Genomic DNA, 72,089 nt, shown 5'->3' with positions numbered 1-72,089 from the left:
AATTGGTAAATGCACTTGAGGTACGCCTCTGTGCGGTCGCCCCTCTCACAAGTGAGGGGGGTATTTCTGGTTTAGGGATCTGACACCGGTTACGACCTTGCCGTTGGCCCTTAACGTTAAGATGTACAATTTCAAGGCAAATGTTTTGTAGGATGTTAGTTCGGCTAGGAGAACCTTTGTATTAGAGATCTGTTAAGGTTAGCCAACATCGTAATGTGGAAATGAAATTGTACATTATATGAAACTGTTATTTTAATGTTTTCTTTTGTTTCATATTTTAATAAATACGGCCGGGAAGGGTGACTCCCTTCCCGCTTTCCAAAAGCTCAAGAACTGTTTCCGGTTTCCCAATTCTTGGGGATTGTGTTGAGAGGGGGTGGCGGGTATCTCGGCCATATAGCTTCAACTAATGAAATATACCTAGAAGACAGTCACAAAATCATGTTAAAATCCAAATCAAGTGATAAAAACTGCTGAAGACAGAGCTATGGGCCTCAACAGAGAAGATTTACTTATACCTAAAATTCCCAATCCTGAAGATGACAATCGTTCCGTCTGTATCTAAATTTTCTCTACAATCCAAGAAAATCAAAGAGGTGATTTGAAAACACTGGCCAATGCTAAATCTGGAAAAAGATTTCAATAACATTTTTGAGAAACCGCCCATTTTTGCATACCAACGCTCCAGAAATATACAATCTTTGGTAAAACAACCTACCTTGAGAACTATGACCATCTACAAGGGGACCCTCCCCTGTCACAACTGTGGACATTGTAACAACATTATACCTGGTAATACATTAAGTCACCCCACAAAAGGCACACCTATTCAATTACAAGTGAATGCCACCTGTGACTCCACTAATGTTGTATATATGCTTAAATGCCAGTGTGGCCTCCCATATGTGGGAAAAACAGGACCAAGAATATGAAGTCATGCCTTGCTGCTCACTTTGTTTCTCAATCTCACAACCCCAGTCAAAATTGATATTTAATCTTGGAGATGGTCACCAAAGTTCCCTACAGAGACAACAATAAACATTTGTTACAACGGGAACTACATTGGATTTACTACTTACAAGCCCGCCAACCCAAGGGGCTGAACGACAGAATAGAACTGAGCTGTCATCTTTGATTACTATATATTGTTGTCATTTGATATATGATCTATCTCATAGCTGTGTATATGATAGAATTTTGATGCACTTTTTGTGTTGACCACTGTTTTTTCATATATATTTGCCAGTTTCTTATACTCTCGTTGTCCCTTATTCCATCTAATTGCCTACTAATTTCCTCTTCTCTTTATTTTTTCATACACTGATTTTGCCTTGACCTAAGACTGTGTTTACATTCTCGTTAATATTGACACATTTTTCAGTTTGTTCACTTTATTTCACTTTTCATTCACGTATCTCAGAGTATGTTTTGCTTGGTCCTTCAGTCTTTTGTATATCTGTCCGTCTCGTTTCTGTATTATACTTTCCACCATCCACAGTCCTACTTCGCACTTCACGATTCTCTTCTACTCTCCGTAACTGAAAGTCCTACTTTTATTTCTGCTGTCTTCATCTATGGCAGCTGGTGCGCATACTCGGCGTCTTCCGGGTTCTGACTCGGATCCACCTTTGCTGTACATGCCCGTTCTTGGTGACGTGTAAGTTTTCTTTCACTCCAGTTTTCTCGTGATTTAGTTGGCGGTTCTTCCGTCTTTCTTATGAGACGGTCACACTTCGTGTGTATGTATAGATACGTTCAACTTTTCCAGACACTCTTTTTACCGTGGTGACTACTACTTGGGTTTGCTTTTTTCTTCGGCACTGTTACTTTTCCGTGTTCTACATCGGATTTCACTGGCTGCGACACACATTCTTGCCTTGGTTTCTTTCTAGCATCCACCGCACAGTTCTTTCCACTTTTTCTGATTCCTTCATGGTTCCCTTGGTTTATTTCAATTTTCCCTGATGCACGATCGAATGTATTTCCCAATGCACTATTTTTTCAAACTTTGTTTGAACAGTTTCCCTTTAACATTGTTAATTTGATTCTGGGGCATCATTTTGTTGCTTTTCCGCTTCCATCCTTGCTTATATTTGCCTAGATAAATTTTGAGTGTTTATAGAAGTTCCTGTTCAGCAAACACCTACAATATGGTTCATTTTTTCTTTTCAGAAATATATCCCCCTGAAGAAGTGCTATCCTAGCACGAAATGCATTGGGGTTTTCATGTCATCCTAAATTGAGCATTTGTTATGAATCATTAAGGATTTTTGACCAAAAGTATAATCACATGAAGAAATATGTACTTATGAACACTGTCTTTTGGACCTTTTCAAAAACACTTGGATGAATAAACATTCTTGAAATTCTAATTATCAAGTGATTTACTTCAAGTTAATCCACAGCTACGCACTTGTTGTGCATTAAGAGTGCTCAGGGCAGTTCTTACCTGACGTAAGACTTCCCATTTTAGAATTAATTAAATACCACTTGAAATAGAAATTAGTTTCACAACATGCTGGCGAGAATATGCTTGGGACAATTTGAGTAAGAAGTTTACTTTTTCCATATATATTTAATGAATGTTTTTTTAGCTTACACATATTGATTCACTTACATCGAGCCATATAAACCAACTTTGGATCGGCTATGAGAACCAAGACTATACCTCTCGTCCATCAGGGTTTATCTAGTTTAATAAACCCTGTTTAAGATGATGAGAACTAAGATCAACATTTTTCGTTTGGATACTTTGCTTAATTCTGTATTCAATGAGAGTAAATCTTACACTAACTTCATTTAGTCATTCTTCCAGTAGAAACTCTACAAGGATTCGATTGCCAAGTATCAGGTTGGCAATCTTGATATTTCAATAAATCTCCAGTGTCCTTCAAACTTTGTTTTTTAACCATAAGTACTGATTTTTTGACCTTCAAATTATAGTAGTAATAAACCAGAATTTTTCTAGACTACAATCTAAACACACATTTTGGATCATTATAGGTTGTATTGATTCAGCTACCAATAATAATGCTAGTGATGGAAATATTACCAGTAATATTTCACTATTAAACCAACTAACAGAAAGGTGAAGGAAGGACCTATCCCATGAAAGTTGGTGATGTATATCGCCTTCTTTCCAATTCTGGGCCACTCTGTGGCACAAATGGTCTTTATTTTCTTTTCACAAACATTATTAAATGTAATTTCACTTTTTCACAAATATTTGGGTATATTTTCTATTTTTTGACAAGGTCCATCTAATAATAGGTAGCATTTGTAAATATTTCTTTCGCTGAAGGGTCAGCATTCTTCATAGGAATTGCAATGTCCTGAAGATGGTCTTATAGATCATTTATGCAATAGGCTGAAACGTTGACACGTGAACTCATTTTGTCTGTTCTACCAATTAACCTATATGATTCTTAAAGGAGTGTTAAGCATTTTGTTTTTCCAGTTTAATCAGTCAGTCAGTCAGGATATCTTTATTCGACTTATTACAAGTCATACAAAGAAACATAAACGATAAAACATAACATGGGATACATATGTCCATACATACATAGCCCAGCATTTCCATAAGAACATTAAAACTACAAATACATGTTAAATACTATACAATGTTAAAACTATACAAATTCATTCATAGGAAGCAAGAATAATAATGATAACCCTTAAAAATTAGCTAAGGCGAGTTTTGACCAGCAGCTTTCACCCTAGCTGCGGCTACTAAGAAATTCGCAATGCAAAAGGTAGTGCGGGGATTTGACAAAAGCTGTAAATAAAGCAAAGCTGGGCGAACCTGAGTGAAACCCGCTTCTTTCAGGACAGGGAGCAGATATTTTTTCCTCTGCTCATGAAAGAAGCTGCAAAACATAACAAAGTGCATTGTGTCCTGCACCGAGAAGTCGTCACATCTACAAGGTGGGGCTTCATCTGGCTTCTGCCAGCCCTTAAATGAACCAAGGTGGTAGTGTATCAGGTTGAACCTGAACTTGGTTAACAGGAACCTATGGTAGGGAAAGGTTACAAAAATAAGATAAGGTGCAATGGAAGGGGCACTGACCAAAAGGTTATGAGACCTAACTGATGGCTTCAATAATTCGGCATCCTCGCGATGCGCTTCCTTACTATCCATGAATGCCTTTTTTATGTGACCTATATCTTGGGCCCTGATTTTGTCTGGGCATAGAAAGAGCTCAGGGCGGCCCAGGTCAGTAAAAGATTTAATTAGATAGGCCATCCATGGGATACTACTGTGTTTATCTAAAGATAAAACATCCTTCAAAATTTTATGGTTTAGTGGGAGGTCTTCGTTTAACCACAATTTCAGCCATAGGATCAGGGGTGCTAAGCTCAGTAGATCTGACAGATACGGTAAGCCCACCTCTCGATGGATTGAGTAGGTTGGGGTAGACTGAGGTACGGATAGAAGGGATCTAATAAATCTGTTTTCCGCTCTCTGGATAGGGTCAAGATTAACGTAGCCCCACAAAGGTGAACCGTAAAGTGCAATAGCCACTGGCTTGCTCTTATAGATCTTTACAAGGGCTTCCATGGGCCGAGCTCCCAGCTTGCCTGCGAAACCCAGGATCGCTGAGGAGGATCTAATTACCGCCAACTTTTTAGCTCTTATCTGTGGCCCCCATGTTCCCTTTTGGTCAAATAATACACCCAGGTAGGGGAATGTTGTTACCATTGAAACGGGGACCCCTCTTCAAAAAAATGATTTATGCCTTTTTTTGGTGCACTCGCGCCCCATTACCATTGTGTGTGATTTTGATACATTCACCTTCAAATCCAAATTATTCATAAAAGTGCCAAATGCGTCCAAAAGAGTCTGAAGGCCAACACCAGTTCGAGCAATCAACACGGCGTCGTCAGCGTACAGGAGTGCCGGGATTTGTACGTCCCCTGCACGTGAGACGTCCGCATTCTGGCCGCGCAGATGTGCCCCCAAGCCGTTGATATAGATGGTGAAAAGCGTGGGGGCTAAAATGCAGCCTTGCCGTACCCCCTTTAAGGATTTAAACAGTGGGGTACATCTACCATTGTTTGACACTCGAACAGCTGCGAAGAGCTCCTGATGCATAGTGGCCATGAACGAGACCAAGGCTTCTTCGATGCCCAACTCCAACAGGATCGCCCACAATTTTGATCTATTAACAAGATCAAACGCAGATGAAAGGTCCATAAAAGCAAGAAACACAGACCCCTCCTTGGCTACAGTATACTTGGAAATGAGTAGATGCAAGTTAGTACATTGTTCAATGGTACCCTTTCTCTCTCTAAAACCGTATTGCAAGTCAGATAGGCCTCCACGATCCTCGATGTTCTCCCTCAATCTGGCTAACAGGACTCTGCCCAATATTTTTATGGTCGAGTCCAAAAGGGATATGGGCCTGTAGAATGCGGGGTCGTCCCTGCGCCCTTTGTTTTTGAAAATGGGGACGATCGTTGATATGGCCCATGAGGCAGGCGCTGGGTTGCCGTTCACTGCATTAAACAGATTTGCCATTACCTCGGCCCATAGTTTAGGAGAGAACATGAAGAAGTCAGCCGGGACTCCATCCGGACCAGGTGCCTTGTGTTTGGTGGTTGCCAGGAGTGCTTTTTCCACTTCTTGCGAGTTGAAGATAATGGGGTGTATGTGTTTGCTGGGCAGCTGACCCCTGTTTCTGCCTTCGTCAGTTTAATCAGATAGTATAGATTGGAAATAGAGTGGAATGGAAAGGATTTGAGTAGCATGGAGTGGGGTAGACTGGGGTAGCGTGGGGCGGGATAGGTTGGTTTCAGAGTAGCATTGGTAGATTGATGTAGCATTGTAGCATGGAGTGGGGTAGACTGGTTTATAGTAAAGTGGGGTAGATTAGGATAGTGTGGAGTGGAGTAGATTGTAGTGGGTACATTGGGGTACCGTGAGGTTGAATGACGCGGGGTTGATTAGGGTAGAATGTAGTGGTGAAGAGTGGGGTAGATTGGATGGAGAAGTAAGAGGTAGATTGTAGTGGAGTGGGGTAGATTGGTGTGTGGTTAGATAGATTGTAATGGAGTGAGGTAGATTGTAGTAGAGTGGGGTAGTTTGGAGTGGAATGGGGTGGGTAGATTGGAGTGGAGTGGGGAAAATGTGGGTGGATTGGGTTAGATAAGAGTAGTTTGGTTGGAATGGGTTAGATAGGAGTTTGGTAGATTGGGGTAGAGTGGATCAAGGTATGTTGGGATACATTGTAATGTAGTAGATTGGAAAGAGTAGAGTCAGGTGGATTGGGTTTGTTAGGAGTGTAGTGGAGTGTAGTGGAGTGGGGCGGGGTGGAATGCGGCAGAGTAGAGTGGAATGGGGTATTTGGAGTGGGGTAGATTGGGTGGATTAAAGTTGGGTAGATTGGAATGGAGTGGGGTAGGTCGGAGTGGGGTAGATTGAAGTGGAGCCACGTACTTGGAGTGGGGTAGATTGTGTGTATTAGTAGGGTAGAATGGAGTGGAGTGGGGTAGACTGGGGTAGATTGGAATACGGAGTTTAAGTGGAGAGGAGAAGGGTAGGTTCGAGTGGAGTGGATTGGTGTAGAGGGGTGTTAAGTGCAGTAGATTGAAGTGAAGTATATTGTAGTGGAGTAGATTGGGCTAGATTGGAGTGTAGAAATAGGGGAGGAGTGGGTTAGATTGGAGTGGAATGTGGTAGATTGAAGTGGTATAAGCTGAAGTGGATTGGGGCAGACTGGAGTAGAATGGATCATGGTATATTGGGAGAGTGGAATAGTGTGGCATGAGCTAGATTAGAGTGCAGTACAGTTGGGTAGATTGGGTGGAGTGGAGTAGGGTAGAGTGGAGTGAAATGGAAGAGATTGGGGGTAGAGTGGAATAGGGTAGATTGGAGTGGAGTGGAGTAGAATAGGGTAGATTGGAGTAGCACAGAGTTGGGTAGATTGGAATAGAGTGGAGTGGGGTAGATTGGATTGGAGAAGAGTGGGGTAGATTGCAGTGGAGAAGAGTTGGGTAGCCTGAAGTGGAAAAGAGTGGGGTGGGGTCGATAAGGGTGAAGTGTGGTACAGTGGAGTGGAGTAGATTGGATGGATAGTGAAGTAGTGTGGCTCACTGGTTAGAGGCGGCAGACCCGAGAGCAGAGGACGGCCCGGGACCAGGGTTCGATTCCCGGCACGGCAGGTTTCTGGACCAGGGTCAGCGGACTCGATAATTCTCTCGCCTCGGTGCCCACTCTGATCAGCGATCACACTCGGCAACTCTGGGCACTAGCTTGCCTCATCTTCACTAACGGCCCCACCAGACCGCCGGGGATGCCTGGTCTCACCCTGGAGATACCCATTAAGGGACCATCTCTCAGGGAAGCCAGGAAGGGTTTCGCAGAGGTCGAAGCGCCTTGGGACCCTACGGGTAAGTAGTGCGCTATATAAATGCCAATACATTTACATTTACATTTACATTTACATGGATTGTAGTAGATGGGGGGTGAGAGTATGGTAGATTCCAATGGTAGATTGCAGTGGAGTGGGGTAGACTGTAGTGAAGTGGAGTGGGATAGATTGGGTTGGGGTACATTGTAGTAGAGTGGGATAGAATGGAGTGGAGGGGTGTAGAGAGGAGGGGCGTAGAAAGGAGGGGTGTAGAGTGAAGTAACAAGCCATGTCGTAGAGTGTCTTACAGTGAAGTGTCGTGGACTGGAGTGGAGTGGCATGGCATGGCATAGAGTGGAAGGGCATAGAGTGGAGCAGAGTGTTGTAGAGTGAAGAAGTGTAGATTTTGGTAGAGAGTAGTGTAAAGTAGAGTTACATAGCTTGAAAGATGCATGGTGTGGTAGTGCACTTCCATTACAGACAACACATTTCCAAATGAAAATCGAAAACAGGCATTACATTTGCATAGACATTTGGTTTTGATGCACACAAATGATAATGTATTAAAACATTTATTTCCACCACTCTGCAGAATTACAAAAAAGTACTTAATTTCTACTGTTCTCATTCTGATGTATTCCGAAATATCAGACAGTTCATGTTTATTGTGTGCCTAAAAAATATACCATTATACAGCCTATCCTCTTGCATAGGAACTCAATAGGAAGATTGTTGCATACATTCTTTTGCTTTGAAGTCAGCAAACGAAAAGTAAACACAAAGTTTCCTCAGAATACCAAGCCTGACATTTGACCTCTGTCTGTATTTGACCTCTGTCTTTGAATGTACAGCAAATGAGACAAGATAAGAATGAGATTTAAAAGCCTGTTTACAGATAGCGAGTACTTACGGGAGAGACACATTCAAGCTGGAAAGCCTAAAACAAGAAGTAAATGGAAAAGTCAGCTAAGAAAGATACACTCTGTAGAGTGGCTCAACAAAAAGAAAAAATGAGTCCCAAAAGTGTGAGCAGTGCAAGGACACAAGTGCTTGGGCCATGCTCTAGGGGATGGTCACATCGCAAGAAGGGGGAAGTGCGGACCACAGAAGTGTCCTGCAGAAAGCAAGCAATTGAGAGTGGCTTTGAAGCCCACCAATGGTAAGTAAAGGGAAGGCTCCAAGCCTACTAACAGTAAACAAATTATCTTGAAGAGACCTAAAATGTATAGCCCAAATACTGGCACTCTCAGAACCTCACACTGCATTTATCCTCAACTCTCAGTCGTGCTGTCGTGGACACCCATCCACTTCTGAAATCACCGACTCCCAGAGGCAACTCAGTTTGCAGAATGGGCTTCTAACATAATTCATGAAGAGCAAAAATGTTGAAATACAGCACTTGGATAAAGAAAACACTCTTAGAAATAGGGACCTGTGCACAGTTTAACGTGAAGTAAAATGTGTGAAATTAACAGTGAATGCATCATTGACTTGGACTGCCTGAAGGATTGATGCACCCATTGTTGAGAAATAAATCAATGTGTTTGCTTGTAAAGTTGAGGATAAGAAAGATAGGTCCTATCTGGGGCCCATTTTCAAGTTGGTTTTGCTGAGCACCCTCCCCACATAGAGCCCTTACTCACCACATTCACAGTCACATAATCTCAATATTCTTTCTCACTCTCTCTCTAGCAGAAAAGCCAGACAGCCAATTAGTGTTGTTAAAGGAGGGCTGCAACTGTCTTGCACAGTTTACACAGCATAAATAACCTGCCAAAATGAGTGCCGATGGGGTCCATTGGCAACCATCGTCCTGTTTGGCAATGTACCATACAACAGCTGACTAGTTTTACTGCCATAGTGTGTGGCTTACGTGACAGAGAATACACTTATGCAAAAATATCAAACCATTAAACAAACAGATTTGAGGATATAAAAGTTGCATTAAAGTCTTGAAGAGCAATCCACATCCAGAATCTGCCAAACAGACTGATCCTCAATGTGTAGATCAGCCAACACTGAAAATAAGGTTCATCAGAGCAAATCTGTAGGCTGACCCATTATTACTGGGGAGAAAAGTGAACATAATGGTGATTAGGGAGTAACACAGAATAGTATTTTGGTTTAATTTTCACATAATGTATTCGTTCATTTTGTCATCATGGCTCATGGTTCCATTCTTGTTAGCTAAGAGTCGAAAGGTGTTTATTCTAGGGTAGGTCACATCTGGTGGGTCTGTGATTTAATATGTCTTTGAAAGAGTCTGCAAAATAAAACTAAGTTCAGGGGATGTTCTTGGAAATACAAAAACATTTGAACACTCTAATAAAAGATTTACGCTAATAGGTCTGTCATGTTCCAAAAATGAAATCTATATCATGACTTTATTGTAACATTGACTGTATGACCTTTTAGAAGAACTCTCAGGGCCATATTATCAAGAAAGGGCGATACATTATTGCCGCTTTTATCGGCAGAAAACTGCCACTAAAGCAGCGATAATGGGCTTGATAATATGTCTTTGTGAATTCTAATGGAAGCCCATGTTAACACCAGAACCTGGGCTTCTATGGGAATTCACAAAGGCGTATTATCAAGCCATTATCGCCGCTTTAGTGGCAGTTTCCTTCTGATAAAAGCGGCGATAATGTTTCGCCATTTCTTGATAATATGGCCCCTAGTTCTTTATTCTTAAAAGTAGTTTAAATTGTGCAATTATTGATGGCAATTAGAGTTGTGAAACTTTGGGTTAAAATATTAAATTGTGAAATTCGAAAAAGGCAGTTGTAGGTGCACAGCAGATGCATGCCCTCAAGTGTTGTGAAATTCAACACACTGCACTGGGGTTTGAATGGGGATGTGAATAGCAGGAGTAGAGGTAATGAGGCAACACAAACTATACGGTTCACTCTCTCAAACTTTATGAAATGATCAGTCATGATCAATGTATGTGTCTATGGTACTTGTAGAGCAGGAACCTTGTCAAAAAGCAGCAAAGTGCTCTTCTCGTTCAAAGGTAAAGATCAGGGCCCGATTCACAGAATGAACTTGAGACTCAATCCTAAACTTACTACTATTTTGGTATTCACAGAATGCACTTACTACTTTTGGCATTCACAGAATGAATTTAGGATTTTGTCTTAAGTTTGTTTTAAGACAAACTTAAGACAGACTTAAGACAAAATCCTAACTTAAGTCTGTCTTAAGTTTGTCTTAAGACAAACTTAAGACAAAATCCTAACTTCTGTGAATACCAAAAGTAGTAAGTTCATTCTGTGAATGCCAAAAGTAGTAAGTGCATTCTGTGAATACCAAAATAGTGGTAAGTTTAGGATTGAGTCTTAAGTTCATTCTGTGAATCTGGCCCATAATGACCAAGTGATTGGAGAGGAGCTGGTGTGGAACCTAAGTAAGTTAACGGCCTCCGAAAATAGGTTCCCACGAAATCTTATTATGCTCCCACACAGCACCCCCATGGGCCCGGTTTTACAGGACCTAGGCATAAATTCAATTGAGATGATTGCAAATCTCCGTCCTGTATTGTACTGGCGACTAATATGGGTAACGCCGGAGCTGAAAATATTTGCCATGGGACTCCTGGACATTATTAAAAGTGATGTCTTTCACCAGATAAAATGGCTCTCTGGAATTAGAGCGGTTCTCAGAGAGCTGGGTCTGGCGGAGACATGGGAAGATCCAACCAATGCTGTATTTCCATCAAAAAAGGTAATCAAGGGCTTGTACTGGAAGATGATATCTTTGAAGCTTTTTAAGACCGTTCCCCCACTTTCACTAACAGGGGTGTTTATGGAGTTCAAGGATGAAACTCGCTTCGAGACATTCTGGGACGACATAACGAAGCCACTGGACAGAAAACTTTACTTTCAAATGAGAATTGGTAGTATACCTATCAGATCTTTCACATCCAGATGGTCAAACAGTGGAAGTAGCTCTTGTCCATTTTGCCCAGATCTTAAAGAAACAGTTAGCCACTTACTCATTGTGTGCCCGGCCTACTCTGCCCTGCGCAGAGTCTGGCTGAGACCCATGACTAAACTATTAGGCACTCAGAGTGGAATTGTGGCTACTAGAATTATCTGTACAAACCCAAGCCCTGTAATATATATAGCTGTGGCCAAATATTTAGGATGGGCCTGGATTATTAGAAGCAAAAAATGTAAAGGGGTTGGTCTTTAAAAATGCACTTTATACATGAATACTTGATGTATCTTAAACTGGTCATTTTTACTATAATGAATTACTTGTTTTAAACCTTGTATACATTTTAATTCCATTTTTATATAAATTTATATATGTAATGCTTTTATGACTATGTTGAATAAAGCTTGTTTGACTGACTGACTGACATAGGTGTCTTTCATACCAATTTTTCCATGTATATATTTTCCAAAATTAATTGCTATGTACCCGCTACATAATAAAAAAACCATTGCAAGAAGCTGCTAAGTTATTGGCTCTGGGTTCATCGGATTCTTGTGAACCTACAAGTCCTATATATCCCCACAAATAAAAAAGGTCCACTGGATGTAACAGTACATTGCTTTCAAACAACTGTGTTAATTAGGTGAAAACGTTGACACAAATGGCTGTTTTTTCAACTAATTTTCAATTTTTCCTATATTCAACGGTTAGTTTCTATAAAGAAACCTTGAAGGATCTACAAAAATGACCCCTTGCTGAATTCAGAATATTGTCTACTTTTCTAAAGTGTATAGCTTTCAAGGATCCATTTTTGCTTTTATACCCATTTATACCATTAACTGGAAAGAGATTGAAAGCACAAAAAATAGCAAAAATAGGCTATGTCCCAGAAAAATGCCAGAACTGTGTAAAAAATGTTGGTTTTCTGACAAAAGTCTGCATGTCCCCAAAAGATGGGAAGAATGTGATTTCAGCACCATACTCCCTTTTTTAATACCATTTACAGGAAAAGAACCAGCCGCTTTCATCTGTAGCCCTTTTTTCCAATTTCTCAAACAAAAAAGAATTTACCTGAATTTTGGCTAATTTGTGAGTCCACTCCACAAGGAATCCACAACCCTGGGTACCTTTAGAATCTCCATGATGTTGGTAAAAAAGGACGCAAATTTGGCGTGGATACCATATGTGGTCAAAAAGTTACAGGGGCCCAAGCGTGTACTACCCCAAATAGCCAACAAAAGGCTTAGCACTGGAGGTGGGGGGGGGAGAGGGAGGCCTAGCAGCGAAGGTGTTAAACTACGTGTTCCATAATGCACCAGGGCATAGAATGAACAGAGAATCCTTCTTGGACTTATGAAGCAGTTGAAAACTCTGCCTCCTTGCTGCTGGTCGCTCACGTCTCTCCGTGGCACTTTGAACTATGGGCCTCATCTTTCATGGAAACGTAATCGCACTGAAGAATTTTAACTGTTACCTTCGCAGTTTTGGAAGTGGCACATTGTAAGAAGGGAAGTGCAGCTTTGTATTACTTTGCGTTTTAACCGTGGGGGTAACTGCCTCTCCCTGCTGGTTTTGGCACTTGGAGCAGCTACGCAGTCAGGGTTGTGACAGGGAGAGGGCTAAATTAGAAGACTCTGGGTTTTTTGCAGATTGCACAAGTACATCGCATCGTTCTTCAAACTAGACGCAATGTCCCCTGATGTTTTCTATGGGAGTGCAGATTGGGGCCTTCAAGGTATGATTTATTACTTATTTCCTGCAATAAAGCAGGCAGCTTTCTGCCAGACAAAAACCTCATGGGAGTTAATTCTTTCTTTCTCTAATGTTGCAGCTTCACCAACACATTAGTAAGAACCCCATCACAGCTATATTCAACCTTTGACCAATCCAACGGCTACAATCAGGTACACACTTTATCTGATGCCTAAAACTTGTCTAGGGTAGCCTGACAACAGGGTAGCTCAGCTTTATTTACATCACATTCTTATAATTTTTTTGTGTTTTTAGTTTTCATGATCCAATCCCAGTCCTGAGGAGAACACCCTAGCCACTTGGGGTTCGAAACGTGTTGGCTTTAGAGAAAGGGTGAGCCAACACAGGGCGTGTCTCGAGGGAATTGGTTTGAATTGACTGGTCATTTATGTTGTTTGGAACAGTTTTTTGGGTTATATTTTGAATTTGTGATTTGTTTAAATGGTGTCTAATCACAAGTGTGGTTTTTCAAAGTAATCATGTGTATTTTGTATGTAAATCTTATTTAATTTGTATCCAAATGATTTGTTGCCCATCTCATCACATGAAATGACTTGGCCAATTTTGGTCAAAAATTCTTAAGCTAAAGTGGAATAAAGCATGTAGACTTTAGAAATGATTGTCTAAGGTTCTATCCAATTTAATTGCAACAGCCTACCTTGTCACTGTGCTTGCTTGATGATATTGTAGTGGTCCAGGCCAGGTAGTGACAGGACCCGAGCCTTGCTTGTTTATACCGACAATACCACCTCAGCATTCAAAGTTCAGAATTATTTTGATGTTATCCCTCAACCACCCTCTCCTATAGATCATTTGCTAGGCTAGGAGTTAATATTATGCTCCAGGAGGTTTCAGATGCAATTAAGTCTTTGAAGAGGGCAAAAGCACCTGCTCCGGATGGTTTCTCTATTCAAATCTTCTCATTCATGTATCCTTTTCGTGCTTCCAAATTATCAGAACTTTTTAACTTTTTATTTCTGATTCAAAGCTAGTGCCTCTTTTATGGAAGCCTATGTAACCTTAATCTCTAAGCCAGATAAAGAAACTTGATTGTATATGCATTATAGGCCTATATCAATTTTCAATTAAGATTGCAGGATCTTTGCCAAAATCGTATCTTTATGTTTAGAGTCTGTTATTCCTCTTCCAGTAAAATCTGGTATTATTAAGGCCCAGACTTGCTGCTGACAATGTTAGAATGTTCTCTAGTATTGTCAGCTTAGCTTGACAAGTTAACTCCCCCTTGGCAGCCCTCTCACTATATGTACACAAAGGTTTTAAATGTATTAATTAGCAATTTATGTTTACCATCGTTCATTGGTTTGACTTTGGCCTTAAATTCATTTCTTTCATTAAATTGCTATATTCTAACCTCTGAGCTAGTATTTTCCAGAATGGTCGCTTTACTTCTTACATTTACTTACATATAGGCACAATGGAAGGATTCCCCTCTCTTCTTTGTTATTTGTTCCATGCTTGGAGCCTTTACTGCAGTGAATTCATTGTAAGACAAACATATCAAGTTTTAAACACGGTGCTCTAGTAGTTCAATTATCTGCATATTTGATGATACCCTAATATATGTCCAATCTGCTTATCTCTCTGGATCAATTTTAATAAGAGGTTTCCCTATATTCCAGTATCACAAGGTTATACATTTTATTTTGATAAAACATAGATTTTAACTCTTAATTTTTGGAAAGCTTTAGAAAGGCCGTGCCGTGGGCCAGACACAATGCGTTCCGGTATGTCATAGACTGTAAAGTCCATGCTGTCCTGGAACTGGGGGTGCATACAGACAGGGGGGCACACACCATGCCCCCCACATACACCCTAATGCACAGGGGCAAGAGGGGGCTCCATAGGGCCCCCTTTCTTTCCTGACTGCCAGCAGTAACATGGAGGATATCTTTGGAACACTACTGGCAATGAGGAAAGTCATAATATGATTGGCAGTACCTCAGGGCACCACCAAGCATATTGTGACCCTCAGACAGATGTGGGACCGTAGTTCCCCGGCAGTTGCAGCGATGCAATGGCTGTCAGACTGCTGAAGTCATAATTGGGAGACGGACAGGCGGTGTGGCAGTGGCTGGACCGCTACCACCATGCCTTCACAATTCTGGAGGCCCTGCTCCGAGTACCAGACAAGTGATAAGCCCCTAAGTAAAAATGTTACTATGTTAAAATACAAAATACACACCTTACTCTCAGTTTGATCTCTATTGTTTATATCAATGGTGGGGAAGGTTCGATACTGTTAAAACGATGATTGTTCCACACATCCTCTACACTATTTCAATGCTAACTTCTAAAATCCCTAAATACTATTTTAAACAACTTGATTCTTTTTGGACTGCATTTTTACTGAATAATAAAAAAAACACGTATCTATACAACCAAAACTTGAAGGTGGTATTTGATTTCAATATTGTAAACGGTATCATTCCTCTCTTTTAATTTGACAGTGTTGTGCTCTGGCTTATGGCTTCACCAATTTGGATTACTTTTGAAGATTCTCTATTTAATTGCTTTGCTTTTAACAACACTGTTCATATGTCAAATTGTACTTTTGCACAATTTTTATTAAATAGAATACTTTTTGATAAATGTACATTCCAGCAGTGTTTCTTGTGTTCCTCGGTTTGGGATAATAAATATCTAACTATGTGCAAAGATGATTTTATTTTGAACATTGGAAACATTTTAACATTGGAATGACAAAGTTATTTTCTGTACCACATGACTCCTGGCCATTACCACCTCTACTGAATGCATCGCTAGAAAAACTTTTACATGGCTCTATTCCCAAGGCTGCTCTCATTTATAAACTTTAATATATCCAAATTGCACTAGATCTAAAAGTACTTTGTAACTGTTATGGAAAGACAAATTAGCTATATCGTTCACTCTATTATTTTGGGGTAAAATTTGGATTAAACCATTCAAAACCTCTAGTGCTGCTAACATTATGTGGTTAGTCTTTTATATATACATATAAACACTGCTATTACCCCAGAACATATTGCAAAGGTTGACACATTCTCTTCTATGCTGGCCTCCTTCAAAATCATAATGTCTCTTTTTTTCATTTGTTATGTAATTGTTGCCATGGTAAAGCTTTCTGCATATTAATTTGGTCTAAATGCTTAAATACTTTTCAATGTACAGTTCGGCTTGCATTGCAGAATGTTTTCTTAGATTCTCTTTAACCTCATATTGATAATTTACCTAACATATCTCTATTGTTAGATCTTTTTATTGCACTTACTTTTAAAGTAATACTCTCTTATTGGAAAGATTTCTCTAAATTATCTGTATTTACTTGGTGGAATGTTATATTTGGTGAACATATAATACATATTGTATCATACTCCAAATATTTACAACTGTTCTATGCTAGTTACCTTTAACTCATTTCATCTCTTTGCACTCACCACAATCTTAATTTTTCTTCCTCCTGCTTTCTCCATCTCTCCCTCATCTTCCTTCTTCTCTCTACTATTTTTCATATTCTCTTCCTCATCCTCTCCTTTGTTCTTCTTTTTATACATAAACAAATCTTTTTCTTTACTACCAAAATGGTTGCTCAAGGAACTTGCAACAAAAATCACTACAAAATAGATATACACCAGAAATAGTGTTACATAAGTTAAGTAATGTGTTCTTTATTTTTGGACATTAGTGGTTTTCTGTGCTCTGTATAATAGTGAGCAATGTGTGTCTTTCTTTACAGAGTGTTACATATGATGAGGGAGGGTATAAAGGGGGATTAAAATGTCAAATTGGATATGGTAACCTATATAAAATAAATTTTGTTCAGTCAGCTGTCATGAACTGGCTTATTTTCCATTGTTATATGATTTTACATTTTTGTGAGTTACTGTAATACTGAATAATGTAATATTGGATGATAAGAGGATGGCATAGTGATTTAAAATATAGAGTTGAATCTTTCAAGAAATATTGGTATCGCTGTCATTGGACATTATGAAACTGACCCACTACACACTGTGGCTTTTCTGGTATCCAAATGTCATTTTTTTGATCACCAAAAATAAATATGAGTTAATGGTTTTGCAAGCATGGGGTCTACATGACATTGACATTTGTCTGCTTTTGTCAGTGCTTTGGCTATTACACACAAGCTTTTGTGAAAACGAGCCATACACATGTACACTATCTTTTACTACTAGACATTGGAATTTTTTTCTCACTAGATTCTTCATTGGGCACACCTTTAGTTAGTTCTGAACCCTTTCCTTGTATATTTGATCTCGGGTTAATGTGGTGCTTTGCATAGCGTACAAAATACACTGCATATTGGTTGCATTCTGATGCATGCATGATGGCACCAACCTAAAAGAAAAGAATGTGAATGAAACACAAAAGCATCAAAGATGATTAAATAATTAGATACATGGTAATAAACAAGGTGTAGTTTGACGCATCTTCTGAAACTCTGAAGTGATATCATGGATTGATCTTTTGATTCCCACTGTCTGACACAAAAGAACACAAAAACACATTCAGGATAGATCTCAATATGATTTATTATTTATTTCGCCAGCCAATGAATTTAATAAAAGCTGGTAGAGAGGGACAGCCTCATTGAGTTTACATTTCACGTCATGGAAATCTGTGGATAAAAAAAATATTAATAGTAATTAGCTTGTAATAACAGGCCATCATGTTCCTGAAAACAAAACATATTACAGGTAGCAGCAAAAGGTGTTTTGGTCTTTGCAAATCTTGTGGTGGGTACTATTTGCGGTGAGGGTACAGTTTAACTGTTGTATTATGTAATTGTGGGTCAAAATCTTTTAATTTAATTTACGAAAATGCAAACAGCCGGCACTGACCATCAGGAGCCAAAAAATGTCCAGTATATTGTTTCAGTACTTAGGGGTTGATGGAACTCGTGGATCTTCACTTAGTGTAATTCCAAAGAGTCACACAACAACTTTGCAAGTTTCTGCGGAATTCTGCCAACGTGTGGAAATAATGCATTTTACGCTGTTGCAATGCGATTTAACGCCGGTAGCTCATTCAACGCTGATATATCTGTGACAATGCCAAAGCATGGTGCGCAAGAGCATGTGGAGTTGATTTTCCTGCCTCTTGATGTGCAAATCTACCTGAGAAGCAGCACTCTAACCCTCGCTACTCCCATGACCACTCGTGATAGAAAATCACACTGGAAGGCTTGCTAGTGACCAAAAATCATGCTTGGGAATGCCAAATGATGTTAATGCTTGCCAGCTCGCTTGCTCGAGCTTTCACTTTCTTCTTGTTGTAATCACATTGCTTGAACTGGGAAAAAGTATGCAAAGTGGCGATTCACAGAATTTGTCCGGAACTCTATGGAGATTGCAAATTGCTCCAAATCTATAAGTGTAAATTCAAATTCTGCCCTGGTCTAGTATGTATCTGGTTAACATCAACATATTCCATATGACAATAATATCCACCCTTAATTCGTCACCAAAGATGTCTCCATTCCATCGCCATCCCTTTAAATGTCCGTGACTGCACATATCCCATCTAGATCATAACTTGTCCACCCACTCTTCTTTAATGCATTTCTAATAACTTCCCAAATTTGGGCTTCACTTACCAATTCCATTGTTCTGATCCAGTGATTCTAATTACCCTCAAGTAACTTGGACAAGTGATCTCCCTCAGTTTGGATGGCAAAATACTCAGACATGTTCATCTCATTTTTGCCTAGAATGGCTTGTGTGGCAGGTAACAGTCATTTTCAATGTATATTGAATTAATAACTAACTGTTGTTACTGTCATCTCTAAATTAGCCTTTCAGTTCCTCCATTTAGCAGATTGTCACAAGGGCCAGATTTGACAATTAAGTGCTGGTTCCGAGCAGCGGAAACCAAAGGCTCAAATTAAGCACTATATATATTCGGGCTGGAATGTAGTTCCAATTTACTGCTATCTTTAAAAGAGTTTCCTTCATTGCTTCTCTAGGTGCACTAGCTGCTGACCTGCTGGACACGTCATTCCATTATCTGCCAGTCAGTTATTGCCCCAATTCCTGTTCTCAGCACTTCTATCCTGCATTTCATGAATTGACTGCATCATATTTATAAATCTTGCACAAACCTCATTTTGCATCATCCTTCGCAAGTATCCATCTCTCAAACTGAGTCAACCACTGTATTATAAATGTAGTTGCAAATTGCACTTGTAGGTAGAGTGACTGATGCCTGCATTTATGGATGTACATTACTTAAACAGTGAATTGCAGAGTTGATGGTCTGTTGGGTGTCTTGACCAAATGTGTGATACCAGGTAGATTTAAGGCCAGTTACAAGTCAGAGATCTGCAGCTTTTGGATTCTGTTCATGAACAGTCTTGGTGGAGCATTTGTGGAATGAATAGGGCTCAATCTCTCTGGTAAGTCTGGTGATGTCTGAAAAAACGTCAAAGGCTTCCTTGCAAAGGGCAATTTTCAAGGGATTCTTGAATGTATGTATGTGAATTTACATAACACAAAACTAGCACCATACCAATAAAGAGAATGATGAACAACGGGGAGCAGTAGATCAATTAGAGGGCTGGGTTGATTGGATAGAGGCAGGCTAACTGGTGAACTCTGCAGATAGATGTCTAAGTGTTGGTGATAGGAGAAATAGAGAACGTGGCAGGAGGAGCTACTTCTGCCAGGGTTTAAAGAAGCAGAATTGTCAACAATATGGTAGGCTGTGTAGTAGATTCAGCTGTGTGCACTTTGTAATTGAGGATAGTAAGTCCCTTAACATTATGGTTTTCCTCCATATTTTTTGTTCTTGAATCTCAAATGAATGATTAATTTAGAATTCCCAAACCATGGTTGTGGCTGCAAATGTAATGGTTAACAGGTTTGTCTGGCTAGGAGCACTAAACAGCCTGTCATCCTTTACTAGAGTCATAACATTTAATATGGATCTGGCCATTTAGAATTTAGTGGATAGGGTACCCTGCCATAACGGTGGTGGTGTACCCTGTTCATCAAACTGATTGCCAGTCCTCTCTATTTAGAGTTGGATGAGCAGCCAGAATAAGGCTAATGAAGGCCTCCCTGGTGAAAACATTAGACCAATAATCCAAAAGATATCCAGCCATTGTTCTAAATATCTCAGACCTTTCGTGCTATTGAGAGCAAGCAATCTTGCACATACATTTCCGTGTTTGGGACCGCCAGGAATTGCCTGGTTGCCCAACAGATTTTTTTTTAAATTGACCCCATACCCTGGGAGCAAATTCGCAAAGTGTTTGGGCTATTAGTCTTCTCTTTTTCAAATACAAAACCCCACTTTGGGAGTTAGTTTTTAAAAAAGGGTAGCTAAGAGGCCAGCTGAAACATGGCGGCTGCTCAGCAGATTTACATTGTCTTCAAAGTAGCCATCAAAGTGGTGGTGGCACCTCTCAATGCACTGAGGTCTGCACCAGGCAAGGAGGGATTTCTATATATGGCTGACGGTATTCTGCCAAGTTGGCTCAATGTATGACCTCCACCCTGCTGGTAGATGGCAGACCACCCACCATGACTCTTAATACCCCCGAAGAGAGGGCCACTTAAAAAAAAAATACGAACCTCTAGAGGTTTCTGAACCGAGTAGCCAGACTCTGCTTCAACTAGAAGTTAGATAATAACACTCTGCTTTAAATGCTCCCCAAATTTGCTGATATTTATTTCACTTTTTCATTTCCCCCTAAAACACTATGTTTTATCTTTTCCATCAAGGCAATATCAGAGACTTAATCAATTTAAAGTTGTTGTTTATTTTGTATGCTAAGGAGCACCATTCTTGAAACATGATTTGAAAGTTGGAACTAATCAATGCAACTACAATTTGTTTTTGAAAAGCAAAGGTGCAGATCATGCTAGCCACTAATTTTTCCTTGTTTTTGTGTGTGGCAGTGTATCTTCCAGCTCTCGTGATCCTGGGAAACAGCAAATGTTGCCAATTTAACAATTTGAACCTCAGAGAGCATATTTGATCAGTGAGGTGGCTATGGTTCTGGTCTTCATGGTGGTGGCAGCTCTCTCCCTAACAATTTAAAGTGTAGTTTTGGAAAAAAGCTTAATGTAGTTTTGTGGGTTTTTACTGCTCAATTATAATGTTCAATAATGGATAATATATTGCTGTAATTCAATCAACTACACCATCTAAAACTATGTCCTGTTTCCAACAGCAGTAGCCATATGTGAATGAAACATTTGGCCCTTCACAGGATGGTCCCCATATTCACCCCAGGTAGTGACCCGTTAAAGTTAGTGAGATCAAAGTAACCCTGCAGCTCCAACCACAAAATGAGGGGATCCCTTTGCTCTTACCACAAAATGGGTTCATTTAGAAGGGAAAGTGGTATCATGAAGCATATATGATATGATTACATTTACCTACTTCTGGTTCTATCGTGCGACCCCTTGCTTACCATGCTGGAATGAGTGGTCCAATAATCGTCCCTGTTATAATTGCAGAGAACGAAGGAGTCCAAGCTCTTCTGTCTCTTGCTGTACACAGAAATAAGGGATTTTAATATGTTAGCTCATGTTTTGTAGCAGTTTTGCAAAGCTTAAAAAGTGCAACTAAGTCATACAATTATCAGGTATAGCTACCTACAAAGGCTAACTCTCTAAAGACAGCACCTGGCAATGTACTGTAATCAAAAAAGGCACAAATATACAGTAATAGAAATGTGTTTACATTTTCCATGAAATTACAAAATTAAAATTCAACAAACTAAAATCATTGTAAATTATATTGAATACATGCTCCAAGTGTACCTCATGCAAGAGGAAACAACTCATTGTGAAGCATCTAAACAAACACAATAGTTCAGAGCAAGATACACACAAATGTAAATAAAAAAAACAGGTGCAAATAATGTTTGACTCTGAGTACATAACAGCACCTTTGAGATGAGTACAAATTGCACTCACCCCTGTATTTGAGCACACTATTACTATCAGTTCTTACCCAGGCCCTCATTATGAGTGGTCAATTAATGCTCCCTTCTTAGGATTTGGATGAGTGTGTGCTCCTCAAGGGATGGAGGCCCCATGAGACCAAGACAATTGTATGCCAATACTAAAAATGAATTTTAAAGGTCAGTTTACGTTATTTAGCCACTCTTTGAGAATATGGCAGAGTGTGCGAAAACTATATTTGATTTATGCTCATTTTCATTTCCACCCCTCCAAACTCGCAGTTAGGCAACCTTATTTAGAGGTGGGGGATAGTTTCTACTAGTAGAGCCTTGGGGCACATTTATTAAAGAATTGCTCACCCTTCCGCCACGCTATGGGTCGCAAGAGCTACACAACTCCTACGTTCAATTTATCAATATGTGTAAGGCCATCTTGAATGGCACTGCATGGCATGATAAATCCAGAGTCGCACAACACATTGCTGCGCTACCCTGCCTCAGGGTGGCAATCCATAGGTGGAGTGTGGATGTCCCATTCATCCACCCATAGATTTTGAGGCATTTTCACATTTACGTTACTGGTAAACCTGGGAAGGTGTTGAAATGCTACACATCCCCATTTGAAGTGTTATGATGAGAAATATCTTAACTTGTTCTTGTTTATTCCCCTTTCTATGTGTGCTGCTTTCTGCAGCACACACAAAAACAGGGAAATGCCTCAGGGGACATCATGAATAGAACTACTCACGCCCCCTCTTATTACCATGGAAACACACACACAACCACATACCCATTCACAGACTCAGATGAGTTTTCATATACCCACTCACTCCTCCATAGAGGTTCTCACACCCACGCGTAGTACAGCCATTCACACAACCATTCACTCAGCCATACATCCACACATACAAGTCACTCAGACGAACAGTCACTCACATAGCCACACACTCACACATACAACTACTCACACACCCACTTATATACTACACCGTCACTCCACATACCCTCGCTCATCCATATAGCCACTGACTAACTCTTACAAGCACTCACACACCCAGATAATCACTTCATACCCATTCACACATACATACAAGCACTCATGCATACGCTCAGTCACCCATACAGCAATTCACACAGACACTCACTCTCTGATACAGCTGCTCACACACCAACTCACTTAACCAAACACTCACTCACTCATTCATACAGCCACTTACACACCCAGTCACTCACTCATATAGCCATTCAGATATCCACTCACTCACCCATACAGTCACTACACACCCAGATACCCTCCCAGAGAGCCACTGACACCACCACTCACTCACCCATAGAGCCACTGACACGCCCTCTCATTCACCAATATAGCTACTCACATTGCATCTCCCTCACACACACAGATACTCACACACCCATATACTCAAGGATATATATATATAAACCAAGGTATCTGATTGTTAATTCGAAGGGTCTCACGACAGAACTATGAAGCTAGAAGCTGATCTGGTTTGCAGCATCAACTATCCTCAGTCTGAGCTGTTCCTGGAGCACTGCTGATCATTCTTATGCAAGAGGTGTGCTTCAAAATGGCTATGAGATGCATCGTATGAAACTTGGAAGCATATTTACAATGAAGTGGCGGAGCACGGCATTAGCCTCCTTGGCTTAACGCTACACTCTGCCACTTCAGAAATAATGTAGTGCAGCCCTGCATTTCCCCCGTGCTGGGGCTAAATGTAGCAGCCTAGCACCAACGCAAGCACCCTTGCACCATAGTGCAAGGGTGTCTGCGTTGAGGGGAAGATTGTTTATGTGCATGACGGCCTCCCTTCCTGCACATAAACAATCTATAAATGGCGTTTGTAAATTTTATGTGTGTTGCCTAATGCAACACCCATAGAAGTTGCAAAACGTTATTTTTTAAAAATTGTTTATGCGCAGAAAAGTTCACCTTCCTGTACATAAACAATCAATGGCCTTTTGCTGTTTCTATGTATGCCGCACAAAGCCGCACACATGAAAACAGAAATAACGAGGATAAATACAAATTTCTCCTCGTTTTGCCTGTTTAAGACCAGGTTTTCCGTGGTCTTAATTTTCGTGCTGCCTCCTATTTACACCACCCTTGTAAATAGGGGTCAGCGTCAAAATCAATGGGTGTTGCAGTGGAATGCCCACAGCAACACCCATTGTCCTCTCCTTTCACGCTAAGTACAGCTTGAAAGGGTGCCTTATTTACAAGGCAGCATTAAGCAACATTAAGTGGCTTAACGCTGCCTTGTAAATAAGGCAAAGCCCCTATCGCCACTGCAGTGTCACTGAAAGTGACGTTGTGAATATGCCCCTTGATTTATGAGCTTTTTTCTGTTAATGTTTAGCATAGCACTTAGAAGCAGCGATAAGGTGTTAGGATGCTAGGAACTTGCTAGCCATGTTAGGAATGTTCATATTTTTTTGTTGACTATGACATATACACCTGCATATCATATTCTCTTTCTGATTGTTTACTGTTAACACTTGATGCACTAGACTAGAGTTTCAGAACATTTTAAAGTTTCATCTCCTGTATGTTGGTACCTATTATTGAGGGTTTGTCATCCCACTGTGTCCCTGAACTCATCTAGTGGGACTGAACGTGACCAGGAAACACCTCCTACACAGTACTGCTCAGTGAGTTGACTTGAATATAGATTGCAGTCCAACTGGATTTCTAATTCCTAATGCTGCATTAAACTGAGCCCTTGCACCAGGGGGTTAGAAATTTGACCTTTGCTGCTTTATTGTGGCAACAGATCATGACACAGTCCAGTCCAAACTGCAAAGTCAGGTCCAAACCCAATGTTATGGTTTGTATACTTATTAAGTTCTACGTGGAACGTGGAAGGTGACATTGTTAGTGAGTGACATGGTTTGGTTTCAATGCCTGAGCATTCTGTTGAGGACAGTTTACTGTGGTTGAGGAACTGGACAGACCTCTTTCCTGTGCATGTGGAGCTTATTCATTATTCAAGAAGCTGCTACTACATTCCTGTCGGCTGTTTCATGCTTAGGTGCACTCAGAAGAGGCACACTACACCCAAGACCGGTTTAGGCCTGCGGAATATCATTAGTCAGGTGCCGCTTGGTTTCAATGGCAAGAGAGCATATGCTTTCTTAAGATCACTTGTCTGGTCTGCATGCTTTGTCGTTCTGTACTGTTTAATCATGTACAACCAAAGTACTCAAGGTCTCCGCGAGTTGGTCAAAGCTCTCTGTGTAAACAGGATAGTGTAAGGATACTGGCAATATATAAAAGAAGGTAAGGCAATAGTCTGAAATGACATCGACCCCAGGATTGGAAGGAAAAGCACGATTAAAGCTGAAAGGTAAAGGAGGAGGAATAGAAATGAAGGAAGGAAGGACATTTCTTTTACAGAACTGGGAGGATAGCAGAGAAAGAGACAGGGAACAATACTACAAGAGTGGGAGGAGACTGACCAGAATGCAGGGTAGCTAGAGAGAGAAGGTGATGCCAAGATGAGAAACCACCAAACTAGCGGGAAGTGCGGAAACACACGATCCGGAAAGACAGTAGCTGATTTCTTTGACGGGACTTTGACTAGAAATCTAGAGATAGATTGGTACAGGGTTCGATTTAAGGAGTCCACAGATATAGTGGGACTGGATCAGGGTTGGATTGAGATTAAAAATCGACCCGGGCACGCTATAAAAAAGTGGCCCTCATTTTGTATATTGCCTTTCCACAAAACACTGCTTTAAAGTTTTATGAAAAGAAGGGGGAGGGGTGTCTCTGGCAGAGGAATGTTTTCTTAACTTCAAGTAGATAAAAAAAAATGCACAGATTATTTCACACTGATGAAACACCTGAAAAGAAGTGAGGCCACATCCGGTCAGGCCCCCTGCTCTGCTCAATAGACATACATAAATGGGCAAGCCAGAGAAAGAAAGGGAGTGACACATCTGCCCGTTGATAAAAGGGAGGTAAAGGACGCCCATCTGCCTCCAGAAAGGCCTCTCAGGCACCCACTGGGCCACTGGAGGCATCTGAACAACACAGACACCTCCCAACTCATCCCCCAAGGCTGCCCATAAAAGCAGCCCACAGCTGAAATTTGGATATCGGCCTATCAGCCATTGCCCGAGTGGCCGCCTTTTCAATCCGACCCTGGACTGGAGACCTCCGGGCTAAGAGAATCTTACAGAGACACACATGCCAAACTTGCAGCAGTCAGGGAAACAGAACAAGGATGAGCGGGAACTAGCAGGAGAAGCACTCGATTCTGCCATGCTTCTGGAGGGGTGTGGCCAAGCCAGGAGCATGATCACACCTTCGTACGGATTGGGAAGAGGCGGCCAGACTGGGCAGTGGTGTAGGGAAGGCTGAGTAAGTAAAGTACAGACTGGCAGAGTTATACATCACAATAACAGAAGAGTGACGATTATTATATCTTTTTTTGGTGCGCCAAGTTTGGTTTTCCTTTTGAAATTAGTTTGAGTTTCACATTTAGTATGAGGCTAGGGGATAGATAGAATTATATCAGCCAAAGGATTTAAATATTTGTATATATTTTTCTTTTAAGCAAAACGTTCTAAAACATAATTAACATGAATTCATAGGTAGGACAGACCTGTCAGGGAAGGACAAAGGAAACAATAAAGGACTAGGGAGTAAAGACCAGTCTTTCTGAAAGTGACAGAGGACTAGATAATGCTTACTGAGGTATTGTTGGAAGTGAGATACAAGGTAGAAGAAAGAGTGGAGATGAACAATATCTTTACTCCAGGATGCAATACATACCTCTGACTCTCTTTCCTCGGCTCCCGGCCGGTTAGCCTGAAAAGAAAAAGAGCAAGAAGAAGACATAACAATGGTTTTGCGCTACGACAACTAAATCAATGACAATAACAATTTATAAGGAAACTGTGATGTACTATAAAGTACTTCACCTACAACTACTGCCTTGTGAAGAATAACCAAGCAGAATAAAAGAGGGTTCACTTATACTTATACAGTTCAGACTGATTAAAAACTGTACAACCTGACCAATGGATTGAATCTAATAACTGTGAATATACTCCTCAAATTATTTCCTTTCCAAAATATGGTTTCAGTGCTGACCCCCCTTCCTGTTTGAAGAGCTGTGTACATTGCCAATGTATGTTGGCTCTCAAGATTCCTTGGCTTCTGTCAATGCTTATTAGATGTGAGAGTAATGAAAATCTTACAAGAATTCTCAGGTTGTTGACATGACCACTTGACTTGGCAGCCATCCTTGCACTTGTGTGGGAGAATTGCTACCCCCAAGCCACAAGGCCTTAGCTGGCTTAATTGGTCAATGGACACAGTGTGGTTCACCCCTCTCTCTGCCCCCATTGGGACCATCGTTGACAACCACGACTACAAAACCTGCAATACATACACGCAATCCTGAAGCACGATCATCACCCAGCCTTGACTCTCGAGTTTCTGCAGGAGAAAAAGAAAAGACAGAGTTTGACCAATACACTCTCTCGTGATCCTGGAAAAGACAGAATTACACCAGTGTTAGTGCACTAATCCAACAGAAGCACATACTTATTTTTAAAGGATACTATCTGATATTCTGGCTAAAGGCAAATTCGAAGGTACTTGGTTTAATGTCTCATTTTTTAACCATGCTGAAAATGGTTCACGGAAGGAGTAAACTCTCAAGGACGATATCAAAACTAAACTAAGTTCTTAGGATTTTCTTGAGGTGGGATAAAGTGAACCTAACCTGGAACCCTGGAATATTAACATTGTTAAGCTAAATTTCTCAATAGATAAGTCACACAATCCCTAGAAGAACAGGGCAGTAATGTTCATGTATTGATATTGATATGTACTGATATTGTGTCGCTATTAACAGCATTACATTTTAGTGCAGCAACTGAGAGAAAGGTTGTCAAGAAGACATACACCAATGAAGGCAAAGCATTAATAATGGTCGTCAGAGGTAGAAATGTATTCACCAGTCAATCTACCCTCATTCACACTTTTTTACTGGGTTTTACATGTATCATACAAGTAAAGCCTTGTAAAACAAACGTGTCAGCATACACGGTCAAGTTACCGGACTATTCAAAAGCACAGGACTATAGGAGCCTTCCAAAATCCAATGTATGGCAAGGTAAAGCATCCTGCATTTTGGCTTTGTACTGATAGAGGGTAAATGTAACCATTTTCTATAAGAAGGGGGGAATCCAGGCAGGGGGACGGGGAGGCGAGGGGGTGAATGGTAAAAAGAAAGGAGGTGTGTGTTAGTAGGGAACCTTCCTACCTTTCAGGTGTCCATTATCTTTTGTTCTGAGAAAGTCTGTTAGCTAATTGCAGACAAGTATTCTTGAGCCTCAATACAGGTTCCCCTGATTAATCCCATGGGTAAGACGGTATATCGGATCCCTCATAGTTCATTTGTACCAGGTTATATGGTCTAGTCCTGGGGCCTCTTATGAACAAACTCCACAGCTCTAGAAATGTCTCCAGTCGATCATTCTGCCTGGCAGCAATGAGGTCACAAACTGCAGATTTATACATGCCTTGAGCAAGGAGATGCAGATGTCAGTGCACCACAATCCTAGCTAGGGTAGCATGAATCCAGTGGTAAAGTAAGCAAGGGACCCACGTCGAAATGCCAGAAACCGGTCCTAGAAAGCTTGGCCATGTCTGAACTGGGGTGGCAGAGTGGGCTAAAGAACGGTGATGGATTAAACCCAGATCTGTTGACTGGGTGTGAGTGGTTGATTGGTTCAGATGCTCCACACATCACCACCCCCTTTTGTACCGCTTTGTTCGCCATAAGTTGGCAGGGTATGCTCAGACGTGAGTCCCTTGCTCACTTTGCCACTGGATTCAAGCAAACCTGGCTGAAGACGGCTGTAATGCCAGAAACCGGTCCTAGGAAGCTTGTTTCCGGTCCAGGGAAGGCATGAATTGGCAGTTCGAGCTGGACTGTTCCCATGAGGCACAGGGTCAGACTGATTTGCAAATGACCATCTCTGAACTCGGGTGGCAGAGTGGGCTAAAAAACGGTGATGGATTAAACCCAGATCTGTTGACTGGTTGTGAGTGGTTGATTGGTTCAGATGCTTCACACATCACCACCCCCTTTTGTACGGCTTTGTTCGCCTTAATTTGGCAGGGTATGCTCAGACGTGAGTCCCTTGCTCACTTTGCCACTGGATTCAAGCAAACCTGGCTGAAGACGGCTGTAATGCCAGAAACCGGTCCTAGGAAGCTTGTTTCCGGTCCAGGGAAGGCATGAATTGGCAGTTCGAGCTGGACTGTTCCCATGAGGCACAGGGTCAGACTGATTTGCATATGGCCATCTCTGAACTGGGGTGGCAGAGTGGGCTAAAGAACGGTGATGGATTAAACCCAGATCTTTTGACTGGGTGTGAGTGTTTGATTGGTTCAGATGCTCCGTCCATCACCACCCCCTTTTGAACCGCTTTATTTGTAGTTTGAGTTCTGGCAGGTATTGAATAACATACCATGAGATAAGAAGATATCAAGAGTTGCCAAAGGTGGTCTGTCTTCTATGTCTACAATGAGATCCCAACAGGGCGTATAAAGTGAATAATTTGCACCAATGAATCCAAAGGTGATGAGAAATTAGATGTTTCTATATTTGATTTGGAGTTTCACCTAAAATTTACTCCTAACTTAAAACCATTTGTTACCCATGAGCATAGCATTTGCATGGAAAACGCAGCACCAAACCGTAGAAGGGTTCTGCTAACTGTACAAACGTTTGAAGAGGGCAGAAACACTAAATCGTATTCACATTCTCATACAAGAACCATATTGAAAATAAACATGTGGTATTAGCTGTAGTCAACTCAAGCAATAGCAAATAGTCAGTTATCGGTTACTCAAAGGTTTGAATGCAAGCATATGAATGTTAGGTTGTGGACACACATTTTGCATATTGAGTACTTGGATTAACCTTGTCGGGGAATTGCAGGGGCTTGGTGAGCATTTAGGTGGAACAAAATGTGAATTGTCCTCATTGCTCCTGAAAGGATAACCATAAAAGCGGACACTGTGGTGTGCCACCGATGGAAAAGAAGGGTGGGGTTGAACTCACTGATTCACTAAAGCAGGTGTAATGGGCCCATCTACACATGCAGAGCTGGTTTTATCACTGTATGATTTTAATGTTCAGATGAAGAGAGTGACAGTGACAGTATCCCAGTTGCCTCATGCTCAAAGGTAGGACTGCAGGAGATAATCACACACGTGACATGACATGCACAATAACCAAATGAGTGGAAGAGAATTGACAGCGGGGTTTAAGGAGAAGATAGAATAAATGAGTTGGCATATTGTTTCGGGGAACGGATAAAGAGAGAAAATGAAACTGTTACACAAAAACATTAGGTTTGAGTTGTTGAAAAATTGAGAAGAAGGAGTAAAGAACAAAACAAATTTAGTGTGAGATAGTCATGAAGGTAGTTGCTGTTGTTCGTGGTGAGAAGTATTGGCCCTGCCGGGAGCACATTCAGCATGCCACTGCTGCGGCGCTAGTATCATTCCCTCCACCCCACATCTCCTTTCCTTGAAAGATGAGAAACTCCACAGGGTTTCAGTCCTTATGAGGTGGGCCGCCTGCACAAAGAATACAACTGTGGACAACAACCCCCAAGAAGAAGCTGTGCCTTAAGTAACCGCTGCCTGTGAACCCTTGCTGGCTGTCCTGTTCTGACATAAGCTGGTGGGATTAGAGCCCAGCACACCCCAGCAGCAGTCTCACTGTCCCTGCTTCAGCTGACAGAGCAGGAGCCTTTTGACACTACTGCTCTATTATGGCTTCACCACTGAGGTTCCATAATGAGCTAGAGAGCCAGCATCCTTTACGGTTGATGGAGCGCACATTAGGTACTCGTTCACTCCATGTTTAGATAACTGGTGCTGTGGAATGTACTGCATTTCATAGATAGCTGTTTACAAAACAAGGGACCTAGTCACATTGTTTTATACTGGGTAATGGTACCATTCTCTTTCCTTTTCTCTTTGCCCAGCACTCCCATTCTCTTTACCACTTCATCTGTTTAGAATAAGAATGATACAATTTTGAAGACTAGAGAGAGCATTCTCTGCCTTCAGCTATACTTTAGTTGAGTAGATTTTTAGTTAAAGGGGAAAAGCTCAAGTCTAAAGTTATACGTTTTGCACACAAATTGATGTGTACTGCCTCCACTGGAGGTGGTTTTTTGAAGACCAGCCTTAACCGTCAGCATAGAGAGATTAGACATAAATGAGTAAATAAGAACAATACATTTACACAACTCAGGGAGATAGCGTTCTGTACCTAGTTGCAGTCATTTATTTATTTATTTATTTATTTATAAAGTGCAGGACTCGACCCCCAAAGGGGTATCTCCGCGCTTGCGCTTTTGATGCAGGTGATGGACTGATAACTGAATAAATTAGACTACCAGCAGATTATGAGGTCGAATATAGATGGGTTTTAAGGAGCTTCCTAAAGGATTGGAAATTGGAGTTAATCTTTAGGGCAAGTGGAAGTGAGTTCCAGAGAATGGGACCTTTATAGGAGAGATTACCCTTCTAATCCTGGGAACCTGAAGCTATTGCAAATCATGAGATGGAGTCAGATGCATTGATCATGGGACACTAATAGTCCCCCTCCATACCAGCTCCTCTCCAATCACTTTGTCATTATATATTTGCCTGTGACCTAGTAGAGCACTCTGCTGCTTTTTGACAAAGGTCAGGCTCTATAAGTACCATAGACACTTACATTGTTCATGACAGATCATCTCATAAAGTTTGACAGAGTGAAACGCATAGTTTCTGTTGCCTCAATACCTCCACTCCTGCTATACAGATCCCCATTCAAACCCCAGTGCAGTGCCTTGTATTTCGGCTATAACTGCCTTTTCTGAATTTCACACTTTGATATTTTAACCCAACATTTCACAACTCTAGTTGCCATCCTTAATTGCACAATTGAAACCACTTTTAAGAATGAAAAACCAAGAGCTTTTAAAAAATGTCATACAGTCAATGTCACAATAAAGTCTTGATATAGATTTCATTTTTGGAACATGACAGAGCAATTTGCGTAAATCATTTATTAGAGTGTTCAAATGTTATTGCATTTTGCCAGATCATACCCTAAACATAGTTTTATTTTGCTGACTCTTTCAAAGACCCTCCAGATGTGAGCTACCTTGGAATAAACACCTTCCGACTCATAGCTAACTAGAAAGGACACATGAGTCACATGGACAAAATGAAGGAATACATTTTGTGAAAATAAAACCAAAATCTAATTCTGTGTTACACCCTAATCACCTTTGTGTTCGCTTTTTCCCCCAGAAGGTAATGGCAAGCCTACATGTTTACCTTGATTAACCTTATTTTCAAGTTGGCTGATCTACACAATGTGTATAAATTGATTATACATTACCTGGGGCAGATTCTGCAGGCTGTACATTCAAAAGCATGACTCCTATAATAAGGACAAGAGCCAGACCATAGAACACCTTCTGAGCCATGGTTTAGTGCAGTCTCCTCAGTTTAGTCTGTCAGATTCTGGATGTGGATTGCTCTTCAATACTTTAATGCCACTTTTATATCCTCAGATCTGTTTGTTTAACGGTTTGATATTTTTGCATACGCATAGTCTCTGTCAATTAAGCCACATACTATAGTAGTAAAACTAGTCAGCTGTTGTATGGTACATTGCCAAACAGGATGATGTATTTTACTATGGTTGGCAATGTACCCCACTGGCACTCCATTTTATGGCACCATGAATCTTGATCCTGATTAACTGCTTATTGGCAGGTTATTTATGCGGTGTAAACTGTGCAAGACAGTTGCAGCCCTCTTTAAACAACACTAGTGGGATGTCTGGCTTTGCTGCCAGTGAGAGAGCAAGACAGAATATTGAGATTATATGATTGTGAATGTAGTGAGTCAGGGCTCTATGTGCATTGGGTGCTCAGCAAAACTGACTTTAGAAATGGGCGCCAACAAGGCCATATCTTTCTCATCTTTAACTTTACAAGCAAACACAATGATTTCTCTCTCAACAATGAGTAAATCAAACCTTGAAGCAACCAATTCAATGAAGCATTCACTTTTAGTTTCACACATTTTACTTCACGTTGAACTGTGTAAATGTACCTATTTCCGAAGATCGTTTTCTTCACCTAAGTGCTGTGTTTCTGTATTTTTGTTTTTCATGGGATATATTAAAAGCCTGTACTGCAAACTGAGTTGGCTCTGGTAGTCGGGTGATTTCAGAAAGTGGATGGGTGTCCATGATAGTGTGACAGAGAGTTGAGGATAAATGCAGTGTGAGGTTCTGAGACTGCCATTATTTGGGCCATACATTTTTTGGTCTCTTCAAGACATTTTGTTTACAGTTACTAGGGTTGGAGCCTTCCCATTAATTAACCTTGGGTGGCTTCAAATCCCCTCCCAATTGCTTGCTTCCTGCTGGTCAGTTCTGCAGTCCGCACTTCCCGCTTCTCGCAATGTGACCCTCCCCTGGAGCATGGCCCAAGTACTTGCGTCCTTGCACTGCTCACACTTTTGGGGCTGTTTTTTTACTTTTTGTTGAGCCACTCTACAGAGTATTTCTTTCCTAGCTGACTGTTTTGTTTGTTTGTTGTGTTAGGCTTTCCAGCTTGACTTTGTTTCTCCAGTAAGTATGCATTATCTGTAAACAGGCCTTTAAATCTTGTTCTTATCTTGTCTCATTTGCTGTACATCCAAAGTCAGAGGTCAAATAAGACAGATGCTTTGTACTCTGAGAGAACTCATTGTTTACTTTTCTTCTGCTGATTTCAACGCGAGAGAAGGCATGTGTCAATCTTTCTATTCAGTTCCCTATGCAAGAGAATAGGTTGTATGATGGTATCTTTTCTAGCACGCAACTGTGCGTTATTTCAGCATACATCAGAATGAGAACAATAGAAATTAAGTACTTTTTTGTAATTCTGAAGGGTGGTGAAAACAATTGTTTCAATACATTATCATTTGTGTGCAGCAAAACCATATGTCTGTGCAAATGTAATGCCCATTTTCAATTTTCAATTGAAGATGTGCTGTCTGTAATGGAAGTGAATTATCACACCATGCATAGTCCACACTACGTTTCTATACTTTACAATACTCTCTACCAAAATGTACAGCACTTCACTCTATAGCACTCTGCTCCACTCTATGCCCTTCCATTCTGTGCCATGCCACGCCACTCCAATCATTGACACTCCACTGTACGACACTCTACGACAGGGCTCGTTACTTCACTCTACACCACTTCACTTTACACCCCTTCACTCTTCCACTCCATTCTGTCCCACTCAACTTCACTGTACCCCAACTCAATTTACCTCAGTCCACTTCACTACAGTCTACCCCACTCCACTGCAATCTACCATTCCTATCTAGCATACTCTCATCCACCCAATCTACTCCAATCCACTCAATCTACTTCACTCCACTGTTCTCCACTCCACCTTAATCTACTCCACCCCACTCTTTTACACTCCAGTCTACCCAACTCTTCTCCACTCCAGTCTATCCCACTTTTCTCCTGTTTAGTCTATCACACTCTACTCCACTGAAATCTACCTAGTCTATACCACTCCAATCTACCCTATCCCACTCTACCCTACTCCATTTTATCCCAATCCCTCACTCCACTCTACCCTACTCCAGTCCACCCAAATGACCACACTCCATTCTACCCTATTCCAATCTACCTAATCTACCCAATGTACTCCACTCCAATCTAGCTCATGCAACTCTACTCCACTCTCCCCCAACATACCATGCTCCACTCTACTCCAATCTGCCTCACTCTACTTCAATGTACATCACTTCAATCTACAACACTACACTCCAATCTAACCCACTCCACCCCCATTTCCCCAACTCCAACTAGCCCAATCAACTCCTCTACAATCTATTTCACTTCAATCTACCGTACTTCACCCCACTCCACTCCACACCACTCCAACCTACCCTACACCACTCCAAACCACCCCACTCCAATCTACCCCTGTCTCCCCCATTTCACTGCATTGCATTCTACCCTACTAATCTGCCCAAGGTACCCTACTCCAAATACCCCTCTTCACTTCAATCTCCAACCTCCAAATACCCCACTCCCTCCAATCTGCTCCACTCCACCCACCCCACTTCAATCTAACCCAATCCACCTACTCCACTTTTTCTAAATCTACTCCATTCTGATCTATCCCAATATACCTTGCTCCACTCTACCCCAATGTACCCCGATCTACCGAACTCCTACCTAACGCAATCTATCCAAACTAACCTTATCTACCCCAATATATCCACATTCACCCCACTGCACTCCAATCTACCCACCCCATTCTACTCCAACCTACCACAATCTACTCCAATCTACCCCACTCCACTACAATCTACCTGACCCCACTCTCCTCTACCCCACTCCACTCCAACCTACCTCTCTCTTCTCAATCTACCGTCTCGTCACCAGTACAGTATACCCAAATCTACCCGTTTAGTCTGCCTCAATCTATCCCAATGTACCCCACTTCAATCTACTCCACTCTACCCCACTACACGCTACCCTAATCGACCCCACTTTATTGTAAACCAGTCGACTCCACTCCATGCTGTTGTAAAAGAATCTAGGACCCTAGTGTAATTTTCCCGATTCATGCCCTTATAAGGTATACTTTATCATATCCTTATATAGGCATAGGAATCACTACCATATTTGGTCCAAGCCATACAGCCCAAATACGGCATGGCTACTTCCACTAAGTTTCGAGAATACACAACAATTTCTTGGAAAAACCTGCCTTCAGCAGTTAGGAACTCCCCCCTGCTTGAATATTAAGTTCTCTGAGAACTCCTGGCGTTTTCCAAGAATTTAGACTTTGAGTGACGTTATTAAGTCCAAACATGTGTCAAACTCGGCACCTTCAAAGTATAAATATGCCTAGGTTTGCCCAGACAAACACACGGTGGTTTGGAGCAGATCGACTATCTACTTGCCCAACTCCCTGCAGCAGCAAGTGCCGAAGGAAGCCGACCCTCCAACTGACACACTAAGAGAGACGCTGTCTTTTCTCTGGCCGAGAAATCCAGCACTAGTGTTTCTTGGCTTACCCCTACGGGTATCTGGGAAATCGAGTCCTGAGAGAGAGATACAAGACCTCCTTCATTCTAAAACCAAGGTACGGAGCTGATTAGACAGATTAGATTCCTGGCAGAGTACTACTAAATTGAGGCTCCTCCTCACTTACTTCTTCCTTCGTACTAGACTTAGGTTAGGTACACCAGGGTAGGCGTATTTTAGAAGCACCAGTTGAGTACTTTTAGTCATCATTTTATCACTGTATGTATTTTATACATTTTATGCACTTTATGGCTTAGAAACCATATCATGCTTTTACAGTACTACTTTATAATACTGTTCGTATTATATGCCTTGTACTTTATAACCAGTATTATGATTGTAGCAGTTCATTTCCAATGCTTGAGAAAGAAGACTGCTCAATAAATACTTTTATTGAAAACGTCCGTCTCTCTATTTCTCTGCATCTCTGGTGAAACAAAGCATGCACGATTGACTGAGTAAAATAGTTATCTATTGTTTCCACGACTCTAGAGATTTGATTTCTTATTCTTGGGAAACAAAGATGTCATGTTTATTCAGTTGTCAGCAACTAATCCCTTCTTGTGAATTTGAGAAAGTGTCTAGTGACCTCTGAGCTAGCTGGCACTCCCTATTAAGTTTAATATATTCGGTAGAGACCTAGTCGACTTCAGTCCTACGTCTAAACTACAGTATATATTATTCCAATGCGCAGAGCCTATTGGGAATATCGGAACTACACTACATTGCGCCCAACGTTTGGTAAGGCAATATTTTAACGCTAGATACTAGAGTAACTCAGTCGTGCTTTTCACACAGTCCTGTTTTTCCCGTAAAATACTCCAATAGACGTCTGGAGTGGGTAAAAGGTTAATATCCGCCAGAACTAAGTAGGACGAGAATCCTATGTATTGGTTTTTTGGTTTGTTCAACGTTGAAGGATACAGTGTTCCAAAATATTGTGCACCTAATCTTTCTTTCCTTGAAACTTTGCTCTGCAAAAAACTTTCAGTCGACAAAATGTTGGAAAGTGACGATGAAAGGGAAAGAGCTGCAGCAGCAGCTCAAGCGGTCTTAGATGACACAAATCTCCAACAAAATGAGCCGGATGCAATAATCATCCCGGCAAATGTAAGAAAAACCATAACTATAAAACTTATAGAAAATGGGGTATCATCAAGAGGTGGTAAAGTAATCTTTGTTATAGAGGCACATGAATATCGGCAAACAGAGGTATTCTATTCATGGATTCTATTTCCTGCAGCAAATGCAGTAACACACGAGTTCCACTACTACAAATTAGTGGAACCTCAAGTAAGATACGTTCCTTTCGAGGACGTTGAAATTCCATTAACTTTCCAGGAGCATCAGCTCTGGTTTAAAGGCGCCCTACAACATCAAAATCACATTACCCGGTAGACCAGAAGCAACATGGCCGGTACTAGCCAGCTACACACCACATCCTGACATTAACTGAATGACAGGTCCAGAACTGTTAGCTCAGCTGAAACAATTAATTAAAATACACAGACAATTGGTTCAATATGTCATGCGGACTTTAACGATCCAACCATCTATAAAAATTCCCCAGCACACCCCTCATCAGGGGAACACAAATAAAATAACACCACAGACTATACAATCAGTCATTGCCAAATTACCCGCAAAGATCTGTTCTGGTTAGCTAAAAAAATTACTCAAATAGAGGCAATATTTCCTGATAGTACACCTCATGAGAAACACATAATTCTGACAATCTGTTTACCAATGTGGATAGCACTACATGTGGTGGACTGTGACACTTTGGGTACTGTCTTTGCTTCAATCTACACAAAAACACATGGTGTACCGTCCATGGCGGTGATACCAGATGTTCTGAGGCAGATTCAAAATGAATACGGTCCAGAACCGGCCTTAAATCTAGGTATTAAATTACTAAAAGATTTCAAACAGGTCTCGGCCATACTATTAGCTAACATTAGAGGTGAAGCAGCATCCGTGGCAATCCGCCAAAAGTTAAAAGAACCAGATACAACAGACCGACCATATGAGCTTGCTAGAATTATTGAAAAATCTTATGAAGAATTAGGAAGAGATAGTTTGAGTGGGAAACCAGTAAAAAATGAATTAACAGAAAATCCTGAAAAGGTATTTATTAAAAATAATCTCACTACTCCTAAAAAGAAGTAGGAAAAGTCTAAACAGACTCTTCCTAGAGAGAAACGTTCTCAGTCCAGAGGAAGATCTCCCCAAATGGGAGGTAGGTCTCCCCAACGGGTGCCCTATGAAAAAAGGTATAACCTTAGGAACAGGGATAATTTGAAAAAAATGGACAGATATCAAGATAATGATACACGTCTCTCTGGATTTTTTCAGACTTCCTCGCAGAAATCGGAAAGAAGAGGATGGTCAGAACACAAGGAAGAACACGTCAAGTCCAAAGACAAAGAACCCGTTCACCAAAGTAAAAAAGCTCAATTTTCCAAAAAGAAGGTAGCAAACATAAAGATCAGATATGCCGAGGATCTTGAGGACACAACTCAAGAAAGGGGAGTGGGCTCAAACAATGCTAGACTGCGCAGCTGAAGTCACCATAGTTCGCAGGATCCTGAAGGATCATCTGGAGACAGTGGCCTTGAATTAATTCATTCAAGTTGAAACTGCAGACACCAGGGTTAGTGTACCCCACAAGTTATATGAAGTAACACTCCAGATGGAGGGGGACATAACTAGAAAAATAAGAGCACTCTTTTGGGAGAAGCTCTCTAAGGGCTATGAAATTATTCTAGCTGAACAAGACTGGCCACCTGAATTTGTCAGGGAGTGCCCACATGGCGAAGAGATAATTATGCCAGCCTTCTCAAATCATATTCCAATTCACAAAACACACACTTATGCCAGAAAATGGGCAGTGGCTCAAGCTCCAGCATTATATAAAAATCATATAGGATGGGATGAGGATTCCCCTTACCATAAAATTCAGTTAAAAAATCAATCTGCTGCACAAAGGCAGTACCCAGTTAAGCAAGAAGATAAAAAACAAGTCATGGAGATTTTAAATCAACTTGAATACCAAGGGGTGATTGAAACATGCACCTCGTCAATGAACAATCCTTTATTTCCTGTCTCCAAACCAGACAATTCATATTGTCTAGTTTTGGATTACAGACATTTAAACTCTTGTTGCAAAACTTTTCCAGTACAAAATGCACACATGCAGCACTGATAAATAACATTGTGCGCAAAAAATACAAAACCACATTAGATATTTCAAATGGGTTTTTCTGTCAAAACATTGCACCTGAAAGCAGGCATCTGACCGCTTTCTCAATTATGGGGACACAGCAGCAATTTTGACGTCTCCCCCAAGGATTCAAGAATAGCCCAGGGTTATTTTCAGCCAGGGTAACAGAGTTACTACAAACGTACGATGATGATGTTCAGGCCTGCTCCACGGAATCCGATTGATGCTTATAAGAGTCCACCTACAAATGTCACAAACCCTCTTGTACAAACTCACAGAGGTTTTGAGCCATTAGGTGAGGGATAAAAAGAACAGGGAAGGGAAAGGGAAGGGTCAGCTGGGAAGGGATACACCTGAAACGACAAAACAAATACTTAGAATCACTCCAGTGAAAACAGGCTATTCTCATATGATCTCACTAAAGAACACCTAAGTATCTTATGGTATGAAAGCAACCAGCTCTGGCGAAACGTCTCCTCAATCACCTCCTGTCACTCTATGCAGCCTATCGGAACACAAACACAGGTCAGGGAAAATGCACACCCTCAGGAACACATAGGTCTCATAAAACATACCCATGTATTCGACATACCATGACAAAAGGCAAGAGAGTTGGTTAACGGGATTCTGTTATTCACACAGTTCCTTGCTGGGATAGTAAATGAAATAAGGATTCTCTGGGATTGAAAGATTGACCACGAATTCCTTATTAGCAGAAACGGTAGTGCGTGGGAAGCAAGAACCACCGCAATCCGCTCTGTATGTCATAAGGGCATGAACATGAACTGCAACCTTTCCCAGATTGTAACTGTCACATTAAAGTATCACTGTTAGATCCAAATAGCGAGTAACCTCCCGCTCCAAAATTGATAGCCAGTAAGGTGAAGATAAGAAACAGCCAGTACACGGTAGCGTGTAGTTTCGACCACCACCGCACTCCGCGGACTGTAAGCCACAACCAAGTCTTAATCCAGAAAGAAAACAAAAGGGAAGAAACTGCTCAAAGCTCTCCTAGAAGTTAACTCACTCCATAGAACATAGAACGGCAACGCGTGGCTGTTAACCACTGCGCTCCGCTCACTTAGATGAAATGCAGAGCGGCGAAGCTGAAAAGCCCGCCCGTAAATAGCGAGTCTCTTCTCACTGTTCCGATCCTACCTGGATCAAGGGTCAATGGAAGAATCCGACCTCGCTCAGACCACAAAAGCCGACAACGCGGCTGGAAGCGTCTTCAAACAATCTCCGGGGGAACGCCGGAACCAAAGGAATTACACGCAACAGGAAGCGTGTTTGCGTTGTTCTAATACTCCCCCTACACCGGGGAGCCAGGGAGATGTAGTCTTTAACTCCCATTCCGATCACAATGTCCTTCCTCCTAGCGCTTGCATCCACGTGTGTTCAGTAATGCAGGGGCAACCCGAATTTTCCTGACAGATGAGGCATTATCTTATGTCGATGACATCTATCTTACAGATGACGACTTGGACATACACTTGAAAAGAGTGAACACCATAATACTTGGGTTTGCATCTGAAGGGTATAAATTCAATTTTAAGAAATCACGAATTGCCCACCTCAACTTCCTATTTCTAGGATATGAGTTATCAAGTGTAGGCAAAAGCCTGGCAACAAACTTTCTATAAAAATGTGCGCTGCTCCAAACTCCAAAAACACTGAAAAACTTTCAGTTTATTCTAGGTTTCCTGAATTTTGGAAGAACGTACGTTCTGAATCACGCAAAAAGGGTTAAACCTCTCTACGAACTAATCAAACCTGATTTCAAACCAACAAATTGGACTCAAACAAACACAGAAATTCTGCGTTCAGTCCAAACAGACATGTTAACAAAAACACAGTTACCGACACGCAAAAACGTGCGCAATCTTGTGATCCGAATCATCCCAGGGAGATGCGGATTCACGTACCTGACCTTAAATGAAGGAGAAACGGTACCAATAGCATACAAATCACACTTGTACACACAAGCTGAAATGAAGTTCACTTCTACTGAAAAAATTCTGACAGCGGTTCAAACTGCAGTAGCAAAAGAGAGAGCTCTCGCGCAGGGTAAACACGTAATGATCGGTACACCTGTACCTGCCTTAGAGGCAGTGACGAAAGCAAGCATCCCAAATGCTGAAGCTCTACATCCAAGATGGATACAATGGGTTAACTCTCTTGAGTACGTTTTGAATACGTTTTTGACCCCAGCATGAAAACACAAGAATGTCTCCAATACGAACACGAATGTCCTCTGCCGACGGAAATTCTGCCTCTCGAACATTACGGCTGTATTATATATACAGACGGATCAGCACAGCCCGCAATTGGGGGAAAACAAGCCTATAGTGCTGCGTGCGCGATTGTTAAAGGTCGCTGGCGCCAGGGCAAAATCAGACCTATGGTCACAAAAACTCAATCACTAGGAGACAGTACAGCTCAGTGAGCTGAACTACAGGCTTTTAAGATGGCGCTTGAAAATACCGATCGTGAATTCTCCACACTAATATTGTGCGATTCGTATTACTGCGTACAATCTTACAATGAAGACTTGCAGAACTGTGTTCAGAATGGCTTGAAAAACACTAAAAGTGGCACAATTAAACATAAAATGCTTTGGGAACAAGTAGTTCTTTTACAAAAAGAACTACAAAAAACTCACATGATACATACACTGAGTCATCAGCGTGATGGCGTTCACGTTGCAGTTAATTCATTGGCTGACGAGGCTGCGAAGAAAGCTGTACTAACGGCTTCCGTAGCGGCAATCACTTGGTCAAAAACACAAATAGACAGCGAAATAATTCAAGCTGTCGCTGCTTCAATCAAAGACAGTGGTAAGACACTCCCGAAAGGCTTTCCAGTGAAGTACTCATATATAACTGATGCAAATAATGTTCCTTTTGCTCAAATCCCTGGAGGGGGGATAGGGGAATCCCAAACATGGAACATAGGTTAGGACTAATTGTAGCAGCACATGAAGGGCTAGCATCTACACACGCGATAGTTTCCGCCACAGTGTCATTATTAAAACAGAGATACTGGTGGCCTCGCATGAGGAAACAAACTAGAAAGTATGTACTAGAATGTGAAATCTGACCGAGAATAAAAGTTTCTACAGTGAAAAGTACTGCACAGACGCCCCTTCTGTCAGGCTCAGTTCTCTTGCGTCTTCGGGATTGTGCTGAAGATAAATGGGTTCCACCTCCTGACGTCCCCACTCACTGTACCAAAAGAATCGTGTTAATCCACACGTTGTTAGTGCTGTTCTCGTATTACTCCATACGTAAACAACAATGACAGTCTCAGATCACACCACCTGAGGCATAGTTCTGGAATGAGCGCTTGTAGCCAGAAGGCGCTCACAAACACCATAGACAAAAGGTAACGCTAGTTCCAAACCAGCGACAGATGCAGAGTAGCTCAAACGCGACTCTCGAGTCAAAGCTCAATAAGCGATTTTCCACGCAAACAGCGACCTTGAGGTGACAGGCAGGCAGAGTATAGAATCACAGGACTTACCCTGATTCAGACGTTCGTGGAGTCACAGCAAAAGCAAGAGTAATCGGCAATGCCGGGTCCCGCTGCTCCATACTTATTTCCTGGTCACGTCATACGTCGCTTACGTCCCGGGCATGATGGGATTTGTAGTTCCATGCCCTGGAACATAGGTAAATCAAAGCAAACAAGATCAGCGTTACACATACCAGTGAATCGTGACAGTACATCCCCCTTCACGAGGAACGATGACCAGCACCCGGCTTACCCGGGTTCCATCGGTGGAAGTTTGCCACCAAACGTGGGGCATGAACCGCCCCCGTGGGTTCCCAAGAGTTCTCCTCAGGTCCATAACCTTTCCAAGAGATCAAATAGTGCACACGACCCCTCATCCTCTTGGAATCCAGCACCCGCTGTACCTCATACTCCTGTTCCTGGTGTACCCACACAGGAGAAGGGGACTTCCTAACAGGACAAAGTGAGGGCTTCAAAAGGGATACATGGAAAACAGGGTGAATTCTGAGATGTGATGGCAATTGTAGTTTCACCGCCACAGGGTTAACATGCTTTATCACCCGATATGGGCCAATGAACCTGGGATTGAAAACACTATGCTCTTGAACCTGATGTACCTAGTGGACAACCACACCCTTTCCCCCTTCTTGAACAATGGACAAGGACGTCTGCGCTTGTCTGCCTGGGTTTTATACCTAGACTTGGCTCGCAAGAGATTCAAGCGTGTGGCAAGTAGAATCTTGCGGACACGCAACAATCTTTCCCTTACGTTCGGCAATTGTGTGTTGGTACTGGGAATCAACAGTGGGTTAAACCTAGGATGGTGACCATATGAACAGAAAAATGGGGTATGTAGTGTGGAAGAGTGTTGCATGCTGTTATATGCTATCTCCGCCACCCACAACCAATCCACCCAGGCATCGGTGTTCTCCTGCACATAACACCGCAGATATTGTTTAAGTGTTTGGTTCAACCGTTCTGTTTGCCCATCGGTTTGGGGGTGAAAGCTGGTAGAGAGGGATGAGGAAATCTGCAATTCTGCACACCATGTTTTCCAAAAACGAGCTGTGAATTGAGCCCCCCTATCAGAGACAATAACCCTGGGGAGACCATGTAGACGCACTACATGCACAAGAAGGAGATGCGCCAATTGCCCTGCGGTAGGAACTTGTTTACATACAATAAAATGTCCCATTTTAGTGAGATAGTCTATAACCACTATAATGGCCGTATTTTCTTGGTCCTTGTGGAGGCCCACAATGAAGTCCACACGGCAAATCAGGAGTGGGCATAGGTTGCAACAACCCTTGTGGCTGTTGCCTGTCTGCTTTCATCTGAGCGCATTTCACACATTTTCTCACCCATAATTGCACATCAGGACGTATGGAGGGCCACCAAAACTGTTGCAAGGCCTTTTCCAAAGTTTTAGCATACCCTGTATGTCCTGCACAAGGACTATCATGACACCATGAAAATACGATCTTCCGTAAAGATGTAGTGGGGACCAACACCTGTGACCCTTTCATGGGTACTCCATGTTTCAACTTCCAGTCCTTGTGATGTCTCAACCAAGTTCTCCAAGTACAAGTTTGGACTCCTGCTTTCACACGTTCTAGGAAATCCTCCGTCCCTGTTGCGCACACCACTTTAGAGGGGTTGATTAAGGCTCTCTCTGGGGTCACAGCGTGAATAGATGGATTTTCTTGACGCGTTAAGGCATCCGCCTTCTTGTTGTTTGTCCCATGTCTGTATGTCAACTTAAAATGGAATTCTTCAAAGAATAGCATCCACCGCAACTGCCTAGGTGTGAGATGGCGTGCAGAGCGCATATACTGTAAATTGCGATGATCCGTGTAGACCATTACCTGATGACGGGCCCCCATGAGCCAATGTCTCCATTCCAAGAAAGCGTCTCGTATGGCCTATAACTCTTTTTCAGCGATCGTGTAGTTCATCTCAGCGTGTTTCAGTTTTCCGGACATAAAGGCAATCGGGTGTAAGTGCCCTGTCACGTCATTCCTCTGGGATAGAACTGCTCCCAACGCTACTTTGGAGGCATCAGCTTCCACCAAAAAAGGCAAATCTGGGTCTGCATGAACAAGAACAGGAGCCGAAGAAAACACCTTCTTTAATTGCAAGAAAGCGTTCTGTGCTGGTCGTTCCATTCAAACGGAGTATTTTTCCTCGTAAGGCGAGTCAACGGGGTAACCATCTCGGAGAAACCCAGAATGAACCTGCGATAAAAATTGGCAAAGCCAAGAAGACTTTGGATGTCCTTAATGTTTTCGGGGCGAGGCAATTCTTCACGGCCTGAACTTTCCTTTCAGCCATTACTTGCCCTGACGGGGTTAACATAACCCCCAAAAATTCTACTGTAGTCACATGGAACTCACACTTGGTGATTTTACAATACAATCGGTGTGTCTGAAGAGAATGCAGAGTTCTTTTAACGTGTTCCACATGTTCCTCCGTGTTGTTTGAATAAATCAAAATATCGTCTATATAGACAGCGACGTATTGGTCCAGATGTTCCCTCAATACTTCGTTCAGGAAAAATTGGAATGCGGTGGGCTCATTGCATAGTCCAAAGGGCATTACTAAATATTCATAGAGCCCAAACCTCGTCTTGAATGCAGTTTTCCATTCATCTCCTTTTTTGATGCGAACCAGGTGGTAGGCGCCTCTCAAGGCAAGTTTGGTATATATTTTGGTCTGACGCACTTGTTCCAACAGCACTGGGATCAATGGCAACGGATACTGGTTTCTCACCGTTCTTGAGTTGAGGGCCCTATAATCGATGCAACATCGCTTCTCCCCGTTCGCCTTCGGAATGAAGAACAAAGGGGACGCTGCAGGAGATCTCGAGGGTCGAATAAACCCCGCAGCCAGATATTTATCCAAATAGGCACGGAGTAGTTCATTTTCGGGCAGTGTAAGTGCATAAATCCTTCCACTAGGAACCACAGATCCTGGGAGGAGATCGATACGGCAATCATATTCCCTGTGAGTGGGAAGACTTTCTGCTTGTACATCGCTAAAAACCTCTTCATACGCTCGGTACTCATGAGGCAGCACCGTTTCCTTCTCCGCAGCTGTGGCAATGTAAGAGGAAAAAGCAAGGTTTCTTGACAGAGTGCCTAACTGTAGTACACAATGGGACAGGCAGTAATCGGAATCAAACCGTACCTTACTGGAAGACCAATGTATAACAGGTTTGTGTGTCTGTAGCCACGGAAGACCCAATATAACGCCATACTGGGGGCTTGAATTATGTTAAAGGACAAAAGTTCTTGATGATAGGATTCATATGGGTCCAGCTTCCAATTCTTTCCCATCTACAGCATACACGGTCTCTGGTACTTTTTTGGCCACAAGAAGAGTCCCTAGATCATAATCCATAAAAAAGCCTGTGGCTCCTGAATCCACCATGGCCCGTATCTCATTCTCTACTTCGTTTATGACCATAGTCATGGTAATGAACACATGGTTGTTCACTTGCATGGTACCCGGAGACAATGAAGGAATTATATTTATGCTCGAAGGTTCTCCTTCATCAGCCTTCAAGCTTTGGAGTTTTCCGCCTCCTTCTCAGAGATCCCAGCCACATTTTGTCCGGATCGGAATCTTCCAGGTTTTGGTTTAACCGGACACTCTCGAAGATAGTGTCCCTTTTTTCCACAGTATAGGCACAATCCTTGTTTTCTTCAATGATCCCGTTCAGTAACTGTTAGTTAGCCTCACGGCCCCGATCTCCATCGGTTCTACTGCAGGTGTCGGTTTGTCGCCTGGTCCCACTCTTTCATAAGGTTGTAAGGAGCATTCTTTTTTCTTATGATCTCCTTTCCTATCCCTCAGTCTATGGTCCAACCGTAAGGTGAGTTCGATGAGTGCTGCACTGGTACGTGGCTGAGGATCAATATGTGCCAACGCATCTTTTAACTCATCGTTGAGTCCTGGATAAAAGACGGCAGACTGCTTGGACTCAGGCCAGTTGGTTTCTGCCACCAGCCTATGATAGTGATTGAGATATGTCACCAGGTCTGATGATCCCTGCTTTAACTCCAAAAGATCTCTATCCGCAGAGAAGGTCTCCGCTCTCCGATCAAAAGTTTTTTTCAAATTCTCTGCAGAACTCATCCCAATCATACAGCAAGGGATCTTCTCTTTTTACTATAGGTACTGCCCATTGCGCTGCATCACCCCCTAAGTAGGAAATTACAAAAGCCACCCTGGCCTGATTGGTGGCAAACATTTTAGGTTTACACATGAAGTGGAGTAGGACTTGTGTCATGAATACCTGCACCTTTTTATTATCCCCAAAATAGCGTTCTGGGGGAGCTAAAGGAATCTGAGCAGGCATCTACACTACCACTGAAGCCTGAGGGGTTTGGCTCCCACTGGCGTTAAAAGGGTTTCCCTGTAACCTGTCTACACTGGCTTGTAACTGTGCTGTTTCTGCTCTGGAGTCGGCTACTTCTTGACGAGAAGCGGCCAACTCGGATTGCACCAACGCCAGGGCGGCCATAACATCATCAAGGGAAGCCATGCTATGATATCTTCAGCACAACCAGGAAGTAAATTTATTCTGTCAGGCTCAGTTCTCTTGCGTCTTCGGGATTGTTCTGAAGATAAATGGGTTCCACCTCCTGACATCCCCGCTCACTGTACCAAAAGAATTGTGTTAATCCACACGATGTTAGTGCTGTTCTCGTATTACTCCATACGTAAACAACAATGACAGTCTCAGATCACACCACCTGAGGCATAGTTCCGGAATGAGCGCTAGTAGCCAGAAGGTGCTCACAAACACCATAGACAAAAGGTAACTCTGGTTCCAAACCAGCAACAGATGCAGAGTATCTCAAACGCGACTCTCGAGTCAAAGCTCAATAAGCGATTTTGCACGCAAATGGCGACCTTGAGGTGACAGGCAGGCAGAGTATAGAATCACAGGACTTACCCTGATTCAGACATTCATGGAGTCACAGCAGAAGCAAGAGTAATCGGCAATGCCGGGTCCCGCTGCTCCATACTTATTTCCTGGTCACGTGACAGCGTCATACCTCGCTTACGTCCCGGGCATGATAGGATTTGCAGTTCCATGCCCTGGAACGTAGGTAAATCAAAGCAAACAAGGTCAGCGTTACACATACCAGTGAATCGTGACACCTTCTGATATCAGATAAACCAATAGCGTGTGTTTACCTGGACCACTGTGGTCCCTTAACAAGGGATGGCAACTATAAATATATCATGGTCGCAGTGGATTCCTGCACAGGATTTATTTGGTTATGGCCCCAGCGCTCGGCTGACGCCAGAGCTGTTATAAAGGATTTGCGAGTCTTTATCGGCACATACACAATCAGCACTCTACATTCTGACCAGGGTCCTGCATTTAGCTCTCGAGCTTACAAGGAGGCTATGGTTAGCTTGGGCTTTGCATTGCGGTATTCTAGTCCCTTCCATCCTGAGGGTAATGCGATAGTGGAAAGAAAAAACTGTGACATAAAGCAATCCATAACAGCTAAGGTATTAGGTTCAGGTGAGGGGTGGGTCAAACATTTAATAAGTGTCCAACGTAGTCTTAACAATCTGCCAAGGAATTCTCTGGGGGGAATCACTCCTTATGAATTACTGTCTGCCCGCTTGGTTGATGGCACAGGCATCACCAGGAATCGTAGAACCAAATGATCAGTCCAGCCGAGTGCTTGAGGGGGCTCAACTGCCAACTCAGATATATTTGAAAAGATGGCATCTAACGTATGGCCTGACCTATGCGTGTGACCGGTCTTTTTTAATAACAGATTAAGGGATTCCAAAGCTGCTATAAGACTGGCAGTGTCCGGTTTGATTAGTAGTTCTAAATGATGGTTGAAATCTACGATCAGTAAGAACTTATTGGCTTTCAGGACGTGAGGTGCCAATCTATCAAGTAGTGCGGTGCAGAATTCCTTTTTACTGCCTCCCGGGGGGTGGTATACCAGAGCGTCTGTCCATATGGTGGCCTGCTCACGCTCTACTCTAAATATTAGAAGCTCCAAATGGGGGAAGACACCCTGTCCAGTGCTCCTATATAGTAAGGGGGTCGGATGGCAATCGCTAGGCCCCCCGCGCTTACCCGATCTGTCCAGCCTAATGACTGAGTAATCCTCTGGGAAGGCTACTGCTAAGACCGGGGTGACGTCTTTGCTAAGCCAAGTTTCATTAAAAAGACATATGTTGGGTTTCGTCTCCTCTAATAGGTCCCATGTTTCGATAGCATGTTTGTAGATGGATCTGACATTCAGATATACTCCTTGCATGTGATATCTCTGTGTGTGCGGCCCTATCCGGCTTGGATCCTCACAGTTCTCGTCTTGCAGCATTTGTTGTGGCTGTGCAGGCAAATGTCGATTTGGAAGGAAAGATGGGTATTCAGCCACAGCCCAATCACAGAGGGTGCACTTGTCATTTCGTTTAACAATGGGAGATCTCTCCTGCGCTCCAACATATGTAAATAAAGATTTCACTAGTAATCAACTACAATCACAAAGAATGAGTTAGAATTTAAGTTTCACAAATATAACTCTAGAGTTGTAACCATAAGTTTCTGGTCACAAAGGCTCAAAGTCCATTCCTCAAATCCTGGATTAATACCTCAGACAAATCCAGTATACATGAATGGAACCAAAATAGAGTGTCCACAAACTGTAGAGTCCAATGTAGAAAATCTTCTTCATTCTTTCATTATCTTGCGTGATGTGTCATAACTTCGATACATTCAGACAACAGCCAACATGTGTTTCGTCTGGCTTTTCACATTAGACAAAGACTTCGTCAGGGATGTATTGTAAACATCAAATAAATATATCAGGATTGTATAATCACTCAAGAATTATTTGAAAAAGTAAGGAAAAAGGGGAAAGTGAAAAAATGTAAAAAGTGGCTTTTTCGAAAGTAGAATAGCCATAATAGCACACCCATAGTGATAGGTTATGAGAAATGGTAAAAAAGAAGTCAAAAACATCACCGAGATCATAGGGTCTCCATTGTGCACACCTTGTAACCCGAGATATGTTTAAACTTGTCATATCTAATGGCCGTGTTGTTTCCGGCTGCTTGGTCCTCATTATTGCTCCCTTTGCATGGTAGCACATACCCGTATTCCAGGAGTGCTTCACGTGTATATGTGGTTCTCCCCCCAACAGACCCCTGCTGTGCAACCGGCAGCATCCCGGGCAGCACGCGGCGTTCAGGTGCGGACGGGCGCAGACAGGCTTGCCTTTGGTGCGCCTTAGGCGAGCCCGCTGCGCGCCCGCTCTGGTAGTAGGAATTTAGGGCGTGGGCGTGTTGGCGACTAGAGCACTAACCACTAGCCAATGACAGGGAGAAAAGACTGTAAGTTGGCTCTCTCCATAATCAATGGGAATATTGTCCCATGCCACCACAAGGCAGCTCAAAAACATTTCATGAAAAGTTTTCATACTTCTCAGGGTTTAATGTTACAAATGCAGAAACGTTTTATTTCAAAAAATGTAAATAAGACAGGTATGAAAACAATGTTGACGAACACTAAACAAATTCATTCTGCACACTTTTATGCTCAGCTGTCTACATTAGGTTTTGACTTTTGGAAAGACAACATTGAGACAAAAACTGTCTGGGACACGAAAGACTGGCAGGTACAAGGTTTAGAATCCTTGTTCAGAGCCTGCATTATACCAGAAAAAATAATGTTTTTAAATGACACTGTTCAACAGACTTCTTGTCTTGGCCTGGTTAAGATAAAAGATTTAAATAAACTGTCAATACCTAAACCCACTTCTGAAAGTGAGGATACTACAGAAAAGGAGGTAGACGTACCATATATTTAAACACAAAACAGAACTGATCCTGATTGGAAAAAATGGTTAATCTGGCCTACAGACACCAATAACTGTCAAGATAGATTCCTGAACAAAAAACAGGGGGTAAAACTGAACAGCCAGATCCAAGATACTCCCAGAGACAACATCCAGGGATAGTAACAACATACAGTGTAGGAAAACTATGCCTTGAGTGGCTAAAGACATCCACACTTCCGGAAATCAAACAACACATATCTTTACTTAACCCCTTCCATGCTGATGACGAACCCCAGCCGTCATGCACTATGGTGCTCGTGTGCTGATGACGGCTGGGGTTCGTCATTGCCCGCCTCTGTTCGTTTGTTTACCGCACAGGGGCGGAAACGGGCCAGCAGTGAAGGGGTTAAAGAAAGCAATGATTTGCGAGATTTCTTAATGGGGCCTCACAAACCACGGCAGAAACGTTTCATATACGCCGGTATATACGCACAACGAAGCTTGGAAAATAACGCAAATGGAAACTGCAGAAAGAATACGAGAAATTTATCGTATTAATTTAGAGAAAGCTCTCTCTGTAGTGGACAATGGGTTAGCGACTCTGTCCTCCAGAATATATTCATTGGACAGCATTGTATCCTCTGTAATCGATATAATGGAACAGGACTTGCTAATGTAACAACATGGCCAGTCTCAATTACGTTCTATAATGCAGTTAGCCTATGCTGGACGTTGCAAAATCTTCCTTCGGGCTACGTGCCATGGCGTCTAATCAACATAACGTCATTGTTTGCTGTATTTAACATTACAGATAAACAAATCTCTTTGGCACAAAGAGGAGCAGACTATACAGTGCTGAGCATTGAAAAACTGGAAAGATTACCATTGACAGTTTCTAAGAAACCTGTCAGTGAATGGATAATTCATGGCACCATCATGATACCAGTGACAATTTTCCAATTCCAGTATTGTCTACAGCATATGTCAGCGGGCCTGTATGAAAGGTTGGGTAAAGAATACATTAAGTCAACATGGACTTTACCTTACACACACAAATGTTGGAACAAGGGAAAAGATGTATTCCTTAGTGGAAAAAATTGTAAAAACTCACTAAGTGGTACACTTTTGTGCAAAAGTATTAATTTACACGGAGCCTGCAATGGTTCTGCAAATAACCTCTCTTGCCACCTGCACGGTACTCCCTCAACTGTGATAGAATCCATTTTTAGGCAGCTGTCCAATGGTAATTACGTTATGTTAAATGATCAAAGCTGCTGTGGCATGATGCCAAGACAACTTTATCTCGTTAGTGTAACGTCCATGGTCTCTTGTTGTATGCAAGTTTTGTATCCAACACACAAGACAGACAGTGGGACAACATTATGGCCTTCACTGAATATCTCTTCTATACAAATTCTTTTGCAAAAATCTGTGCCACTGACCTCATCTAGAGAAACGTATGATCTGCAAGTTGCGAGGACATCTGCAGAGATGCATGCATTATTATTAACAAACTGCCCAGTACAAATCACAGAAATGTTAAGTCAAATCTTAAATATGTCTGATACCAGTGGCATTGCACATGTATTTAAGACGATTTTTTCAGGACTGTTAACACTATTTGAAGCAGTCTCCAAATTTCGTGCACTCTGTGTTCGGCGGCATGCCTCTCATCTTGGGACTCATAGTAGGAATTCGTTTTTATTCCTTCTGCTCTGATATGGCAAGTCCGGTAACCAACGATACCCAGACCACCATGGAAGGGACCCTCCTTGCCATGAGGTATCGTTAGAGGATTACACAGATTCTTGGCTTGGCTCATTTAAGAGATCTGAACACAACCTGGTTGCTTTTGTTCAGACCAATGTGGCAAAATTGCATCTTACCTGTTCTACGATGCCTGCTTTGCGGAGAGGAATGCGTGTTGGACATTTGTCTTACACTTCCATCATTCCTGCCATCGGATGTCGATACCCTCGCTAGGTCCGGTAACGACTCATGCATCGTGTTGTCCCCAACGGCTACCAATCCTGATGACGGTATTCATTGAGGTCTCACCAGTAAGTATAACTGAGGGTTAGATACGAGGATCAACAGGCACACAGGTACTATCTGATATGAACACTGCTAATGTGGCACCTGACGCTGACGCCAATGCTTCGCATCTGTGCACATTTGATCTGCTTGAACACGTAGTTCCACTTTCACCTACTGTGGTAGACGATTTCTTTGCCAGCCTAGACGATCTGATGTTTTCTCCTGACACCGAGAATAACTTTTGATTCATGCACACAGCGTTCCCTGAACTCTGAAATTCGGCCTTCAAATTTTGAAAAGAAAGACTTCTAACTTTGGAACTCTATTTTTTCACAACCAATTGAATTTTTTCTCTCAAAAAACATTTGAACTTTTGGGCACAGACTAATCTGCTTAAAGTAGAACTATTCTTAGAGAACAAGAAAATCTTTTTCTTTTTGAACACTGCCTAGAGTAAATATTTGGCCTTGTCCTCATACAACAATTGCCATAATATGTAATGTTATGAAATGGTCTCGACCTTTCTTTCTGTATGTAAGAGCCATTTTCATTAATATAAATTTATGATTCATTCGGTTTCCATACTATATGCCTAGAATGGTCTCACTTCCTTAATATGCGTACTGTGGAAATGCTGAAAATTTTAGTTTTTCCCTCATGTACAAACCATTTCAAGTGCATTTTTATGTATTTTGGGGTGGGATTGTAAACACTAGCTTTAGATATGTTCAGTGCTTATTAGATTAGCTTCATTGAACTTAAGATCGTGGAGTGGTTGTTGTAAATGAATCTAGGACCCTTGTGTAATTTTCCCGATTCATGCCCTTATATAGGTATACTTTATCATATCCTTATATAGGCATAGAAATCACTACCATATTTCGTCCAAGCCATACAGCCCAAATACGGCATGGCTACTTCCACTAAGTTCCGAGAATACACAACAATTTCTTGAAAAAACCTGCCTTCAGCAGCGAGGGACTTCCCCCTGATTGAATATTAAGTTCTCAGAGAACTCCTGGCGTTTTCCAAGAATTTAGACTTTGAGTGACGTTATTAAGTCCAAATATGCGTCAAACTCGGCACCTTCAAAGTATAAATATGCCTAGGTTTGCCCAGACAAACACACTGTGGTTTGGAGCAGATCAACTATCTACTTCCCCGACGCCCTGCAGCAGCAAGTGCCGAAGGAAGCCGACCCTCCAACTGCCGCACTAAGAGAGACGCTGTCTTTTCTCTTGCCGAGAAATCCAGCTCCAGTGATTCCGGCTTACCCTTGTTGGTATCTGGGAAATTGAGTCCTGAGAGAGAGAGATACAAGACCTCCTTCATTCTAAAACCAAGGTACAGAGCTGATTAGACCTCTTAGAGAATTCTTGGAATAGATTCCTGGCAGAGAACTAATAAAGCTAGGCTACTCCTCACTTACTTCTTCCCTTGTACTAGACTTAGGTTAGGCGTATTTTAGAAGCACCAGTTGAGTACTTGTAGTCATCATTTTATCACTGTATGTATTTTATACATTTTATGCACTCTGTGGCTTCAAAACCATATCATGCTTTACAGTACTACTTTATAATACTGTTCGTATTATATGCCTTGTACTTTATAACCAGTATTACGATTGTAGCAGTTCATTTCCAATGCTTGAGAAAGAAGACTGTCCAATAAATACTTTTATTGAAAACGCCCGTCTCTCTATTTCTCTGCATCTCTGGTGAAACAAAGTATGCACGATTGACAGAGTAAAATAGTTATCTATTGTTTCCGAGACTCTAGAAATTTGATTTCTTATTCTTGGGAAAAAAGTTGTCATGTTTATTCGGTTGTCAGAAACTAATCCCTTCTTGTGAATTCGAGAAAGTTTCTAGTGACCTCTGAGCGAGCTGGCACTCACTATTAAGTTTAATATATTCGTTAGAGACCTAGTCAACTTCAGTCCTACGTCTAAACTACAGTATATATTATTCCAATGCGCAGAGCCTATTGGGAATATACGAACTACACTACAAGTCTACCCCACTCCATGCACTCTAAACCAACCTATCCCACACCACGCTACCCCAGACTACCCCACTCAATATACCCCATTCCACTCTACGCCAATCTACCCGACTCCAGCCTACCCCACGTCACTCCACACCACAAATGTTTAACCATGCTGCACAGCAGCCACACTGGCTTACAGCATGGCTAAACACATTGCCAAAGCCAATAGTTCTTGCATAGGTGAGACCTCTTGGCATTGCTATAGTGAAGTAAAGACGCTGAGACAATATATTAGAAGTAAGGAGCGTCTTTATTCCCAGTCATCCGCTCTCTGCAACTGTCAACTGCCTCACAGAACATTTTAAGGTAAGCTCTAATGGAACGTTCTAAGGGAAAAGGGGGAGGGAGGAATATACCATTATAAAGGTAAAATGAGGAGTGAGGAAAGGGGAAAAAAAAGACAGATTACAACGCATCTCCCAACGGCCTAAGGAAAAAATAGTTACTTTTGGTTAACATCAACATTAACAAGGTTATCACCGCTCCCTATTTGACCATTGTCAATTTGAACCACTTCTTTGTTAACTTTTGTCAACTGATGTGTCGGGGAAAACTTACTGTGACCTATTTTCTCTCTAGTTGGTATTTTGACTAAAAAAGCATCATCAACTTCCCAATTACCTTCCTTGACACCATGTTTGGTGTAATAAACTTTTGTGCTTAAGTTGATTTTTTTGTACTCTTCTATTACTACAGTGTGTAATGGTTGAAACTGGCTTTCCTCCACCCAACCATAGAGGATTTATTTTTGTGCTTGGCTCTCTCCCCCCGATGGAGACAAAAGTAGAAATTCCAGTCACTAAGTTGGGTGAAGTGTTATAAGACCAATTGCAGTCATGTAAAGATTTGTCCACGTCATAACCATCTACAATAGCTAGTTGAATGTGTTCCTTAATCTTCCAATTTGTCCTTTCAACTAGGCTATTGGCCTTTGGGCAATATAGAGCCGTTTTTTCTTGTTTGATGTAGAACTCTTGAAGGAATTCTTTCATTCCCAACAAAGTAAATTGGATACCATTGCCATAACTAATGTTTCAGGAATCCCTGCATTGCTGAACAACTCTCCCAAAATAAGATGAGAACATTTGTAGTAGTGAATAAAACAAATCTATACTTTATCCAATAGGAAGTGTGGTCAAGAAGTACAATCATGAATCTCTTTTGAATCTTTTGAACACCCATGTACTCCATAGGACCAATTATGTCCATGGCCAATTTGTTCCTTGGTACACTCTGTGCTTCTACCGGGCATAAAGGCATTTTAAGAAATATCTTAGTTTTATCACTCCTAATACAGCTCATGCAATTTTTTACTTTGTGCTCAATGATTGAATCGATATTTGGAAACTAAAAAGACCTACAGGTGGCGCAACTTTCTCATTTGAACATATCTTGTGATTAAGTACAGACAACTCATGCCTTACTTCCCAGTAACTTTTCAATTCTTCGGCAACGTCTTTGCAATTTTCTGGCCAACCATTTATAATGAAATCTTTGAGCATATTCAAATTTATTATCACTGCACACACAATTATTCCATTCACTCTCAGTAATGGCTGGTAATTGTACTGCTAAAATTGGAACATCAAGGGGTTCGTCCTGAACATCCACTTCTAAAGGTAAGGTAAGGTAAGGTAAATTTATTGCACAGTTAATTAAAACTCACAATGTAAAATACATAAAAATTGGTTTTCCAGAGCACTTCTGAAGGTGCTCTGGAAAGATAATCTGCAATTATATTTTCCCCACACAGTAGGTATTCAAATTTGAAGCATTTGGATATGTGGGGAGAACCACACTGTATTTTTTTGACAGAGAACATACATGTGAGGGGTTTATGGTCAGTTCGAATTGTGAATTTTATACCACAAAGATAAAACTTGAAATGTTGAACAGCCCAGAAACAGGCAAGGGCCTCTTTTTGGACTACAAAATATTTACTTTCTGCTTTGGTTAAAAAATGTGAAGCAAAAGCAATTATGGTTTCACTATTTTCCCCTTTTTGTGACAATGTGGGACCCAACCCTTTTTTAGAGGCATCTGTAGTGAGGATTGTGTTTTTTGCAGGGTCAAATAAATCTAATGCAGGTGACCGTACAATTTCATCTTTTAACTTGTTTACAATATCACTGTGCTTTGTCTGCCATGTAATTTCATTGTCTTTTCTCAAAAGATCACGAAGACACTCACACTTTTCAGAGACTGTTTCAAAATATTTAGCCATGTATTCAATTAAACCCATAAAAGAATTTAACTTCCTTTGTTTTTTGGGGCAGCACATCCTTCACAGATTGAAGTAAACTGTATTTAGGCCTGAATCCTTCTTGTCATATGGTGTGACCAAGGTAATCTACAGAACTGACCTTAATCTTGCATTTGTACTGTTTTAGGGTCAAACCAAAATCCATCAATCTTATAAACACTGCTCTTAAAATGTGATCATGTTCCTCTACTGATGACCAATAAACTAAGATATCATCTTGGAAGCAAAAGGTTTTTTCTATGCCATTTAAAATCTTGTGCATTATTTATTGAAAAAACTGCAGCAGCAGAAGCCAGGCCAAAAGGCATCCTCGTGAACATGTATACCCCAAAGGGAGTGGTAAACGCAGTAAGGGGTCTGGACTCCAGATAGAGCTCCACCTGATGATATGCCATGGATAAGTCAATAACAGAGAAGACTTTGGCATCACCCATGGTACATAACATCTCAATAATATTAAGAAGAGGAAATCTCTCCACCCATATATTGTCATTTAGGCTGCGTAAATCCAAGCACAAACGAATTCCGTCCCCACTGGCCTTAGACACTAAGGGCCCGATTCACAGAATGAACTTAAGACTCAATCCTAAACTTACTACTATTTTGGTATTCATAGAATGCACTTACTACTTTCGGCATTCACAGAATGAACTTACTACTTTTGGTATTCACAGAAGTTAGGATTTTGTCTTAAGTCTGTCTTAAGTCTGTCTTAAGACAAACTTAAGAATAATCCTACGGCCTACCTCAGCGGACATTAATATGTTGTAGTGAGTAGCTTAAAACTTGAGAAGGGATTTACATGTTAGACTTGAATGTGAATAACTGTGTGTGTCCCTATCTGGAGCTGATATTCTATGAGTATGTATGTTTGTTTATATTCGGCTGTCTCGCTTTGTGATATCTACGGTCCTCTAAATGTGTCTGTAAAATAATGGGTTATTTAAATGTGTGAAACTGCCTCTATTAGCACAACATACATATCAGTTGTACCTGCATGTGTGAGTGAATCTTTGCAAGCTTCCTTAACTACCTCACTGGGTGTTTCAGTGTCTGCTTTTCTACTTAAGTATGTCAGATTTAAGTCTGGGTGTAGGCTGGATATATAATGGGCACATACGTTTCTATGAATGCATATAGCTCCTGAAAACAACAAAGTGTATCTTTAATTTATTAAGTTAATAGCTTGCACTATGGCCTAGCTACAGCTCAAGTATACCAGGCATGAGACATAATGCAAGGGGTGCTTGTCTGCATGGTAACCTTGAAAGTGTCAGTTGTTTAGCACATAGCTGACTGATTGTTTCAGTTCCTACCTGGGGCTGTAATTCCATGTGTATGTACATTTGTTACTAAATCACTACCTCTCTTTATGTGATATGTGGTTTCCTAAATCTGTCTGTAAGGGCCTGCATAGATTGCTTTCCGGGTGTACTAGTGAATATTGGGTTATTTAAGAGTGCGAGAAACTGCTTTCATTACCATAAGATATATCTCAGTTGTGTCTGTCTGTATGAGGGAATCTTTGTTTGCTTCTCTAACTGCCTCACTAAGTGTTTCAGTGTCTGTCAGCTTTTCTCTATCTCAGATGTGTGTTGTTGTACACTGGATGTATAATTGGGCACATAGGTTTCTATGAGTGCATATATCTCACTGAAACATCAAAGTGCATTTTTTACTTCATAAGTGAATTGCTCTCCGCGCTATGGTCTAGCTACACTACCTCAGTGTTCAGTTATATACGGGAAAAGAAAAATATACACCTTGTGTAGCAGTTTAAAAGGATAAGACAGCCCTACAAGTAAGCCTCCATGCACAGGACAATTCAAATTTATAATTCACATACAGTTATAGTGCATAGTTTCCACTTTCAAAACTGAGTGTTGTATTCATCTTTTATAATGGAAAAAATAACTCCCAGAATTCAAATAAAAACATTAGTTATAAGCAGCACATCATATATACACATATACAATTTTGACATCATATACTACAAGATTACATATATGTTTAACCATTAATGTGCAGTCTTTTCTCCTACTACTTCCAGAATGCAATAATTTAATACAACTGCAACATTGAGCTCCAAGGAAACACATGCTAAACTAACTTGACAGACATCTGATCTGCACATGAGACACTATTTGGGAAAGAACTGGCGTCACTGTATGCAGGATAATTATGCCCTGACAGGGAAGAAACAAATGTGAAAAAAGGAAAACCTGGGCAAGATTGTATAATTAATTACGGGCAATACAATTTCAATGTGACTCAACCATTAACTTTCACTCTTCACAGATAATATTAAAAAAATAAGGATTTATTTAATAAATAGACATATGAAAACTTTTTTTCTTCATACAAATGTATGTTTTTTTGTTATTATTTCACTTTTTATGCCTTGAGTATTCATTTATTGTAAGGTATAGTGATTTTAACAAAAATGTTTTTTTTTGTGTGAAACAGGACATTCAGTGAGTTAACATGTAAGACGATTTCACAAACAATACATTAATAATGTAATTATAGAATACATTGTTTACAGATAGACGTGATGATCAGGAACTGACGGTGTGTGCTTGAACTACACGCGTTTCGGCATAGCCTTCATCAGGGTTTCGTCTCAGCGAGTCACTGAATGAAAACATATAGTCACATTATTTACCTTTAAATTTGGATGCCCGTAGGTTATAGTGATGAATGAAAGATCAATACATGATCTAAAATTACACAGAAGGTGTTTAAAGAGACCCGTCGTGTACCATGCTGTTGACGCTTCTGAGGAAAAGCAGGTAGATAACCAAATATAGTCCCCGAATGTTCACTGAGATGTGTGCACTCAACATGTCATTCATGCAAGTGATCTTTTTGTACAAGGTCAGATAAGCGAAAAGGAAGAAGAAAAGGAAGAAGAAAAAGTGCACCCTTCATATCCATTGAATTAAATGGAATGAATCATTAATATTTATCTACATAGATTTTATTGATAAATTGTAATTCTGCGGGGTCTAGTTGACGGTAATGTGTTCTTACCAGTCTTTATAGTCGATTAGATATATTATAAATGGAGGATGTCTTTATTTTAGATCTCTTCTGATTAGGCTTCAAGATTTTGACCAAGAAGGAGGGGGAGAGAAATGAGAAGGGAATGGAAGGGGGCAGCAATCTTAAAATGCTATTGATGTCCCCTGAATTTCTTATCCTAAAAATTAAAAATAATGAGAAAAATGAAAGATTAAAACAGGCACTTTGAGAAATTTTGGGGTCTGTATGATTAGACCTCTTCATCTTATAGCTCTTCAAGTCATTTATTAGGCCATCCCTTTCCTACTTCAGTTTATTTAACCTGAAAGTGAGATAATCATGTCCTTTTCTGTAACTAGTAATGTTAAACTATTAGTTATATCTCCTATTTTATTGAAAATTCATTCCGTTTATTATAGGGACACCGCGAGTTTATACCCATTAGGTTTAGACAGTTAACCTCCTTTATATTCCTAACTTATTCGTTTAGGATATGGAGAGGTACCTTGTCGGGTGAGTGCTGTGACCCAGGTAGTGTTCATACTTGTATATTAGATAGGCAGTGTTGATGTATAGTATCCTTGACTATATCCAGCTCCAGAAATCTAGACTTATATATGCAATCTTAAAATATAAACAACATTGTGGATACTCTTTCAGGTATGTACTGTCTCCCTGGCTTGTTTAAGCGTATATGTGCTGGTAGCAACAAAGAGGAGGACCACGAGAGGATAGTACATGATATTAATTCAATTACCTGTTGTATTTAAAATACTTATGTCACACGATGCAAATCTGATTTAAGGGAGACCAATAACGTGGCCTGAAATGGAAAGTCTGTATTCTATGGTCAAAAGAGTGGGAATTGTGTCAAAATTAATATAATTAAATACTATTCTGGAAGAATACATTTAGCATAAAGAAACCCAATGTGAGCTGCCACTACTTCTTACTATGTAGCTTCGCCAAAGCTATGCAGGCTGCCCCCTTGTCATAAGTAAGTTTGTCTTTGTTAAAAAACCTGAAAATGAATTCAGCCATCCTAAACACGGAAAGGCATAAATAAATACAATACTTTTAGGCTCAGGGTATGTTAAAGTAGTACAGGTGTATAAGACAAGCACTATCGGCAATGTTACCTATGGATAGTGGTAATAGTAGCACAGTGCTGAAATGTTAACGGCTGTCCTCTCTTGATTATGCCATATTCAAGGTGAGCTTATATGTAACAAAGATATCTGACAGTTAAAAATGAATTCTCACTGGAGCCTTAACTGATCTGTCCGGTCGCGAAACTGACATACCTTCTGGGTCGTCTATCGATCGTATCCCACCATAATGGTGAACATCGCGGTGAAAGCTGCAGTTTTATAACTCCTCATGCCTACTCCACCTGTTTACTGGGCGTGGAGGGTAGAGGGACCGATATGAAAAAGGACTGACAATGATTCACAGCCACAACTAGATGTGCGACAACCGGCGCCATGTTTGAATATGCTAAAAAGCATGGAGTTTTAATTACTATGGCGTTCTCTGTAACTTCCTATATTGCGGCTGTTTATTATAATGTACCTACTCTATATTTATATATTCTGATACCCAATTACAACTTAATGCAACGCTATCAAATTATTTATGTAAAACGGTCTTGCAATGATATACATTGCGTTAGAAATATGAGAAACTTCAGTCGAGTAGGGCTCTAGATATGCACATGTCCCACAATATCCGGTTTTCTAATACAAATAAATCGGATCATTCGTCTGTAACACCTTTGACTTGGTTTAAATATTAAGAGGGGAAGATCATTCCCTGTTTGTGATAACCACTAAATTCGATGAAATTAGGGAGTGGACGGGTAGGGGGGATGCGCACCAAGGAGAGGGGGAAAGGGAAGAGATGATAAGTTCCAATATTCTAACTTGATAGTCATAAATAACTGAAAGACCAGTATCTTCATTCAATGTTGGTAATGATTGTATGTTATGTTGAATTCCCCATTGGAGTACTAAATACTCTAAGCAATCTTGTTGTTCTTACCATGACCAACAGTGGACTTTACTTAACTATAGATGCCTAGCAAGTGAAATCTGCTGTGTATGTTGTTATGTCTCATTTAGGTAGCTTGACTTACCCTATCCACTTACTTCAGCTGTTAAATTGTATCGCCTGGACCCAGGTATATTCTTGATTCAAATTAGAATTTGCTGTATCTAAATTAAAAATTCAGTATACCTCCCTTTTCTTTCTTATAGCCTCATTTGATCTGCCCTTTGTCCCTTGGATTTTCTCCAATATGTACAGTTGTATGTCTTCTGGCATATAGTTGATCTCTACATGGTGTTGTACTAGGGGAGCCGACATTCTTTTGATTCTGATGGACGATCTATGTTCTGTGAGATGAGTTTGGAATGCCCTCGACATCTCACCCACATATTCCATATTGCAGGGACATAGGAGTAAATAAATAACATCCTTCGTCTTGCAATTGGTGAGGCATGTTGATTGAATGAGGTGGCCATTGTATTAAAAGGATGTGGCCTCTATAGCTAGGGGGCAGATTTTACATGTACTACATTTATAGTTACCCATAACTGGTTTTGTTCCATGTAGGGATGTTTGTAACTCCCTAGTAGTATCTTTCATTCTAGAATGTAAATTATGATCTTTAAGATTTTTATTGTGTCTGTATGCAAATAATGGCTCTTTTAGTTTTATTGACATTTAAGATATGCCAACTTGAGCATACTGCTTGTCGTAATCTTTCATTCATCTTGTTGTCTGTTTTAGTGGAACTGTTTACTTAGTGTTGTCTGTCATAATATAGTTCCCGCTTCATCGAGTCCCTTACTAGCCTCTTGGGGTAGCCTCTTTTGAGGAATTTGCCCAACATAGTTATAGCATTGAAGTCAAAATCTTTAATATTGGTTCAATTTTGTCCTAAATATAGAAATTGCCCAAATGGAATGCTATAATGCTATTCTTTTGGGTCGATGGATGAAAACTATCGTATTGGAGGAGTGTGTTGTGCGCGGTTGGTTTGGTGTATAGGTCTACAGCTAATCTATCCCCTTCCTTTTTAATCTTCACGTCCAAAAATTCCACCTGTTCTGTGCTAACATTACTACAGAAGTGTATATTTTCATCACACAGGGTAATCAGTTTTAAGAATTGAGTTAGATTATCTTCAATGTCTGTCCAAATAAAGAAGATATTGTCTATATATCTTGATCATTTTGTAACTGATTCCGAAAATGGTGTGATCTCATTGTAGACGTACCTCTTCTCAAAAAATGACATGTAAATATTTGCCACTGTTGGGGCACAGGAAGCCCCCATTGAGACTCCTTTTGTCTGTCTATACAGTTTGCTGTAAAATTCAAATACATTCTCTTCAAGCACTACCTTGAGGCATTCCATTAAAAACAGCTTTGGGCAGGTCACCTGATATTCGTTGATAAACCAACTAACTGTTTGTAAGGCCCCTAGCACGGGTATGTTGCTATATAGCGCTTCAATATCCATTGTCACCATAAATTGATTGTCGGCTTTCAACTCAATGTTTTCAATGAGATTAATGATATGTCTGGTGTCTTGGACATACGCCGGGGTACCTCATACATAGGGGCGCAAAATTGCATCAATGTATTTGGAGAGGGGCTCTGTTACCGTACCAATAGTATTCACAATGGGCCTATAAAGTGGATCCACCTGATTTGTATGTATTTTGGGGACCCCATAAATACAGGCTATCGCCACTCTTTTTCACATATGTTGTTATCTTTAAGGGCTTTGGTCGTTAGTTTGTTAATTTGTTGTTTTATTTTGTTAGTTGGATCTCGTGTGATTGGAAGATAGAAATTAGTGTCATTCAGCATTGATTCCATTTTGTGGACATACGTGGTGGTGTCACAGACTGCTATGCTACTACCTTTATCGCAATTTTTGATGGTAATGGTTGGTGTATGTTTTACATCTTCTAATGCTGTATATTCCTCACATGTAAGTTTGTAGGGGTTGTTTACCTCATGTATGACAGTTTTGGTTATTTTTTCATAAAGTACCTGCTCAAAGACTGCTACATCTGGAGGGAGCATGTCTATTGAGAGTGTAAATGTGGATTTAGGGATCAAACCTGACAAAATATCCGTCCAAATTTTTCTTCCTGCTGTGTGAAGAATACTTCTAAGTGAACTTTGTGAAAAAATGATGTCTGATCACAGAATAATTCAAATTTAGTCAGTCCTGAGTGGGGAGCAAATGTAAGCCTCTAGAAAGTAGTGTTTACATAGCTTGTGAAAGGGTCAAGGTACTCAGATTGAAAATTGGAATGTTCACTCTCTCCAGTCCTGTGCAAAAGTTTCTCAAAGTGCCTGGTTTAATCTTTCATTTTCCTCATTATTTTCTGTTTTTAGGATAAGAAATTCAGGGGACATCAATAGCATTTTAAGATTGCTGCCCGCTTCCTTTCCCTTCTCTTCTCTTCTCTCTCCCCCTCATTCTTGGTCAAAATCTTGAAGGCTTATCAGAAGAGATCTAAAAGAAAGATATCCTCCATTTATAAAATATCTAATCGACCATACAGACTGCTAAGAACACATTAATGTCAAATAGACCCCACAGAATTACAATCTATCAATCAAATCGATGTAGATTTATTTATTTTATTTATATTCTAATATAGCGCCTGAATAAACCCCCGAAGGGGTATCTCCGCGCTTTGCCAGGGAAGAGTATAGCTGATGCTGAACCATGGTTAGAGGAAACAATCAGGCTATGATTGTGGGTTTAGATGTTCATAAATAAGTGAGTTTTAAGGGATTTTTGGAAGGCTAGATGGTTAGTGATTAGTCTCAGGGTATGGGGCAGTGAATTCCAGAGGACAGGACCAGTGTGGGCCAGGGCACGGCCTCCTTGCCTGGATTTTTTAATTCTGGGTACCTGTATTCGCTGTTGATTACTGGATCGTAAATATCATCCAGGGACATACGGAGAGAAGGCTTTCGACAAATACTTAGGACCGATACCTGACAGACATTTGTGGATGGTACATAGGATTTTAAACTTACTGCATTGCCGGATTGGAAGCCAATGGAGTTTAGTCAGCAAAGGGCGGGAGGGAGTCCTAGGTGGAACATTGAGGACTAGCCTTGCTGCGGTATTTTGGACTATTTGCAATTTGTTAATCAATTCTTCATTAGCTGATAAGAGAAGACCATTGCAATAGTCCAATCTGCTGATGATTAATGCCTGGACTAGTGTCTTCCTATGACTGTCAGGTAGGTATGGAAAGACTCTTCTCAGCAGTCCAATGGCACGAAAACAGGTACCGGCCACTTGGTTGACATGGTCTTTCAATGTTAATGCTTGATCTATTAACACCCCCAAGTTTTTAACGGTCTGTTTAGGACAGGGAACAGGTCCTAGTTCCAAGGGCCACCACTCGGGGGACCATCGTGTCACTGCCTCCCCAAACAACATTACTTCCGTTTTTCCTACGTTACACTGTAGGCAGTTCTTAGCCATCAACTCGGACACTGCCCTCATTCCATCTGCAAATGATTTTATTAGTGCAGGCGTGAAGGTTTTAAAAGGAAACAGAAGTTGGGTGTCGTCGGCGTACAACACCGGGATGAACCCAAAGCATCTCAGTAAGTCAGCCAAGGGGGCCACATACACATTATATAATGTGGGGCTTAAGCATGAGCCCTGTGGCACTCTGTTGGTGAGCTCCCTAGAGATGGATTTGTGGGAGCCCAATCTGACTTCTTGAGAGCGGCCTGTAAGAAAGCTCTCCATCCAGGACAGAGCCATACCCCCTAATCCCACAACCCTCAGACGACCGAGAAGCACCTCATTTGACACCGTATCGAAAGCAGCGGATAAATCCAACAGCACCAGAATCATAGACCCTCCTCCATCCAGCGTCATCCTGATGTTGTTGGTCACTGCTAAGAGGGCTGATTCGGTGCTGTGGTTGGGCCTGAACCCTGATTGAGAGTGGTCCAGGCCCTCCGTTGCTTCGATGTGTTTGGATAAGTGGGTGTTCACGTGCTTCTCGGTCATCTTACTCATGTACGGCAGGAGGGAAATGGGCCGGAGGTTCGAGAGGTCTGTCCATGGAGATGCCGCTTTTTTCCTAATTGGGTTCACCACCGCTTTCTTCCATTCCATTGGGACCTGTCTTTCTGCCAGTGAGATGTTCATCACAGACTGAATGGAAGGTCCTAGGAGGGAGATCAGCGGGGCGATCATTTTGGCAGGAAGGAGGTCATTGGGGGACCCGGATTTTATGTGGCTGATAAGGGGAGGGAGATCTGTATCACAGATTAGAGTGAAGGATAATAATTGATTTTTATTTTGTTTGGGAGAGTTGTGAGGAAGAGAGTTGTTATTCCCAGCACTACTGGAGGCCATTATTTTATCATAGATGAGATTAATTTTATTTTCAAAAAACACCGAAATCTCATCACAAAGGATCTGAGAGAATTCATCGGGGCTCTCACAGGCTGTAGGTTTGACAAAGCTCTGCAGTATTTTAAACAGCTCCCTTGGACAGTTGCCCGCCTCCGTGAGTTGTTGGGTGAGACTATTTTTACTGGCTTGTTTAATGTTTTTATAGTAGGTTGATTGTGCATCATGATATGTTTTTTCTTCTCCTCTGTTTTTACTTTCCTCCATACTTTTTCCGCTCGCCTGCATTTCTGCTTCTCTGTTCTAAGTTCCTGTGTATACCAAATTTCTTGTTTGGAGGATGGGTATTGCTTATGTAACTTTCATGGGGCCAGGATGTCAATGGCTTGTTTAAGTGAGTTATTAAATCTATCTAATGCAATATTCACTGAGTCCTCGTCTGAGAAAGTAGATAAATATTAATGATTCATTCCATTTAATTTAATGGATATGAAGGTTGCACTTTTTCTTCTTCCTTTTCTTCTTCCTTTTTGCTTATCTTCCCTTGTTAAAAAAGATCACTTGCGTAATGACATGTTGAGTGCACACATCTCGGTTAACTTTCGGGGACTATATTTGGTTATCTACCTGCATTTCCTCACAAGCGTCAACAGCATGGTACACGACGGGTCTCTATAAACACCTTCTGTGTAATTTTAGATCATGTATTGATCTTTCAATCATCATTTTAACCTACGGGCATCCAATTTTAAAGGTAAATAATGTGACTATATGTTTTCATTCAGTGACTCGTTGAGATGGAACCCTAATGAAGGCAATGCTGAAACGCACGTAGTTCAAGCACACACCATCATTTCCAGATCAACACATCTATCTGTAAACAATGTATTCTATAATTAGTAATGTAAATTCTATTAAAGTATTGTTTGTGAAATCGTCTTACACATTAACTCACTGAATGTCCTTTTTCACACAAAAAAAAAATTTTTTGTTACAATCACTATACCTTATAATATATGAATACTCAAGGCATTAACTAGCGTAACCATAAAAAGTGAAATAATACCAAAAACACATATATTTGTATGAAGAAAAACATTTTTTATATGTCTATTTAATAAATAAATCCTTATATTTTTGTAATATTATTTGTGAAGAGTGAAAGTTAATGTTTGAGTCGCATTAAAATTCTATTGGCCGTAATTAATGATATCAACCTTGCCCAGGTTTTCCATTTTGCACACCTGCACCTGAAACAAACAATGTTCAGTTCAGTTCAGTTCTTTATTTATTTCGAAGGTTAAAAACCATCATAAAAATACATATTAATTCATGACCACATAAAAACATACTGAACATCATAATTTTGTAACAAAAAAGACAAGTTAAAAAGAGTTTTTGTAGTTAATATATACAGAGTGTAGGCCTGACATGGGGCAGCAAATGTCCTTTAGTTTCATCCCCTTTCATCCACCATTATCAACCCCTTGTATTTCTTAGTTTCATCACAATTTTTAGAAAGCTCATAATAGCAAACAAGGTACGCATTTCAGTTGCTCTTTGCAAGAATAATAAGGCAGATTTGGCATGGATAATATTTGAGTCCTTTAAAATGTCCACCAGAAATCTTTGACGCGGTATTTTATAAAAAGGACACAGTAATACAAAATGAAGGGTGTCCTGCGGAGACCTATTGTCGCAGCCGCAGGCACCCTTCTGCTCAATTGTTTGCGTAAAACCAGACGTATAGGCTAAAATATTATGCAACAAATTGAGCTTAAAACGAGTAATTAAAAACCTCTCATGTTGGCTATACATTAAAAAGAGATACGATTCCATGCCCACTTCATTACAAACAAGCGAATGAGCAACTACCGAGGGTTTAATAGAATCAAGTTCCATCCTCCTACAATCATATTTTTCCAGTAGTTGCTTTTCTACATAATGTCTGCTATAGATGTCCACATTTGAGGGGTCCAAAAATAACCTTTGCTGGTCAATAGCCCCTAAGGTTTCTTTAATGTATTTTAGCCAGGGGATTTGGAGCCATCTATCTTTCCGTAGGCAATCCTGGATGATCTGTCTGGATAATTCCGCATTGGGGTTTGACCAAATTTTAAGCCACAACAGTATTGGTCTCAGTCTGATCAGGTCGGATATGTATGGGGTACCCAGCTCTTTGTGTGTTATTGCTGCTGGGATGCTCAGGGGAAGCTTTAACAGTTTTTAAAAAAATGTGTTTTCCTCTCCTTGTATCTGTTGAGCATCTCTGAAACCCCACACCTCCGCTCCATAGATGGCCTTCGAGATACTGACCGACCTATACAAAGTCATCACCTGCTCAGGGGACCAGCGTCCCATTCGTCGGGCAAAGTTTAATATGGCCCCATTTGCTGAGACTAGTCTCCTAGACCTCTCCTTAATCAAAGGGGCAAACTTAATCTTTTCGTCAAATAGGAGACCCAAGTACGGGAAAGTGGTGACAGTATCCAGGACATGTTCCCCTAATTTGAACACAAATTTCTTATGTGGTTTTTTCCCAACTACCATAATGAAAGATTTTGTCAGGTTGACGGAGAGGTCCAAATTCCTCATAAAATCAGCAAAACCTTTAATTAGGAGCTGGAGACCGACTGCTGTTCATGCGAGGAGGACCGCGTCATCTGCGTACAAAAGTACCGGCAGATGACGCGAACCTACCTTTGGGCAGTCAGTACCCAGTGCTATTAGGGCACTCTCCAGGCCATTTATGTAGAGGGAGAACAAGAACGGCGCCAGGATACACCCCTGCCTCACCCCGCCGGAGCACGGGAAGAGATCGGTACTCACCCCCCGCGCTATAGCGGACCTTGGCAGTGGTGTTCCAGTGCAGCTCCCTAAGAATGTTAATGAGGTCTGGGTCAATTCCCAAGTTATACATAAGTGTCCAGAGTTTGGCTCTATTAACGTTATCAAAAGCCGCTGCTAAGTCCATGAATCCCATGTACATGGTCCCATCAGTCGTCTTGGTGTATTTAGCCGTGAGGAGGTATAGATTGAGGCATTGGTCACTAGTTGACCTGCCTATTCGAAACCCGTACTCGGTATCCACCAAGATGTTATGGGTGTCAGTCCACTCTATTAAGCGGTTGAGAAGTGCCCTCCCGAGTTCTTTAGCAGAGACATCAATCAGCGAGATTGGTCTATAACACTGCGGGCTGTCCCTACAGCCTTTCTTGTATATAGGGACAATCACCGCAGTGGGCCACGATCTCGGGAGGCCCGATTTAATTGCTGCATTAAGTACTCTCATTACTATTGGTGCCCATAAATCAGTGTTACTTAGAAATAGATCTGGTGGGGTACCATCTGGGCCAGGGGCTTTGTTTCGCGTCAGCCCTAGGATTGCTTTTAGAACTTCCTCCAAAGATAATTCTAGTTGTTCTGCTCTGGGCCCCATCCATATTCCATCTCCAATGTCTACCTCCTGCTGGTTATACAAAGATTTAAAATGGTTAATCCATTGTTCTGGTAGTATGTTGGAGCTTATGACTGGGGAGCTTGAGTCATGGAAGCAAGGTCTATTTATAATTCTCCAAAACTGGGCATAGTCCCTATTTTCTCCTGCCTCCCTCAGGTCTGCCCAAACTTCTTTTTGAAGAGCACTCTTTCTTCTCTTTACCTGGGTTTTATAGTTCTGTCTGCATCGGGCAATTTCAATCTGGTCCCTCTGGGCCTTTTTTAAACTCTGCTTTAGTTCTCTTAGAGCCCTTGAGCAGTTGGTATCGAACCATCTTGGGGAAGATAGTTGTTTAACAGGCTTCTTAGTTTTCAATAGCCCTTCTACTGTTTTAGTTAAAGATTCGAAAGCCACAACCACTCCTCTGCCCTCTATTGAGAGATCTAAGCAGGTCTCTATATGATCTTTCCCTTCACCCACTAACTTGGAGTAGAAATCTTGCGGGTTGATCATTGTCCACCTTATGCGTCTTCCTTGGTCTGTTGCTTGGATCTGGGTTTCAGTGGCCACCCCTGTGTTTTTCCCTGATAAGTTTTTATAGTTAATTTCTAGTGAAAGGGGATTATGATCACTGAAGGGGCTCCACTCTATTCTTGTTCTTAGAATCTGCTCTCTAGAGCAAGCAGAGATCATTATAAAATCTATTATAGACCCACCACCTCTCCCTTTAAATGTGGGTATAGGGGTCTCCCCTGCTTTAAGTGCAGCTAAATCCATAACATGGGTGAGCGCAAAGTTATCTAAGAGCTTCATCAGGACTGTGCCCTCTTTATTGTGTACAAAATGGGGACCCTTTTCTAGTGGGCAGGCGGACCAGTCGGCAGATATAGGAAATAGCTTAGGGCATAGGTGGCAATTAAAGTCCCCCATCAACAGGACAGTTGGTTCAGGCCCCTTCAACCTTAAATCCAATTCCTCATTTAATCTACTCTCCAACTCTAATAGTATGGGAAAATTCCTATCAACCGGCCCAGAGTTATAAAAATTTAGAAATAGTAGTCTCTCCCCCTGGTGCTGTAGTGAAACTGCTTGTAGAGTGTCTGACACCCAGTCCGACTGTGACCAGGTACCCTTTAGATCTAAATCTACGTATATTACTAGGCCTCCTTTTGCTCTCTCAGAATTTGTCCCTTGGGCAGGTCTAAAAAAACACTTATAGCCCTCCAATTGACAGAGGTCAGAATCACGCGCCCATGTTTCTTGGAGAGCTATAACATGAAAGTGCCTTGTGAATTCTTTCCACTCCTTACTTTTGAGTTTGGCTTCCACACCTGCTATATTCCAGGATAACACGGTCAATCCAGCCCTATTCTCTTTCCCTCTCGCTATGATAGATTCATTTGCTCTAACCTCACCCACTATTGGTGGATTTATGATGTTTTCTCTTTTCTCCCCCTGGTTCGATAGTTCTTCTGACCTCAAAATTTGTATATTCCCAGCACTCCTGCATTTACCCTCTGTTTCTGGGCGTGAGCATTCACTGGTCACTAAGCTTGATACAAAATTATTTTCTAACGGGATGAGTCAATCATTATCCTCAAGTGACTGTAAAGGGGCAAATCTGTTTCTCCACTGAGAATAGTCTCATGGGGAAAAGAACTGGTTGGGATGGCCTACAGGTCTTGGTCTTTGTGTGCGTTGTGGTCTTCCAGGGAACCACCCACCATCATCATCAGCACGATTTATGTTCCAGCTCCTTGGGTAAAAATACCCGAGTGGGAGTGCACAAATTGTGCTGGTTTGATTCCTATTAGGATTCTTCAGGATATAATCAACCAGTCTAGTGTCTCTAAAATTTGCGACTATACAGTCCCCTCTAATATCTTTTTTCCTCCCACCAAGCCAATTTACTCGTCTTACGTGCACTATCTCTCCTCTGTCCCCATTATTTAAGGGTCTGTGTATATTCAGCCACTTGGAGATTTTAGCGTGTAGTTGATAGTGTGATTCTCTCTCTGTAGGCCTGATTTCTGGCACCCCTGCAAAAACTATTACAAATGGGCTGGCCTCTGGAGGGAGATCTATGTGTGGGGTGGGGCTGTTTGTAGTATAGAAGGGGTCGGAATCTGTATAACATGGATCGTAATTCCCG

General features: G+C 41.3%; 1 long non-coding RNA gene across 1 annotated transcript; it reads right to left on the bottom strand.

Moving 5' to 3' along the window:
• Nucleotides 1–17,578: 17,578 nt before the first annotated feature.
• On the bottom strand, nucleotides 17,579–32,561 carry LOC147661066 (uncharacterized). The gene is made up of 5 exons (XR_015306036.1): nucleotides 32,433–32,561; nucleotides 27,399–27,445; nucleotides 26,777–26,812; nucleotides 21,484–21,562; nucleotides 17,579–17,682 (listed from the first exon to the last, which is right to left on the bottom strand). It is a non-coding gene; the product is annotated as an uncharacterized LOC147661066 (long non-coding RNA).
• Between the last annotated feature and the right edge of the window lie 39,528 nt (nucleotides 32,562–72,089).

This window comes from Lissotriton vulgaris, unplaced genomic scaffold, assembly GCF_964263255.1.
Source record: "Lissotriton vulgaris unplaced genomic scaffold, aLisVul1.2 SCAFFOLD_456, whole genome shotgun sequence".
NCBI lineage: Eukaryota > Metazoa > Chordata > Amphibia > Caudata > Salamandridae > Lissotriton > Lissotriton vulgaris.
This window is presented reverse-complemented; position numbering and strand designations above follow the sequence as displayed.